Source organism: Tubulanus polymorphus, chromosome 8 (assembly GCF_964204645.1).
Source record: "Tubulanus polymorphus chromosome 8, tnTubPoly1.2, whole genome shotgun sequence".
NCBI lineage: Eukaryota > Metazoa > Nemertea > Palaeonemertea > Tubulaniformes > Tubulanidae > Tubulanus > Tubulanus polymorphus.
The window spans coordinates 14,298,432-14,368,461 of NC_134032.1; the positions used below are offsets into that span (position 1 = coordinate 14,298,432).

At 38.5% G+C, this 70,030-nt stretch overlaps 8 protein-coding genes across 8 annotated transcripts in view; 5 read left to right on the forward strand and 3 right to left on the reverse strand.

Moving 5' to 3' along the window:
• Nucleotides 1-9,331: 9,331 nt before the first annotated feature.
• LOC141909825 (ATP-dependent RNA helicase DDX54-like) lies at nt 9,332-19,182 on the reverse strand. The gene is made up of 19 exons (XM_074800466.1): nt 19,083-19,182; nt 18,624-18,831; nt 18,129-18,199; nt 17,854-18,042; nt 17,463-17,512; nt 17,333-17,374; nt 17,130-17,225; nt 16,702-16,885; nt 16,323-16,454; nt 15,647-15,857; nt 15,027-15,161; nt 14,806-14,897; nt 14,164-14,367; nt 13,527-13,742; nt 12,674-12,843; nt 11,903-12,007; nt 11,462-11,566; nt 10,584-10,741; nt 9,332-9,952 (listed from the first exon to the last, which is right to left on the reverse strand). Exons 2-19 carry the CDS (start codon nt 18,814-18,816, stop codon nt 9,789-9,791), a joined length of 2,517 nt encoding a protein of 838 aa, XP_074656567.1. The 5' UTR covers nt 18,817-18,831; nt 19,083-19,182; the 3' UTR covers nt 9,332-9,788.
• An 82-nt stretch (nt 19,183-19,264) lies between these two features.
• On the forward strand, nt 19,265-20,434 carry LOC141909498 (mRNA-capping enzyme-like). The gene is made up of 3 exons (XM_074799897.1): nt 19,265-19,361; nt 19,795-19,892; nt 20,264-20,434. Exons 2-3 carry the CDS (start codon nt 19,820-19,822, stop codon nt 20,410-20,412), a joined length of 222 nt encoding a protein of 73 aa, XP_074655998.1. The 5' UTR covers nt 19,265-19,361; nt 19,795-19,819; the 3' UTR covers nt 20,413-20,434.
• On the forward strand, nt 20,406-29,929 carry LOC141909495 (mRNA-capping enzyme-like). The gene is made up of 14 exons (XM_074799893.1): nt 20,406-20,503; nt 21,336-21,439; nt 21,550-21,638; nt 22,547-22,762; nt 23,152-23,255; nt 23,581-23,687; nt 23,886-23,987; nt 24,712-24,919; nt 25,511-25,675; nt 26,032-26,103; nt 26,516-26,616; nt 27,054-27,120; nt 27,226-27,355; nt 27,884-29,929. The coding sequence occupies exons 1-14, from the start codon at nt 20,474-20,476 to the stop codon at nt 28,048-28,050; spliced, it is 1,662 nt and encodes a 553-aa protein (XP_074655994.1). The 5' UTR covers nt 20,406-20,473; the 3' UTR covers nt 28,051-29,929.
• A 439-nt stretch (nt 29,930-30,368) lies between these two features.
• On the forward strand, nt 30,369-38,451 carry LOC141909496 (14-3-3 protein beta/alpha-1-like). Its single transcript, XM_074799894.1, has 6 exons — nt 30,369-30,449; nt 32,355-32,676; nt 34,988-35,135; nt 36,961-37,124; nt 37,603-37,698; nt 38,146-38,451. The coding sequence occupies exons 2-6, from the start codon at nt 32,371-32,373 to the stop codon at nt 38,200-38,202; spliced, it is 771 nt and encodes a 256-aa protein (XP_074655995.1). The 5' UTR covers nt 30,369-30,449; nt 32,355-32,370; the 3' UTR covers nt 38,203-38,451.
• Nucleotides 38,452-42,918: 4,467 nt separating this feature from the next.
• Nucleotides 42,919-50,217, forward strand: LOC141909683 (mRNA turnover protein 4 homolog). The gene is made up of 8 exons (XM_074800248.1): nt 42,919-43,000; nt 43,080-43,138; nt 45,941-46,044; nt 47,098-47,247; nt 47,717-47,868; nt 48,467-48,543; nt 49,047-49,170; nt 50,020-50,217. Exons 1-8 carry the CDS (start codon nt 42,973-42,975, stop codon nt 50,151-50,153), a joined length of 828 nt encoding a protein of 275 aa, XP_074656349.1. The 5' UTR covers nt 42,919-42,972; the 3' UTR covers nt 50,154-50,217.
• An 864-nt stretch (nt 50,218-51,081) lies between these two features.
• LOC141909985 (uncharacterized) lies at nt 51,082-53,757 on the reverse strand. Its single transcript, XM_074800673.1, has 3 exons — nt 53,463-53,757; nt 53,105-53,209; nt 51,082-52,638 (listed from the first exon to the last, which is right to left on the reverse strand). The coding sequence occupies exons 1-3, from the start codon at nt 53,707-53,709 to the stop codon at nt 51,431-51,433; spliced, it is 1,560 nt and encodes a 519-aa protein (XP_074656774.1). The 5' UTR covers nt 53,710-53,757; the 3' UTR covers nt 51,082-51,430.
• A 235-nt stretch (nt 53,758-53,992) lies between these two features.
• Nucleotides 53,993-60,132, forward strand: LOC141909986 (uncharacterized). The gene is made up of 5 exons (XM_074800674.1): nt 53,993-54,182; nt 54,829-54,891; nt 54,966-55,096; nt 55,607-55,677; nt 57,859-60,132. Exons 1-5 carry the CDS (start codon nt 54,075-54,077, stop codon nt 58,062-58,064), a joined length of 579 nt encoding a protein of 192 aa, XP_074656775.1. The 5' UTR covers nt 53,993-54,074; the 3' UTR covers nt 58,065-60,132.
• Nucleotides 60,133-64,117: 3,985 nt separating this feature from the next.
• LOC141909760 (U5 small nuclear ribonucleoprotein 40 kDa protein-like) overlaps nt 64,118-70,030 on the reverse strand; it is a 6,739-nt gene continuing 826 nt past the window's right edge. Inside the window, exons 2-9 of the mRNA XM_074800363.1 lie at nt 69,965-70,030; nt 68,739-68,832; nt 68,003-68,168; nt 66,946-67,068; nt 66,454-66,574; nt 66,270-66,352; nt 65,119-65,284; nt 64,118-64,339 (exon numbers count right to left, since the gene is read on the reverse strand). The exon at nt 69,965-70,030 is cut by the window's right edge and continues 64 nt beyond it. Coding sequence (XP_074656464.1) covers nt 64,287-64,339; nt 65,119-65,284; nt 66,270-66,352; nt 66,454-66,574; nt 66,946-67,068; nt 68,003-68,168; nt 68,739-68,832; nt 69,965-70,030 — 872 coding nt within the window. The 3' untranslated portion in view covers nt 64,118-64,286. The remainder of the gene's footprint in view (nt 64,340-65,118; nt 65,285-66,269; nt 66,353-66,453; nt 66,575-66,945; nt 67,069-68,002; nt 68,169-68,738; nt 68,833-69,964) is intronic.

The following is a 70,030-nucleotide window of genomic DNA, read 5'->3' on the forward strand; positions in this document are numbered from 1 at the left end:
ACCACGACAACCACCTACTACTAATTCTACTACTACTACCACTACTACCACTACTAAGAAAAGACGACCACGACCACCTACTTCAACTGCGACTAGTACTACTACAACTTCGACAACTAGATCAAATAATACAAGAAATAGAAAAAGAAGACTTGAAGATGAAGAAAGTGATGATGATGATTACGAAAACAATAATGCTGGTGGCTTCTATATTTAATATTTAGAAAATAATGATGCCTAATAATTTAATGTTAACTATTATTATTATTTAATATAAACTCGAGTTAACTATTTCTTAGAATCAATAATTTTCGATTTTCTTGATTTTTATAACATTATTGTTTTTACATTGCAGCAGCAGCAGCAGCAGCAGCAGCATCAGCGACAACAGTACGCGGCGATATACATTGATACCAACAAAACTATACAACTTAAACTTCAACTTAAACATCAAACGACTTCAACTTCTACCTCTCCTTTGACCATGTCTACGAAATCAGACATTTTTTGTGGGCTTTTGAAGTTGGTGCGCGCCGAGGTTCTTGCACTAGATCCGGCATCCCTCGGCGCGTTTTGTGATTTGAGTAAGTACAAACTCTACTTCATCGATCTCATTTAGTTCATCTTGATAAAATTTATAAACAGTTCATTTCTATAGCGGCCGGGTCTGTTATGGTGAAATTGATCACAATTTTAAAAAAAGTAATGTATAGGGTAGATAGGCGGCCGGCGGGGTCAACATTTAAGCTCAGCAGAGCGGAGAAACAAGGTATCAATTTTTTTTGGCCTTAAGTGCAGAAATTTATTCAATTATTTTGTAGAACACTTTTTGATTGCATACAGGGCCACAGTAAGAGGAAGAATTTGCATTTTATTTCCTCTGAACATGAGGCAAGCGTGTACATATATTTTCTTCTGAATTTTCTCAAAAATGAAGACAAAATTTTGACTGATTTGTGGATATTTTATTGTTTAAACTATTTACAGCATGAATTATAACAGAAAAATGACACAAATCATTACACTTCACTGAATCTAAAACCAGTAAAAGCATTTCACACAACACTGCCCGCTACTGCACCTTCAGAAACAACACTCACTACAAATAAAAAAACATTCATTTTGAAGAACAATATTTAACTATCAACACAAATGGCTGTAATTCATTATTCCCAATAGAATATTCATTAGGCGCGATCACACGACGAAATTTAGACCGGTCTAAATTTGGTCCGGTCCAATTTAGACCGGACCAAGCGTTCTAGAAGAGCGAACCAGGTCCGGACCAAATTTTGGACCGGTCTAAATACGCGTGTGTGGACAGAAACTGGTACCAGGTCCGGTCTAAATCGTAATTCTGAATCTCTGCGGTAGATGTCGCCACCTCTGCGGCAGAGTGTGAGTCCAGTTTATTAAGTTTTAAATGCTTTTATTACCGTTTACGTAATTATTTTTAAGTACTGTTTTTACTCCCTATTCAATGGAAACTTTTGGAGCGTAATTCGTATTTGTATATCGCGATCATCATCCGTTTTATTGCCGTGTTTTAAACCGTGTTTAAACGACACTTAGAGTTTCAGCATGATAATGTATAAACCTGACAAGAGGATCGAATTGGTCAAATGAAGAATGTCGTGCTCTACTTGGAATCTGAAAGCAAGACTTCATCCAGGCGTAATAAATCATTTAGCAGATGGCGACATCTTGTGGGCCCGGTGACAAGCGATTTTTTCACCGTGTGTCATAACGCCGTGTGAACGCTCACCAAAATTTGGTCCGGTCTAAATTTGGACAGGACCAGGTACGGACCCATTTAGACCGATCTAACTAGTTGTCGTGTAAACGCGGCTATTGTCAGCAATAGGCCTATCGGTACATCACATATTCATTACATAACTTACCTAGAATGTATAATTCATCTTACAACAGCCATTGATTTATTCAGAACAACAAAATTCCATGCACAACTGGTATTCATCACACGGTAGACTCTTCCTAAACCGCTATGCTTCCTTTTTATACCGAATTAGGCAGTTACCGGTTTGAAGAATTGCAAAAAAAAATCAATGGATGAAAAGAATTATTGAGCTTAACGACGGTCAAAATTATCAATTTCTTTGTATTTTATAACATCTGACCGTGTAGCGAATGGCCACAATTCCTTCTGTAATACACCAGACACAAGTCGTTCAATAGACTGGACATTTCACGTTTCTTTATCCCGCAACATTTTCCTGTTTCGGTTCACTTGTGATGCCCTTGCATAATGGAAACTAAGACCAGTTTAAGTTATAGTAATAGAACATAAGGCCTCAACCTCTAACACAGATAGAAGATTGATAAGTAAATGTATTCTATATTGTAAGTGAACAGCCATTACAGTTTACCTGTTTAGGCAGAGAATAAACGGAAATGAAGTGAACATTTACGGGATAAGGGAAGCGTTCTGAGAAACCAGGTCGTCGTGGATTCGAACCCCGTACATTACCGTGTCCCTAGCAAGACACTTATCCTCATTGCCTCTTTGCACCCAGGAATAAATAAATACCTGGCCTGACAGATGACTCCTGAGCGCCTAGCAGCTGCTCGGATGTTGCTTCTCCCAAGGAGACTATTAAATGGCTGGGGCAATAAAACCGAAAATGTAAAGCTCTCTGAGCAGCTGCTGGATTTAGCACTAGACGCATAATATTATAATTATCATTATCATCGAATAGAGCAATATACCAGAAAAGGCGAAATATATGTATTGAAAAACAACATTTCATCTTTATTTCATCGAATTGAACAGATTATACCAGATATAGACCGTCTACCAGTTTAAGTGGAGTCTACAGTATCATTAAGGGCAAAAAATCCAGTAAAATCCGAGACATTTGAATATATTTTTCTAAAATGAATTTTCACCGAATTTTACTCCAAAAATTGCGATATATCCTTCGAGTACTGCACATTTCCCTATAGTTTTTGCTAAGTCTAATTCATTTTCATTTCACGACAAACAGAAAGACAACACAAATAATTTCATTCAAGTTTCTTCTGTATTTTCATCATCAAACAAATACTTCAGCTTTTACTTTCAGAAACAACCACCAGGGGTAAGATCCATTTCACAGGACACTGTCCCCTGCTGTACCTTCAGAAATAACCAACAGGGGTAAAAACCATTTCACAAAACACTGCCCGCTGCTGCAACTTCATACATTTAAATCCATTCACTACAAATTATAATAAAACTTTTATTCATAAAAATTAAACATCAGCGAACAATAAACAATATTTAGAATTTAGGCTTATTTCACATGTGTTCATTAAGTATTTCGAATAAGTCACTACTTACCCCTCAAATAGAGAATTCTTCAGTGGAGTAATTCACTATAAATACAGCTGCAGCCGTTTACAGAAAAAACAATATGAAATGTCGCTGTCGAACTTGTAGGGTATAAAACGGGATAGACCTAGATAAATGTCAGGCCTTGATAACAGTAGAGGAAATACTTTTTATGGCCTCTAGAAAATAAGAGAATTCTGAAAATAAAACATTAAGTTAAAGGGTAGGCCTATCTGATGAACTGCTAGAGGAAATTTGATAAAATCTGGTCTCAGAACGAAATTCGGTTCCTGACTAAACTATCAACTAAACCGCAGTCCAGTTATTGACTGACTAAAATATGGACTAAACCGTAGTCCAGTTATTGACTAAAATATGGACTAAACCGCAGTCCAGTTATTGACTAAAATATGGACTAAACCGTAGTCCAGTTATTGACTAAAATATGGACTACACCGCAGTCCAGTTATTGACTAAAATATGGACTTAACCGTAGTCCAGTTATTGACTAAAATATGGACTAAACCGTAGTCCAGTTATTGACTAAAATATGGACTACACCGCAGTCCAGTTATTGACTAAAATATGGAATAAACCGTAGTCCAGTTATTGACTAAAATATGGACTTAACCGTAGTCCAGTTATTGACTAAAATATGAACTACACCGCAGTCCAGTTATTGACTAAAATATGGACTAAACCGTAGTCCAGTTATTGACTAAAATATGGACTTAACCGTAGTCCAGTTATTGATTAAACAAAGTGGCTACTCGTACGGACCCGTACGAATAATTCCGTAGGCTATTTGTACGCACCCGTCGGATAACTCTGGAATTATGTGTACGGGAAGGTATAGGGTTAGGGTAAGGTGAGGCTATATGTAGTTAAAACATTCAACCGACTGTCAGCGAGCTCGGTGGTCCAGTGGTACGATGCTGTGCTAGTAATTTACTGGCCCGGGTTCGAGTCTCGCTCTATCCGCTATTTTTCTCTAATTCTATTCTCCACACTTTCCTTGAATTTTCTAAGTCGTGCACCTCTGTACGCATGCGCGGCGTTAATCGGCCAATCAGCGACAGTGTGCAGATCCTAGTCCCGTACGAATAGTCTCCAGAGTAATCCGTACGGTCCGTACGAGTAGCCACAGCGTTGATTAAACTGCAGTCTGCTTCCTGACTAGTCAGTAACCTGTCTGTGGTTTAGTTTCACGATCGGATATTTTCACAAACCACAGCTCATCCGATTATAAAAAGCTTACCACCAACGATTTAGGGAACTAACTACTTCCTGACTAATGGACTGAACCGCACAGTCCAGTTACTTGATTTATTAAACATAAATCAGGATTTCGTATGAAATGCATTGGTCTGTAGGCCTACACAACTTAAATTATTTATGTTGTAACTTATCTCTATTGACTGGAATATGAATAACATGATGAATATTTCACAATTTCGACAATATTTGGAACCGAAACCAGGAAATGAAGTTACTTCCTCAAGTTATTTTTCATCCACCAGAGCCTCCACTCACTATTCAATTCAATTCAAACTTTATTCACCATAGATTCGTTAGCAAATTCAATTGAGTTTAAGAGTGGTGACAAAATTGCATCATATGTCAAAATGAAAAATTTATACTCGAACAATTGAGAAATTTGAAATAGAATAAGAGACTAGAAACATAAAAGGATATGTTCAAAATAAATTTCCTAATTTTATCAGTGTGACATAAATTGAGTTTTCCAAAATTAAAAAGAGAATTGAAAGAAATTGATATTAGATGATAATAGATTTTTTAATTAATGAAATTCGAAATAATTGAGATTTAGACAATTTGAGATTTAGGAAATCAAATAATGCATCAAATAATGTGAGATAAAATAATTGTGATTGTGAATTTGAGATCAAATAATTTCAGATGTTGGAAATCAAATAATTTGAGATGTTTGTCAAAAATGATCGAGAATTTGAGATACTCAAGATGAACTAAATGAGATTGATGAAGTAGAGTTTGTACTTACTCAAATCACAAAACGCGCCGAGGGATGCCGGATCTAGTGCAAGAACCTCGGCGCGCACCAACTTCAAAAGCCCACAAAAAATGTCTGATTTCGTAGACATGGTCAAAGGAGAGGTAGAAGTTGAAGTCGTTTGATGTTTAAGTTGAAGTTGAAGTTGTATAGTCTTGTTGGTATCAATGTATATCGCCGCGTACTGTTGTCGCTGATGCTGCTGCTGCTGCTGCTGCTGCAATGTCAAAACAATAATGTTATAAAAATCAAGAAAATCGAAAATTATTGATTCTAAGAAATAGTTAACTCGAGTTTATATTAAATAATAATAATAATTAACATTAAATTATTAGGCATCATTATTTTCTAAATATTAAATATAGAAGCCACCAGCATTAAGTTGAACGACGCTTCGAATGAAAGGTTTCTATGGATTCGAGTTACGGTTGAATAGACTGAGCTGTCTGTGTATTACACCTAGGCATGTCAACTAGCCGCTTTAGCGCGTCGATTTGAACACCAGAAAAACAGCTTCCGAAAATTTCATAAATAAATTTGATAAATTTCCATTTCCTCAATAAAATCACAATAACGTCTTCATTATTACGAGAGCGAAATTGAAAATCAAATGTTGTAATTTACTTCTAAATATTTAAAACACAATTTGGACAATTTTGAGCAAAATGAACGTCACAATGGAAATGTCATAATTTAAACACCTATATAATATAATCCGAACTTTCGGAACTTTGGAAATTGTCTCGTATGCGAAACCTAAGGTCTATGTATAAAATTTACAAGTAAGATAAATAGAATAAATAAATTTGATCGAAATAAATAAATAAAATGGATGACGTTTGCTTACCTGTAGAAATGGCCGAACTGGAATGAGGGATCAGCTGACCTGAGTTTTTATACTGACAGTGTGACGTCACTGAGACTGACCAATGAAAAGTACCAATATTACCGCCAAGTTTAAAAAATCATTTTCTGATGGGATTCGAACCTGATCAACGCCACAAAAAAATTCCATTTAGTTCGAATCCACGCAAATTCAATTAATATTCACACTGATGTTTCCTCAGTTTACCCTAGTTATCTGTTTAACTTAATCTGTTTGACAAACTGTTTAAGATGCATTCTGAAAATCGATTTTAAGCAAACTGAACACATACAAAATGACATACGAGACAAACTTACACACCCGAGTGGTTACCACAGATCTATGGTCTAGTGGTTAGAATTCCCGCCTGGTAAACAGGAGACCTTAGTTTCGAGTCCTGCCACCGCTAACTTTCGCTTTTGATAATTTGCCCCAAATCTGTTTCTTTTTTTAATATTTCAGATTGTGATGAGGGGTTGGCCTGCTCGGTGATATTGATTTGAAGATGAAATAATTTTAGTGGATCATGAATTTAGGAAAAAGATTACAGCACCACTGACCCATGTTTAAAACAAGACTTTTCGGCCATACGGAAATGTTACAGATGATGGATGTAATTTCAGAGGGTATAATTTGAAACGCCAATAACAGTAGCCCAAAATTGTGATCGGTAGTGTGAGTGAGTGAACCCTGTGATGGCTCTAACTCTTAATTACGAATCTATTCGATTGTTATTCAGTACATACAGTCGGTTTTTAACTGTAAGGTGCTGCCCCTAGGTGTATCATAGGCGGTAAATTTGTGAACTAACTGATAGTTCAATTTTCCTACTGCGGCGCGCGAGTAATAAGTTAGTTCATATATTCACCATCAACGATATGTATAGGGGCAGCAATTGACGCCCCAGTACATCCTCTATTCAGCATCAGGGCCATTCCAGAACCACTTTCAGTTATTATTGGGTTCGCACCCGGGAGACCCTTGTACATCCTCTATTTAGCACCAGGAACACTCAGGACAGTACCCTGCCGGGTTTAAACCCGGGATACACCCCTGTTCCGGCATCTCAAGACCACTCTGAATCAGCGTCAGGGGTTCACACCCGGGACACCCCTGTACATCCTCCATTCAGCATTAGGACCACTCTGAATAAGTGTCAGTAATTACTGGATTCGAACCCGGGACACCCCTGTACAGTCTAATTCAACATCAGGATCACTCTGGGATGCGGACTCTATTCAATCCGGTATCCGGACTCTATTCAATCCGAACTTGGTCAATTCCCTCTTCTTTTCATTTTTTAAGCCAATCTGTTAAGTACTGGCTACATATTTGTAAATTAGACCGTAACTCCATGGTCAAAAAAGCCTATCTGGATAACTTAAAACTAACTGACCAGGTAAACTCGTGGCCCAAGTCGATGAAAACTCTTTTGTATCATGTACATCTTGATCATTTATGGAAAATCAGGGCACTAAAACACCAGCTCGAGCTATTAGAATTCTCAATAGAACTCTCTGTAACTCTTACATGTGTGAATGGCTATCGAAGATTAATGATTCTGATGCAAACCCTGCACCTATAAATTATTCAAAACTCACTTTGGAGCTGAAAATTATTTACGCTGTTCAAACTCTGCCACCATAGGAACTTCTCAAAATTACGCATTAGTGCCCACTCGTTCCGTATTGAAACTGGCCGATATCAATATCCGAAACTACCCGCAGAAAAAAGGACATGTCAGATCTGCCAATCTGGCGAAGTAGAGTCGGAATTCCACTTCGTCATGGAATGTGCGGTTTACGGCGATCTACGTGCTAAAAGTTTGTCAAAATTATCAAAATTTACTGATTTCCTAGACCTTTCGGAAGATACTCAATTTCAATTCATTATGTCTTACGGTCGTGGTGACACAGAAATTTTTTCTATAATTAATAGATTTATAGATAATATCTTCATTAAACGCCGGGGAATCGCTCGAGTCAGTCATGAACCACGGTGTAAATGTTCCTTTTTTCATTACTTGTAAATCGTATTTTTGTTACATATGTTTTTGGTTTTTTTTTCTCTCTCTCTCTCTTTCTTCTCTTTTTCAACTTGTCTCTCTTGTTTGTAACTGTGTTTGTAATGTGTTCACTTTATTTTTGTGTATCTGATGTTGTAATGTTTCGACAATGATCAATAAAGTGTGAATTGAATTGAATTGAATACGGACGCGTACGGATGTCTCCAATTAATAATAATGTCACATTTATATAGCGCCTGTTTCACTAATAATAATGTTCACCAGCGCTTTGTATGGTAGTGGTGCTGAATTCACAGAGCATAGGCTTTGTAGAAAAGCAAATGTTTTACTCTCTGTTTGACTGGTTGCCGGTCTCTACAATCAGACCGATAACCAGTCTATCATCGTTGGGTGCCGGTCCTAGTGCGCACAATTCGATAGACTGATTGCCAATATCTTTTTCAAGATTTCAGTTTTGACGAGCCTTTCGACTTTTCATGAAACCCCACCTTCATATTACAACATTGCGTATCCCAAGCCAAGTACAAATTGTTGTAAAGTTTATTTCTGATGAAATAAATATAAGAATATATCAATCATGAGTGTTTCCCTTACAAACAAACCGCCCCACACCACAGCACAGGGGCTCGTATTTAAAGTTTGTTGGGGGGTGAACTGTAACTTAGATCATCCAGTATCCCTGGTACTATATATATAAAAAGAAGATAAGTTAACTCTAACTGACCACACCACGGAACGAGTTCCACACAGTGATTATTCAATGTGGCTGAAGAAGTGGGAAAAGTTTATAGCACAGGGACTTGTCACAATTGATAGTGAATGAATAAAACCAATATCAATGACCAGGTCCACTATCCCTGTATAATATAAAAATAATGTTATTTTATTATACAGTTGCAGGGATACTGGTACCCCCATCATTGGTCTCATCCATTATCAGTCGTGACAAGTCCCTGTGGTTTATAGTTCAATCAAAGAGATATCTTCGTTTTCATATGTTTCAGTTCTTCTTATTGAAAAACAAAATCATTATTATATCGATAACGATATACCTCAACATTTATTATAAATACAACTCAATACAGATTTCAATTTTTTTAGTTTTTACATGAAAATACTGCACATTTTATCTAGTAAAATAGAGGGAAACAAGATGAGGTTGCCCGCACACGAATGGGTCCATGTTCAACGCAGTTGCTTAGATCCGTGTTAGTTTGAGTCCAGAACTGTAGAACTGGGTCCAGAACTGTGAAACCGTGTCCAGAGTAGAATTCGGTCCAGTTCTGTGAAACTGAGTCCAGAACTGTGGGACTGGACCCTAAACCTGTGCAACTGGGTCCAGAACTGTGCAACTGAGTCCAGGTCTGTGGAACTTTGTCCACAACAGCTAGTCCTAAAGAGTCCTTTATAAGCAGCACTTCATGAGTCCAATGTTTATATAGAACCGAGTTTAGTATCGTCAACTTAAGAAGAACCAACATTCATGTTTATAGAACAGAGTTTAATATCGCTGAGTTTGAAAAAACCAGTTCAACTATGATTTTCCGGTTTTCATTTGTTTTTGAATTTGTCGTTTTTTCTGAAAACTTTTCATCTTCTGCGTTTTCCGTCTGCTCTTCAAAATCTGTTCGGAACGTTTCAATTCGGAGCGAACTTTCCTGTTGTCCGTCGTCGTAGCAACCTTCTTGTTGTGGAAACCTGAAGTTTGGCAGAATGGAGAATAAGGGTATAATTTCAATCAGTAAACCCATATCGTTACTGAAGTTGTATCAGAGAAAAAACTCTTTTAAAAACAAATCAAATCTAACAATATGTCTCCATGCCTACGAACTGATATCATTTTCAAATCATCAAAACTAGGGTTTGTAGCAGGGGCAAAATTAGGGGGCCGTCTAGAGCTTTTTATCAAGACAAAGATCGTTAAAACCTACAAATTTGACACTCATTCTTTTGGAAATTTCATATTTTTTGATGTATTTGCTTAAGGAATATCTTACACCGGGGGGGCGGAACCATGCAAAGGCTAAACAAAAATGATACACCTTATTTCTCCGCAGCGGCCAGGTTATTTTTGTGAAATATGATAAAATTTATAAACAGTTCATTTCTATAGCGGCCGGGTCTGTTATGGTAAAATTGATCACGATTTAACAAAAAGTAATGTATAGGGTAGATAGGCGGCCGGCCGGGTCAACTTAAAAGCCACTAGAGCGGAGAAACCAGGTATCAAATTTTTTTAGCCTAATCGGTGGACAACAATCAACCGAGATTGAGTTCTTCCAAAAAACTTGATATGGACGTCGGATATATTCACACCCGTAACACTCACCTCTATTACGAGTTCCAAACACTTGCATTCTGTTCCGGCCTCCGTCGCTTTTCGAGGACTGTGAATTATTTCTATCCTTCTCCTCATTGCTATCATCATTATCATCATCAGCTTCCTCGCGAGACGTGATCTTCGTTTTTGCCACCCATTGTTTGTATCTAACGCGACGCAGAGTTAAGGATTTTACCGAGAAAGTTTTCCAGCTCCCCTCAACCGAAGTGAATCGCAGACTTTACAAAACAATCACTTCCAATTCATCCAATGAGGAATAATTCATCTATTTCATGAATCTTAATCTAGAATCAAAACCACATCTGAATCAATTTAGAATCCACAAGTTGGTCCAACTCTGGATCAAGTTCCACAGTTCTTGCCTCAAATTTGACTCAAAGGTTTAAACATCGGCAAACGAACCGATGGAAAAGAACCAATTGCAACTTAAAAAGTCAATGTGATAACTGTGGGTATGGGATCCAACTGTGTATACAGTTCTCTGTTTAGGCCTTAGTTTGGCTTTGACTCTAGCTTTACACCGCTTGGATCTTGGTTTCCCGAGACTAACCCTTATTGGATTATTCATTAACTCACGACCTCATGAGGTGTTGCTAACACACAGTAAGCGGCCAGCAGGACTCGAACCAACTTGTCACTCAGCACTGATAGTGGATGCAACAGCATACACCTTATCGCACTAAGCTACTGAGGCCGCCTAGTTAAATTATCGAAACATTTAGTAAAGATTCTGAAGAATCATAAAGGATTTCGATATCTGGGGAAATATCGATATAATGGGGTGGTGAATGGTAGAAGTTATCGAACTGATAAAACTGGCGTGACTTAGTCATAATTTACGTATTCTAAAATTACGATAAGGATACGAATTTGATTTATAAGAAGCTGGAATCCAAGCTCCACTTTCGGTCTTGATCTTTTTCTTATTGCCCTGATTTTCGACTCCAACAAACTTTTTTTTCTTACGATCCCTGGAAAGTAAATACAAACGCAAATATAATCAATATCAGCCCCCAAAAACCGAGCAAATCGAACACAGAATAAGGCTGCTTGCAGATCAGTCATTCCAGGATAAAAGAAGTTTTCAAGGAGTTTTAAAGAGAATTTTTATATTTCAAGGAAGCCAGAAATATTCAAATTTCAAGGAAGCATCTCTTTCAAAAGCATTTTCCGTTTAAAGGAGTTCTTAGGGAATCGAAGAGTTGTAGGGCCCTGTCTTTTATTTTTTGATTTGAAAATCCACAGTAACCTCGAGACGGAATTAGAGACGGACCCCTGACTCCTTCCGGCTGAGATTTCATACATACCATCTAACTGCACTGTTCATTGTTTTCATCTCTCGAGCATCGTCTCCCGTTAAATCCAAGGTGGCACTAGCAGCCTGCTGGTCAAAACTCGAGCCCAAACTCAAACTAGAAATACACAAAAAATACAAATTACAATTTCTGGGGCTGATCATGCACCTTCAGTTGCTCAAAAGTTAAGAGTTAAGTTCACTTCTTCTTCTTCTTCCGATATCTGTCAACATCAACTGGTTGATGAAACACAGTGTATAGGTGTGCGCAAATAAATATATACAGACATTACTAATAAATTTAGTATTAATAATAATAATAATAATAATAATAATAATAATAATAATAAGAGTTTTTAAGCTAAGCGGTGTGGGAGAGAAGAGTCTAAAAGGATGTGTGCTTCGTTACAATCGAAACTGCATTGGTTACTATGGTATTTATCCGCCAGTTATCTTTAATCGACTAAACCCAAGGACCCAGTTCCACATTTCTGTGTTAAGATTTTACTCAGAGTTAACTCATTGAAAATGAAATAAACTCTAACTTACAACTGTGGAACTGGATCCCGAGTTCAGAGTTACCTCTAACTCACAACGTGGAACTGGATTTCGAGTTCAGAGTTAACTCTAACTCACAACGTGGAACTGGATTTCAAGTTCAGAGTTAACTCTTAAACTCACAACTGTGGAACTGGGTCCTGGTGGTCTTTTCAAATTAACTCAGAAAAACAATCTTGTAATTCACCAAAATTTCGAGGACGCTTATTTTCAAATTCTTTCTTACCCTTTCTCAGAAGCGAAATCTTTCGGTTTATAAGGAATGTAAAATTCCTCGTCTCTCACTCCGCCTGCTGTCGTCCCGTCTGCCAAACGTTTTCGTTTCTTCTGTTTTTTCTCCTTGAATATTTTATCCGGATGCGATCGTTTCGGGGCGACCACTTGTTTGAAGGTATTCTTAAAATAAAAGATATGTATGTAAAACAACTTAATCCGGGGCCAGTTTACAAAAGAGAAGAGGGCCAAATTGAATTCAAGGATCAAGAATCTTTAAATCTCAGAACTCCCTAATAATTACTCAATCTCTGTAGCCTATTTAGACGAATGTTATGATTGTTTGGTAATTCCAGGTCGTCCTCTGTATTTGAGAGTTTGAATAGAAAAGATCAATCTCAGAATTCCCTGATAATTTCCCAATCTCCATGATTAAATCCCTGGTTCCCTGATTTTCCTGCAGGGAATGCGATATCTTCAATTTCCTGATAATTCTCTGATTTCCATTAGAAAATATCTGATTTCCTGATTTCTGTGCAGGGAATTTAAAATCCTACATAAATTCCCTGCACAGAATATGAAAATCTAAATTCCCGATAATTCCCAAATTTCCATAAGAAAATACCTAGGCTAGGTTTCATAGATGTGGATGAAAAAATAGTCCCTAGGAACATTTTGAAATTTGTCAGTTATATCCATGGTTTCTCATTGTTACTACCATAGTATGGTGGTTGTTACCCAGATTAACCCAAAATCATAAACTCCCCAATTTCCCTGATTTACAGATACCCTGAAATTCCATGATTTTCTGATTGCTTTTAAGGTCAGCAGCCACAATGACAGTTGAACCAGGGTTTTCTAAATACCTGTAACGCATCTTCCGAAACTTCCATCTCCGCATTATTCGAATTTTCTACCTCCGCCATTCGTTCGTCTTCCTCCAGCGTTTTCTCGAGAAATCGATCCGTTTTCTCGCGTTGTTTTATCTGCGTCGAGATGATCGCGTTGCCGTGGAAATTACGCTTGTTTTTCATCACTTCGAATCCGCGATTTTTTGCGTGCGAGTTGATCTCGAAAATCGTCTGCAAGAAAAGCAGCGAGCAGACGACAATTTAAAATGAAACTAAAATTCTCCTGATTTATCAATTCAGGGTCCTGAGGCTGGTCGCATAGTCATGGATTAGACTTAAGACCAGTCTAAGACCAACTTAGTTCTATAGCCAATCTACAACTTGAGACCAGTCGACCACTTTTGGACTTAAGTCACGACTGTGCAACTGGCCCCTGCTGCGGGGCTAATTGCACTGACATGGCTTAGATTTAAGACCAGCCCAAGACCAACTTAGTCCTATAGCATATTAAGACTGAATTTTAAAAGGGTCAGTAATTTGATGAATATTCAATTGTTTTGTTTTTCTTTTTTCTATTAGCAGATGAGTAAATTTGAGTTGAATTTCTTGTTTGTATGAAACTAGATCCATTAGAATACCGGTACAAACTTACGGTTTGCGGACGATAATTTCTCATTTTTTCGATCAATTGCAATCTTTCGGTCTCGTCGTTTTCGCCACTTTCACCGAACAGGGGATGAAACGTCAACGGCACGGCGGACATTTCCTTCATACGTTTAATAGACTCACTCGCCGGAGCCGGTCTTGATCGGATATAGTTTTTAAATGCGTTCGTGCAAACTTTCACTTGTCCTTCCTTCAAATACAAATAACACATATTAGACTGTGTGCAGTAAAACGTATCTATAACATCATCAAATTGTGTAGAGACCCATCTTGAAAAGATGGCAGCCTCCATTAATCCCTATGACATCATTGATTGATTGATATCTTATTTACATAGAACATATACAATAATACAGAGACAAGAATTATTAATTATTAATTATTAATTATCACCAACTGTTGTAGAGAACTGACCGACATGTATATAGACCCTTTCAGAAAACATGGGTGCCTCTATAATAATCCCCCTTATGACATCATCAAATTGTGTAGACCCTTCCTCCATAAACATGTTATGATATCATCTTTGTAGAGAAATGATCAATGAAATAGACCTGCCCAAAATAGATGGCCAGCCCTAATAATCCTCTCATGCATCAAACAGTCTAGTTATCATATGAATACGAACCAGCTCAGAATTGTGATAATGCCATTGTCTGATATTGATCTCCTCGTCATCAGCAATCCACTGCGGTACCCGACCATAAACACCATCAACATCTGCAAAATAAATCGCTACATTTACATAACACATTTTATTCGAGTTTTGATGGAAATTTCGTTGCAAATTGCGGAACCAGATCTCTCTGATCTACCAATATTTTGAGCGTTAGAAACAGTTATTTTTACCTGGTGTATTCTTATCTTTAAGAGCGTATTTCATCGGTCGTCCGAGAAACAGATGTAAATCCAACACGTAGGGAATTTCGTCGTGAGCTACGAGCGAATACGCCGTTCCCGAACGTCCAGCGCGGGCCACACGACCTTGAAAAACAACAGACGACACACATTCAATACGATAAAAATTTCATGAAGCATTTCTATATTCGGATAAGCACAGTGAATTGAGCAGCTGGAGTAAAATTTACGAGAAAAGGGATTCTTCGTTCAGTAAATGCGCATAAAATTTGAATTTTTTGACCTAACGCCCCATCATCCCTCTTGTATGCAAAATCGGCCATTTTTTCCTATACTTTAAGTATCAAATTATGCTACTGCACTAACCCCCCCCCCCCACCCTTAAAATTTTCTAGAAAAGGGATTCTTCATTCAGTACATGCGCATAAAATTTGAATCTTTGACCGAACGCCCCATCATCCCCCTTGTATGCAAAATCGGCCACTTTTCCTATACTTTAAGTATCAAATTATGCTACTGCACTAACCCCCCCACCCTTATTTGTATATAACAGATGAATACCCTCGAAGATATCTGCTTTCAATATCAATTTCGATATCTCATCAACTTACCGACGCGATGGACGAAAAGTTTTGGTTTCGCCGGAAAATGATAATTAATCACGTTATCCAACATCGGAATATCGATACCTCGCGCGGCGAGATCCGTCACGACCATTACCATCGATTTCTTCTTTTGGAATTTAGCGATGTTTATCTTACGAGCCGTCTGATCCAGGGAACTGTATATATACGTGTTACTGATACCGGCGACATCTAGCAGCTGAAATATACAACGATCAATATATCTGATTCGGGTTTTCATATACAGTGGACCTCCGATATACGCCACTCCCGCCTACCGCCAGGTTTGCTCAATGTACATCTCTAAACAAATACATAATAAAACATCCCCGATATACCACCCTCCCATTTACCACCACCCTCGCTTACCGCCAGGTTTTCTCAATGTACATCTCTTTATAAATACATAGTAAAACACCCCCAATATACCACCCTCCAATATACCGCCACCCCCGCCTACTGCCAGGTTTTCTCAATGTACATCTCTATACAAATACATAGTAAAACACCCCTGATATACCGCCATACTCTCTATACAGCCAGTTGTTCTGTACCGAGATGTGGGCGGTATATCCGGGGTTGACTGTAACTTGCAGAATAATTTACACACTAAGTTTAGAAAATAATTTCTCAAATCCAAGAATTTCAAAAACGAAATACGTACCATTCGGATGTATTCGACGTGATGTTTCGTAGCGACGAATAAAACCGTCTGCTCCGTCGGTTTAATCACCTGCTTCAACAGATGGATCAATAACGCTGTTTTATCAACCGCGCGACATTGGAAAAATGAGAGCTGCGAAAAAAAAACCGATCACAATTACATCAAACGACATCAAAGAATCAATGTTTTACAAGTACATTAAAAACTCCAAATTTCCAATAATCATCTCAATAGGAGGAAGCTAAGCCTATATTCCTGTACACAATCAGTAACACTGTCAATCAAACTTCTGCCATTGAGATGAGCTCATTTTAACAGAAAATGCGTGAAAACTTCATCAAAAGACGACATCGCAGAATCAATGAATTTTAAGAATTACCTTAAGATTTTCGCTCAGTTTTGTATCCACATCTAAACGTATCAAGGTCGGATCGTGGAGACCGGCTTTCGCGAATTCGACGAGTAATTTTGGCAGCGTCGCCGAGAACAACAGCGTCTGCCTCGTCTCCGGCAGTCGGTTGATTATTTCTTGCAGTTGTTCCTGGAAACCCATTTCAAACAATCTGAAAAATAAAAGTAAACACATCCAGAGACCTCTTTGGACAGAAGTGTCGAGTTTTTCCTGATTTTTTCCTAGATTTTTCTGATTCGCCGAGTTTATTTTTGATGAGTTTAGGCAATTTTTTGCAAACTTCAATACAATTCAAACGTTATCAGGAAAATTCTTTCAACAAGGTCCAATTTCAAGGCATAAAATGAAATGACCAATCAAAGTAAATTTTGTTAATAAGCAGATGTTATACTGACCTATCGGCTTCATCAAAAACAACATATTCAACCGCGTTCATTTTTAAATCCATTTCCATAACAACGTGCAGGAATCGACCCGGTGTCGCTATAATTCTGAAAACAAAATACCGATGTCTTCTTAGATCTAATTGGTCGATTGGTCTAAGAAGCTTGAATATTGACCAATCGTAATTCATTTTACATTCAGTGATGATGCTTACATGTCTGGATTTTCGTGAAGAGCCGCAAATTGATCTTCCATACTGAAAATAACAATGAAAAACATCAAAGTCAATCTTTCGAAAAAGTCTTGAAAAAAAGTCAAAAGCACAAAAACGAATGAATTCCTACCTATCTCCACCGAGCACGACAGCTGACTTCAAACCTGTGTATTTTCCAATCTGAAAATAATACCGAAAAATTTTTTTTCACTTTTTTTCAAAGTCTGCTCTATATTCATTGATTTTAGCTGAATATTTCTCCTAGTTTGTATCACATCATGTACCTTAAAGTCTCTTTGTTCATATATCTCATGATTTTGTTACAACATTAGAATGTATATATTGTCGAAATATTGGAAAAATATTAAGTCAAGGAAACATTTAAGAATCAATGGTTCATTCTAATAATTGTGAGATTTTAAATTAATACTGTCACAATAGTCGCTCAGTTTTATCAGTGGGAATTTTTCGAAGTCATTAAAAAAACCTGACATTTTAAGCAGTCATTAAGGGATGCAAACCTCCTTGGTAAATTTAAGAGTTTGAAGAGCTAATTCTCGAGTTGGTGACATGATCAATGCGCGCGCTCCAGACTTCGCCGAGTGCAATTTCAATTTCTCGAACATCGGCAACAAAAACGCCGCCGTTTTCCCGCTACCCGTCCTCGCCATGGCAACCACATCTTTACCTTCCAGTATGATAGGAATCGTCTATAAAGCGAAAAATAACATGATTTTCTAAAAGTTTCCAGAATTTGTTTCTCGTTTGAAATGTATCAAGGAGCGATAATGCAAACCTTTCTTTGAATCGGGGTCGGAATTTTGTAACCTTTGCGAATGATACCATTGTAAACACTACGAGAAAATCCTGAAAAAAAAAAAATAAAATATTTTAATTTGAAAATACAGAGCCCAGTCTCACTTGCCAGAGTTACCTCTCAGGTGATGCTGCTGCATCTTAAAGTGTAGTTTGGAACCCAAAATCTTAGGGAAAGAATTTTGTATGTTGAACTTTTTAATTTTGAATAGAATTATGCTGCACTAATTTGAATATTTTTGGAGGAAATTGACTAAGAAAATCTATTAAAAATTCAATTAATTACTAAGTTTCCAATGTTTTTCCCTTAAACTTTTCAGTGCTGACTAATTAATACCCTAAAGTGCTGGAGATGATTTGAACATTTTCAGCTCTCAATGTGTTATGTATCTACCTATACACCGCACTGCAGTAGCCTCGCTGAAAGGGTTTAAGGGAGAGAACTGTGGACCTCAGTTCTTATTTACAAACTTACCCATCGATTGGAAGCCTCCGGATTTTTTATGTTTACGATTTTGTTTAGCGACTAATCTTCTAGTTTCATTCGCCAGATCATCTTCACTATCGATTTCCTCCTCATCAGCACCACCCTCACGTCCGGCCGTTTCACTATTCTTTTCATTGTCATCATCATGAAATTCTTCGTCATCGATCAGACTCAGGTCCATTTTTATCAACAAACCCTTGAAATTCGGAAAACAGACTAATTTATTGCCCTAGACGCTATTTATTGGCCCTGTAACGTACGTAGCTAACTTGAAGATTGATGATCGTACTGTAGAGTGATGGCCTTTTCTTGACTTGAACTTATGAAGAATCTTGTTTGATTTGTATTGAATTTATGAAATAAACGTCTAAAATCGACCGTTTTGTTTAAAATAAGATTTACAAGTATATATTTTCGAAACGAAGGTCCCGTTCTCTATTCAATTACCAAATTTGGAGCGATTCTGATCAGAATTGAGTCTTTAACGGGCTGAAATTCAACGTCGCTTCAGTATTTCACTTCAAAAACAACGTGGTAGACCACCATGACAGTTATGCTAAAAACGCGGACCAGGATTTCCCATCCTCGGTTAAAAAGCCCACAGGTCGGGATTTAGGGAATACTGTCATGGCGGCCAAAGTGAAACTGATGCTTGAAATGGGAACATTGTGAACATATTCTGGCTCCTGGCGCGTTTAGATTTGGGCTTAAATCGATATTTTTCTGGTGAGTTCTAAGATTTAATTGAGATGATTCGAAAGATGTTAAAATCTATCGGGTTTTCCCCGTTAGTTCGTTGTAATTAACGTTTGAACGAGGAAAATACGCAGCACAGCCTCACTTGCCAGAGTTACCTCTCAGGCGATGCTGCTGCATCTTAGTCTAAGTCGTAGTTTGGAACCAAAAACATTAGGGAAACGATTTCGTATGTTGAACTTTTTGTGTTTGACTAAATTTATGCTGCACTAACTGCACTGTATTTTGAAACCCAAAGATAAGAAAGATTGTCCAAATATCAAAATGATGCTAAATTTCTTAAAAGTTTTAATTTTTTGACCCCTTTGTCAAAGGAATGAATGTTTGAAATATCAAAAAGTGAAAAAAGGGATTTTCAAGTTAGCAGATTCAGATGATTTTAATATACTTTTTTCTTCTGTAGAATTACTGGATGCTAATAAACAAACATGGCCGGGAAACAGTTTAATAAAATCCCACCCCGATGGTTGAACTGCCCTCGTAAAGGATCCATTATAAACAGTAAGTTTAAGTGTCACCAAATTAATTTCCCTTTGATCGATAACCATTGATGAAATGCTTTGAGTCTGTTTTGTGTAGTCCAGTACCTAGCCGTTGTTCCAGGGAACCGTAACAACGACTGGTATTCAGACTATGTTTGGTATTGTTAATAAATCTCACTAGAAAAATATAGAAAAATAAAGCCTGAAATTATGTTTTTTTGTTAATGTCAATGTTTTGACTCTATCCTAATAGTCATCTTTCAGATTGCCGTAAAAGTAATGTAATTCATTTCAACTTTTCATCATAGTCATAATAGTCATCTCTATAAACTACTTGTAGGAAACTATTTTCGAGGCTAATTTATATTTTGTGCGCGATGAATTTTTTAGATAAATTTCTACCGTTTAAAACTTTGCTGGATGGGCGATATGACGGTGAAGTGCCCGAATCAAATCGTTGGAATCTCGAAATGTTGATGTTATCCAGCAAAATGTACAAGGTAAGGAAGGGCAAACATTGTTACCGTTCTACCGTTTAAAACTTTGCTGGATGGGCGATATGACGGTGAAGTGCCCGAATCAAATCGTTGGAATCTCGAAATGTTGATGTTATCCAGCAAAATGTACAAGGTAAGGAAGGGCAAACATTGTTTTTCAGAAGCCGGTTCCATAGTCATGGCTAAGACTTAACCCTTTCAGTGCGTCTACACCGCAGTGCGGTGTTTAAATCATTGATGGATTTTGCTAGTACACCGCACTGCGGTGTATTGATGTAATTAGTAATTAGTAATTATCTCTATTGAAAAATGGCAGAAAGTGTCAAACATAGTGAAATACTAGTAACTAACGATACACCGCACTGCGGTGTAGACGCACTATAGTGGTATTCCCATTGTTCAACACACTAGGGTGGAATTTTTTAGAATTTTCAAATTTTCTCCAGCACTATAGGGTATTAATTAGTCAGCACTGAAAGGGTTAAGACCAGTCTTAAACTATCTTAGTTCTATAGCCAATCTAACAATTTAAGACCAGTCTTAAGATTTAAGACCACTTTCGGGCTTAAGTCTCGACTATGGAACTGGCCTCTGGGCATGCAGCACGTTTGTCTAAGTCTGAAAAGTGCTTATTTTTGAACACATTTAGGACAGTGAAATCCTGAAAGTGCTGAAAACCGGGTCCCTACAACTCCTTGCTACCTTCAAAAACTTCTAAACAGAAAATGCTTTTAAAGTTGCTTAAAACATTTAATTTTGGCAAAATGCCCAATTCTTTTGGTAAAATGCAGCCGTTTTCTATCTCTGAGTTAAGATTTTACCCTGGGTTAAAACATTGAAAATGAACTTACTTTAACTCAGAGTTAACTCTAACTCATGACTGTGGAACTGGGTCCGGGTCGACGATTAACTCAATGTTTTGGGAAAAAAAGAGGACGAAAGTTTTTCATCCATTTTTTTTTCAGGTGAACCTCGGATTAGTGATCGATTTAACGAATACGACTCGTTTCTACGATAAATCAACCCTCGAGGCGTACGACTGTAAATACCTGAAATTACAATGTCGCGGGTGAGTCGCCATTTTATTTACTCGTTTTTTTTTTTTCATCGCGGAGAAATCCTCAAAATCGGTCAATTTTATCGTCGAAATTCTACTTCGAAATGATTATGATATTTCAGACATGGTGAAACCCCCTCGCAGGATCAGACAAACACTTTTATAAGCATCTGCGATCATTTCATTCGTCAAAAACCTCTCCACGTCATCGGTGAGTTATTGATGGTTACCCCAGTTTCGTTTAAGTTTCTAATCAAGAATCCACTGAAAAAATATCCCCAAAAAAGATCTAGTTGTCCTGCCTAATACCAAATTGGACTGCCAAAATCTGTCCCAGCTGAATGTTGTCGGCAAAAAGGAATAATTTTTATGTATCATAAACCACCACTAAGGCTAAACAAAAATGATACCTTGTTTCTCCGCAGCGGCCGGCTAATTTTTGTAAAATATGATAAAATTTATAAACAGTTCATTTCTATAGCGGCCGGGTCTGTTATGGTAAAATTGATCACGATTTAAAAAAAAAGTAATGTATAGGGTAGATAGGCGGCCGGCCGGGTCAACAGTTAAGCTCAGCAGAGCGGAGAAACAAGGTATCAATTTTTTTTATCCTAATAGAATAGTGAGATCAGAAATTTATTGTTTCTTGTCGGGACAAACAAGAATCTATTGAGCTCTGTACCGTACAGAGTCTTAGTACCATAATTATAAGTACATCTCTAGGCTTGCACTGTGTCCCTCACCTTTTTTATGTAAAAACTATGTGAACTCCTATATTTTTCAATAATCTTGGATGATGAAAATCAATTACATTACATTACATAAAACCATGGACAAAATGAAACGAACAACCCACTACCAACTCCGCTCCAGGTCAATATGTAAGAAAATAGTATCTGCCGCACTTTTCTCCCTAACTTCAAACAGGGACAACTTCAGTTCACTTCAAACAGGAGGGGGGCCCTCCTGTTTGAAATGAACTAAACTGAATCCATTTCTTTCCCGGTTGGAAAATCTATTTTTGTAAAAAGAAAATCTAATAAATATAAACAGGCTGAATTCATCAAATTTATCGTACGTTATTTCATCATCACGGACTGGTTCCCGCTTTCGTTTCAGGAGTACACTGTACGCACGGATTTAATCGGACTGGTTTCCTGATCGTTGCGTATCTCGTGGAGAAACAGAACTGGAGCGTTGACGCGGCCGTTGATATGTATCGTAAAGCTCGTCCACCTGGCATTTATAAACAGGACTATTTAGAGGAGTTATACCGTCGTTATGGCGACCCCGAGGAAACTCCGTCTGCTCCACCTTTACCAGATTGGTGTCTCGGTATGTTTTGAGTGAAATTAATATTCATATTATAAGTACATAGTTCCACAGTTCTGAAGCCAGTTCCACAGTTCTGAGCCCTGTTCCACAGTTCTGGATCAAGTTGCACAGTTCTGCACCCAGTTCTAGAGTTTTGAACCCAGTTCCACAGTTTGGAACCAAGTTGCACACTTATATAGAGCTGATTTCATAGTTGCTTTTTAGTTTGACTCTCTGTTTAGTTAGAATTCAGTTCATTTCAAATTGAAGTAACTTCAATGAACTGTAGAAAAGAGTCCAGTTCTACAAGTTATGATTATTTTCAGCTGTTTTTATTCAGTATTTGCTGAAATTTCAAGTTAGTAGAAGTTTCTAGAATCTCATCTGTTGTCTTCCCCATAACTTTGTAGAAAGTGAAGATGGTTTGGACGACGATGGCAACTCCCTTAACGATACAAACGACCTCGGAGACGGCCCCCCGAACAAACGACGAAGACAAGAAATCGTAAAAAAGGTATATTGTATTTGTAAAAAAAAAGTCAACGGTACATAATTACCCCGGAACGAAAATAGAGGTCATCGGCCATCAGATATGGCCACCAGGGCAGCCATCTTGAATTTCTTGTTTGGCGCGATACAGCCTTGAGTATGATGGATATCAATGAAACTTGATGTGAGATTTAAGACAGGTTTATATGTGTTCGACTTCAATTCTTACAAAGTTGGGGAGAGTGTGTTGCAGGGGGTATTTAAGGCCGCAAGGCGTCATTCTAGTTTATCTTCAGTAGTGGTCGGAATTTTTCGAGTGAGAAACTGTATTCTTCTTATTTACTCCACAGGATGCGTTATTTATGGACGGGGAAGTGGAGGGAGTAGAAACCGTAACCAAACAGCCCCTACTCGGCGATATACAAAAGAAATGTCAGAAATTATGCAGCTGGAAAAGGTTTAACACTTTTTATTAGCTCAAAAAATTTGATACATAAATTTCTGCAATCATTTGTAGATACCTGCTGAAAATACCAATTTTTTAGTACACGTTTTTTGTGCGTAACTAAAATAACTTAGGAATTTCCAAAATTCAAACAAATACCTGTTTTACTTGGAATTTGTGTCATTGGAAAAATTCTTGTTTTAAAAACAGCAATGGATTTCCCGGATCTCAGCCCGTCTCTATGGATCTCAGTAATATCGAATTCCTCAAACAGAAAGCGTACAAAGTCAGTTGGAAAGCAGACGGAGTCAGGTTAGACGTTTAACCTTCACCTTGTATAGACCGTATCTAGTTAGTTACCTAATCGTTGGTGTTAAGCTTTTTATAATCGGATGAGCTTATGCCAACTTAAATACTTTTGGTTTGTGAAAATATCCGATCGTGAAACTAAACCACAGTCAGGTTACTGACTAGACCGTATCAATCGTGGAATCACTGCTGCAATGTGAATTTTTGAAAGTGAGCTGATAAAATATCCGATGTCTGATGCAAAAATCGATCGAAAAATCACGTTTGTGAAATTGATCGCAAAACTTCGTAAAAATGCCTTAAATGATTTGAGGGGTCCCTACAACAAGTGACAATTATTGTCACTATGGAACAGCTGAGGGTGTATGGTTTGATGAGCAAAATTAGCGCTTGTAAAAATGCCTTAAATGATTTAAGGGTTCTACAAGTGACAATAATTGAGGGTATGGCCTGAGTGAGTTAGTATTGCCTTTTGGGACATCAAAATGCTCTTTTGGGAAGTGAAACAAGTTCTTCAAAATTAGCTCTGGATCCCTACACCCTTCAGCCTGTGATGCAGGCTGAAGGGTGTATGAAGGGTCCAGGCAGCAGATTAGTTTCAGCATGCACTAAAATTCAAATGCATCAATCATATTCCATATAAACTACCCAAATTTCGGTTATCCCGATGTCACATGACCGTGATGAAAAAAATGTTTCAATTTTTTTTCTGCATTCGTTGTCGTAGATACATGATGTTGATAGATGGAGCTCGTAATAATTACATGATCGACCGAGACAACGCCGTTTTCCACGTGCCGAATTTAACGTTTCCACGACGGAAAGATCTTCATAAACATCTACAAAACACGCTCATAGATGGCGAGATGATCATCGACAACGACAACGGGAAAAAAGTGCCGCGATTTTTAATCTACGACATCGTCACGTTTGAGGTAAGATCATCAAGATTAGTCTAGTACATTGTGCCATTGTTCCCCAGTTGTAGGGAACCCGTAACAACGACTGGTATTCAGACTACATCGAAATGTGTTACGTTGCAGGTTTTATCCACTTAATCAAACTGTGGGTTCAGTTTCACAAAAATGTTTGCGAATACTAAATAGAAGGTTAAATTTGAATTGTTGTCCTCAGAAACCACATAGAAATTAAATGAACTTCAGCTTTTTGCGAAACTTCATCCTGGAGCTGGTTTTATAGATCAGTTTTGATTGTGAAGTCAGGTTTTATAGATCAGTTTTGATTGTGAAGTCAGGTTTTATAGATCAGTTTTGATTGTGAAGCCAGGTTTTATAGATCAGTTTTGATTGTGAAGCCAGGTTTTATAGATCAGTTTTGATTGTGAAGCCAGGTTTTATAGATCAGTTTTGATTGTGAAGTCAGGTTTTATAGATCAGTTTCGATTGTGAAGTCAGGTTTTATAGATCAGCTTTGATTGTGAAGCCAGGTTTTTTAGATCAGTTTTGATGTTTAGCTTAGAATGACCCCTAACATGATGCCATGAGTTTCATTCTTTTTTTCGTCAGGGTATCAACGTCGGTGGAACAGACTTTGATCGTCGTCTGCTGTGCATAACTAAAGAGATCATATCAACTCGTCACATGGCGATCGAACAAGGGAAATTAGACAAATATTCAGAAACATTCAGCATCAGAGCAAAACCGTTCTTCGATGTTACGCAATCAAAAGCAGTAAGCATGAATATTTAGTTACGATCAGGGTGGTCACTGATCTAAAAAGAGAGGCGCAGTGGCCGAGTGGTTTAAGCCACCGGTCATTGGTCTCGTCAATCCAGGGTTTATGGGTTGAAACCCTGGTGGCGACAGAGTTTCTTGGTCGAAGGTTCTTCTCTGGTCTCTCCTCCATTGAAAAAAAGAAACGTCAAACCCACTTATTATGCCCTGCGTGGCGCTTAGCGGGTTGAGGGTGTTAAAAAAAAATATTAATCTGAAAAATCATTGAATCAGAAAAAGTTTGATGATATCAGAAAAAACCTAAAAACCCGCTATGAATAAATTGAAGATGAACATTTTTTTCCAATTTTCAGTTATTGGAAGGAAATTTTTCTAAACAAGTCAGTCATGAAGTGGATGGATTAATATTCCAACCAGTTCCTGATGTAAGTATAAACCTGCCAGTCCTAAACTTATGCATTGGTTATATAAGTTTTTGGCACAAACATTAGAGCCACGCATGCCGCATAAGATTAACGAAGCTACAAATTCGGAATGATGAACAGACCCGTCAAGGCCCCAAACATCTAAAACTTCAAGTTCAAGTTCAAGTTTAAATTCAGATTTGAACGGTTTAGGAATATCACGATTCGCGGATTGTATAATCTCTACTGGCGGCCGCTTCAATCAGGTTTACAGAATTCCCGAATAGGTACAGTCGCCCCAGAAGAGAATTCCACCATCGGTAGAGATCAATCGAAACCTGTCTTATCTTTGAGCTGAAAGAGGGACTCTAAATCTCTACAATGTACGTGTATAACAAAGAAAGATAGATGTTCAGTTTTGATTTTTTTGTAGGCGTATAAATGTGGTCGGTGTTCAGCTGTATTAAAATGGAAACCGCCAGGATTAAATTCAGTCGATTTTAAACTTCAAATACGCCGTGAAACTCACCCGGGGTAAGTGAGGAAATATTCATGTATTTTCATTAAAAATCTTGATCTGGTTTTCACAGTTATGAGTTTTGACTCTTCGGTTACAAAAACATTTTTAAATGTACGACTTTGACACTAACTACAGTAATACAAAAATACATAAAGAGATCTCTTTATGTGTCTATTCAATGATGTCATAGGGGGATTTTTGGAGGCTGCCATCTTTTCTGAAAGAGCTTGAAATCAAATTATGAACAGATGATTTGATGATGTCATAGGGGGATTTATTTCTCGACTTTGACTCTAACTACAGTAATACCTATAGAACTGGGTCCAAGCAAATCAATGATTTCATAGGCGGATTTATGGAGGCTGCCACCTTTTATGGAAGGTTCAACAGATCTGTCATTTCATTCGGGAACTTTGATGTCATAAGCCGGATATAATTTGTTTATTTACAGTATGTTACCCGAGACTAAGGGTTATTTAATGGTTGGAAGTTTGGATCGACCATTTTCGCAAATAAAGGTATGTTGCCTCTAGATAAGAAATCTTAGAAATATAAAGATCCAGTTCCACTGAGTTAAAGTGAACTCTGATTTAGTTAAGTCTGAGTACAATTTTAACTTTCAGGTGACGAAAGAACTTCGCGAATTCGACAACAAAATCATCGAATGTTACTGGGACGCCAGTAGCAATCAATGGAAATTCATGAGACAAAGGACGGATAAATCATTCCCAAATGGATACAATACCGCCATGGGTCAGTGTGTCATACCTGCTCTCTCTCTTTAACTACTCTCCCTCTCATTGTCACCTACAATACCGCTATGGGTCGAGTGTATTTCACAGAAATCATTTACTGCGTACAGTCAGAGCCCCTTTTTATGCGATCATCAGGACCAAAAAAATATGGCATCATAACGTATTTGGCATTCGAATGAAGACTATTCTAAGACCAAGTTAGTTCGATGGCCAATCTGACATACTTACATTCTTGTCTCGAACCTTTTTAACCCTTTCAGTGCTGACTAATTGATACCTTATAGTGCTGGAGATAATTTGAATATTTTGAGAAATTCCACCCTAGTGTGTTGAATAACGGGAATAGCACTATAGTGTGTCTACACCGCAGCGCAGTGTATTGTTAGTTAGTCGCAGTGCGGTGTACTAGCAAAATCCATCACCGATTCATACACTGCACTGCGGTGTAGACACACTGAAAGAGTTAAGAATTTTACCGGAAACTCGCATGAACAGGAAAATTTTAGCGTTTTGCTTGTTGTTTCAGGTGTGTGTCAAAGTATTAAGAATCCCGTTACGAAAGACATTTTGTTCACGCTGATTTCGAATGAACGTTGGATGCCGGCGACGACGAACTCCAGTCACGGAGCCGGGCCAAGTCATACTCGATCGGATCGTGAATTAATGCCGCCACCGCCGCCCGGGCATCACTAAACCACGTACTTTCTTAAAACGCGGACTAGTCAAGCCGTTTTACAAAAACTGGATTAATTCGAAACCCGAATAGTGGAATTATTCGATAGCAAACAATAAAATTGCACTAAACATCATCTGGATTTAAGGATTTATGAAACAGCAAAGACTGATTGTTGGATTTACTTAGGATAAATGCATTTTATTCAGGGGGATATCAAGCTTTACGCCGAACCATTTTAAGTTCTACTAAGAAATACCCGAAGGACACTTTATGTAAAACAAAGGTGCACTTTTGTCAAAATATTCCGCAAAAGAAGACTATTTTCTTATAAAAAAAGTATGACTATCAAAAATGTTTTTTTTTTTGGGAAAAATTCTTGAAAGGACACTATCTTAAAAAACGAAGTCCCAATTTTGCTAAAGTTTCTCAAAAAACTCTTTGAAAGGGGACTTTTTTCTTCTTAGAAGGGTGCCTGCTGTTAGAATGCTCTTTTCTTAGTTATTTGCCCTAAAAGACTTGTTTTATTACCCCTGTTGTGTACTACATAGTGGTATTATGTTTATAGTGTTAAATGTATAACTGTATTATTGTGACTATATGGAGGAGGTCGGGCGGCCGGGGCGTGCTGGGGTCGAGTAGGTACTAACCAACTGAAAGAGAATCATTCACATTCATAGAATTAGATCACCCATTTTTGTGAAGTGATCGTTGAATCAAAGCCTGCTAAACATTTTAAACCATTCAAACCGTTTTTATCGCAATCTTTTTTTGCGTGGGACGTATGTGAAAATACTTCAGGCCATGTATATTTTTATCAGAGGTCGAAATTAAGAGTTGATCATGTTTTCTCGTAGTACAGTAAAAACATGCTTAATTCAGATCCGTGTTAAACGCAAGTTTGGAGTCAACAATCAGAATAAGTCGAGGGTAAAATCTTCGAAGCAGGGTACGGGTGCGATTTAAGCGCTGGCCCGAGGGTATAAATTTCTGGTCGGGCCAGTAGATTCTTTATTTCTAGAAGTCCCTCGGACCAGTGGCTATTTAAGTACTATACTATGAAAGTTATTCGATCTATGCGCAACCATCGGTTTGTTTAGGTCTCGATCCATATTTTACATTGTGTTGGCCGCATTTCTTGGAATTGCGTGTGGAATAACGCACACCATTAAAGACAATGGAACTGGAACTAGTTTTCAGATTTTCAGAGGCTTACTCAGTGCTTGCTTGTGCATCGAATCTGAATTATCGCTGTGAATTCCTGGTTGTCATCAAATATTTTTGAATATTTTTTATACTTTCATCAGGAGACTAAAGATATTAAAGGTGATCGGTTCTGTGGTAAGCTTGATCCGGGCACGCGATAATTAGATGCAATTGACGCTGTGGCAAGTGAGCAGTCTACTGTGGGATCATTCATACGCACAATATTTTTCAACCCTCCTCCCCTACGAAATACGCTGACCCCCTCCCCCAATGCTCAATGGCAATGCAAACCTGATAAATGAATGACCCCTGTATCAAAATCTAGATGAATTTTTCATTTAAAAAAGTTAGTTTTAATTAGACTTTTGATTTCTGGTGAACTGAAGAAATTCATCGGTGCCTGATAATCCGGACTAAGCCTGTTTTTACTGTATCTGAAATATTTGTGTGCCATTAACGATTTATGAATAACCATTACTACATTTTGTGTAAAAATTCCTGTCAGTGCTGTCGCCATTTGTGGAATAATGGTTATTTCGCTGAGTATTGATTATTTACCAGGAAGTTTCAGTTGTTTTTTGCGGCAGCGATTTTATTTATTTGTTGCGGAATCATGTCAATATCGTAGTAGAAAAAAATAGATTTCGAAATGAAACCAATTTTTTGTATAAAAGATATTTTGTAAATAAATGAATGATGAAAATAAAATGATATAAATTATTATAATGATGAAATTTTGAGCTACCTTTGTTAATTTGAGGAAGAATTTGCATTTGCAACAATACCAATTTTAGTATGGGGAAAAAAATTTCTTTTCAAAATTTCAAAAAAAAAATTTGGAAATGCCAGCCTTGTGAGCTACATAAGATTTTACAAAAAAATTTCTAAGTTTATTTCATTGCGGATCTAGGACCATTTCCAGAAAAATAAATTCTGTGCGCCCATCTCTGTTCTCACAAACGCCCATGACGCTTGTATCAAAAACATTCGGCTTTGGCCGGGCTAACCCGGCGCTCCGCACGACGGAGCTATCCTTTCGACCCGCCTGCACTGTAGAGTAGGTGAGGCCCTGGCAGGCGAGGATGTGAATCTGATTCGCGCGATTAAGCGGATGTTGAATTGTGGTAGTTAATTACGTCATCGTTGATCGAACACTTACACGGAATCTGCGGCTTAATCCCCGTCAATTCGGTCGCGTATTTCTCGTCATACTGTGAGTATTTCCAATTCGTTTTTCCTACCGATATTTCTAACGGGTCAGTCTAGAGGGTGCGGGGTCGATTAGTCGCTTGAATCGGATTTAAAACTCGTTTTAAACCGGGTTTGAATCGATCTCTATCGCGGACGTAATCGATTTTTCCCCGCCCATGAATCGCCGGCGCTATTTTATACGAGCCCGGCTGAAATAGTCACCCCGTTTTCACACAGATTTTGAAGCCTAACCATCTTCTAAACGTTTGAAATCGCATCTCAATCGTCAGTTGATAATTTAGAACTGATGTACTACTGTTTAATTTGACAAATTAGCTCAGATAGATCGAGTTCAGGTGGTAGTGCCAGTGGCAAGTGAGTAATTCAGCCATTAATATTATACATACATACACGCATCACGCACAGCACTGCAGCAGCAGCAGTACTGATGATGATGATGATGATGCTGCAGCAGGAGATGATGCTGCTGTAGCCACTGCAAACCAATGATGTTTGTTGTGTATTTTTCACGCATTACTCATTAATGAAATAAATAAGGAGGAATTTTTTTGCTCGTTGTTGGTCGGAGATTAACTCCTGATGATCACTCTCTCATCAGTCAGCGCAACAAGATGAAATTATAATTACTGATAAAACAATAATTACTGATCAGTTAATTATCTTTCTCTAGCCTCGAGTGGATTTGAGGGCGAAAGATCACGTGATCTTTTTGCTTTTATTGGAGGTACGAGTACTGGAGTAGCGACTTCAAACAAGAAGAAAATTGCCTCATCCATAAAAAAATTTTAATCAAAAAAATTTTTTTGTGATAGTCTTCATTCCATTGAGGAGTATTAGGGGAGGGGCAAAGTGATTTTGATGTCTGTCTATAGTAATTTCACATAGGTGTAAGTTCCATGAATTGACCATTTCACCTTGCTGGTGTTTACCGGTGCAGGTTGTGGTTTGCTGATTAGTCATACGTACTGTAAAAGTCTGATGCCATCATCATCCATCCCTCTTTGGGACGTTTTACTGTGTATAATCTGACTCAGTGCTGTTGCTGCTGCTGCTGCTGTTAGACCATCCCAGTTGATGGTGATAATTAGAATTCTATTGATACCTGCTCTGTCACTCTCAGGATTTTTACGTGTCTTGGTTGGCATTATTTGAAAATAAAAATGGTTTGACCGTGAGTCCAGGGGCCAGTTTGCAAAGTTAAGACCAACTTATTTCTATAGCCATCTAACAACTTAAGACCAGTCTTAAGATTTAAAACCACTTTTGGACTTAAGTCATGACTGTGCAATTAGCCCCAGGGCCCAGTTAAAATTTTTGGTGTAATTGCTATGGTAACTTCATATTTCCAATGAGGACAACAATTCAAATTTAACCGTTTTAGGCTTAAACAATTTCGTGAAACTGGGCCCTGGTAAATCCAAAATTTTTTTAGTTAATGATTGTAAATAATTTAAATCGGTTCTTAATTTGGTTCTATAGCCAATCTAACAATTCAAGACCAGTCTAAGCTCATTTTGGTTCTATAACCAATCTAACAACTTAAGACCAGTCTAAGCTCATTTTAGTTCTAAACCAATCTAACAACATAAGACCAGTCTAAGCTCATTTTAGTTCTCTAACCAATCTAACAACTTAAGACCAGTCTAAACTCAATAGCTTCTTCAATAACCAATCTAGAAAACTCGAGACCAGTCTAAACTCATTTTGTCTTAGACTGGTCATTATTTCTAGAGGAGTCAGTCTAACAGTAAGACCAGGCCTCAGATTTAAGACCACTTTCGACTGTTAGTCCTTGTTGCGCAGCTTGGTGCTGCACGACAGCTTACAGACAAAATTTACTAATATATTTATCAACCTGAAACAAATATGAATTCTCTCTTTAATCATTGAATTGAATTTTTTACAGATAAAAACGTGGGATTATGTCGTCCACGCAGGAAATCGACGATTTGGTGCAAAAGGCGAAATTCGCCGAACAAGCCGAACGCTATGACGACATGGCAGCGGCGATGAAATCAGTGACGGAAAAAAACAAAGATCTGTCGAACGAAGAACGTAACTTGTTATCGGTGGCTTATAAGAACGTAGTCGGCGCGCGGCGGTCGTCGTGGAGAGTTATATCCAGTATCGAACAGAAGACCGAAAGCACCGATAAACGACAGGCGATGGCGAAAGCTTACCGACAAAAAATCGAAGTCGAATTACGACAGATTTGCAACACGGTTCTCGTAAGTTTTTGATTTAGTTCACCAGGGGGCGTTGATAGCGAACTAGTGATTGAAAACATTTGATTCATCGCTTAAGTATATATCCTAGGACAAGTACCCCGTTCCCCAGGATTCAGGTCCACAGTTTGCTTCGAAGTACTGCAGTTCTGGGGCCGGTTGCATTGTCATGGCTTAAGACTTAAGACCATTCTAAGACCGATTCAGTTCTATAGCCAATCTAACCACTTACGGACCAGTCTTCAGATTTAAGACCACTTTTAGCCTTAATTCACGACTGTAGACGCCCCTGGACCTAATTACATGGTATTTCACAGTTCCAGACTTAAGTTCCACAATTCTAGAACCAGTTCACTGTTATTGATTCAGAACTGGTTCAGGATTGAGTAGGACTTAAGACCATTTCTTAATACATGTCAGGAAATTCACTGTGATTGGAAATCCTATGACAAGGTGATAGTCAGTTAGTTACCAAACCCATATAAACCTTTAGAGTATTGAGTATTGAACTAAGCAGCACTTACAATACTCTTGAGCGCCCACTTATATCACTTTCGAAATATTCTATGTTTTGAAACCTGTCATATGTTGTATATAAAGTATCGTTATAAGAATTAACAGACAAGTCGCCCTAACCCGGACTATGACCTCGTTGGTTATCAGTTGAAGGGATGACCTGAATTTTTAACAGTGTCAAAACCCCGATAAAATCCTCCTTGACTATCGCAAGAGAGATAACACACATGTTCCAGTGACTCACAATGATTTTCCTGGAAAATCAATTTATGTTTGATTATTAAATGTCATCATTATCTTTGAATAAAAATGATAAAAACCTGTATCTGGGTTTTAATATTAGAATGGGTTAATGACCTTACTGTCTGTCACACCTGCTCTCTGGTTCGTAATTTCGTTAATTAACAGTTTATCTACCTTTATTACGCATCTATTTGTTCAGTGAGGAATTCGCATTCAGAAATGAACAACAATTTTCACTAAAGTTGTTTTTGCTTTCATTTATGAGCGTTTACTCAGCATACGCTCGCGTAATGCTGAAAAATCCGCCCCCTGAAATCGTTACAGTGACGTCATCACCTGCTCATTAGCATATCAAAATACAGTAGGTGACAGACAGTAAATCATTTGCTATCTTGAAATAATTTGAGAAATTATTGGTTCTCGGGCTTCCTAAAACAGGACTGTTATATCTTTGTATTGCCTGTTTGTGCGTCGATCTTTCAGCTACTTAGCTTCATTAATAGTGAGTCGAGTTAGCACAGAGTCTAGTTGTGTAGTGCAAAGAATGCGCCCAGTGCGCCGCCTAGCGGCAAATCTAGCTGCTAGAAACTCGTCTTCAGATAGATCTTATTGATCTTGAGAGTCACTGAAAATTGATTAATTTATGAGAAAACTTCATTCAAACTAAATCGATAAGTAGCGGCGCGATAACCATATACGACATCTGGTGGCTCTTTAGATAATCTTGGCCCCGCACACGAGCCAAATAATGAGGACGCAAAGTTCGCAGTGCAGTTTCGGCTTTTTGGGGTGATTTTTTCGAGCACATTTTGTCATTCGTCAAATATCTTGTTTGGTTATTTTTCGACGCAGTGGAGTGCGGGAAGTTGGCGAACACTGTGCTGCATTCAAAAACTGCAATGATAGCGGCTAGCGTATCAATCAGAGAATAGAAAATTGTCGATTTATTACATGACGATCCTCAATTTCCGTATGATATGGGATTATGTGAATAACTTACTTAATCCTCTTCATCCCCTCTGGGACATAAAGCCATGAAGAACTTCTTTCAATTGGACTGGTCGTTAGCTGTGTGTTGAGCCTGGTCCCAGATAAGACCAGCTGAAGACTGCTCAGCGGTGATGGTGCGTCTCCGTGTGGTTTTGGGGCAGCCATGCCTACATCTATCAGAATTCATTGTCATAGATGTAATAGGGATAGAAAATTTTTAGGATATTCAAAATTTGACACAATGACAAAAAGTCTCTTGTTAATAGTGCAGATATGTAATAAAGGTGAAGACACTTTCTACAGCTTCCTTCCCTGAGCGTATTTTTTGGTTCATGTGCCGGGGGGGGGGGGCTATATACAAACGGAGCTCAGCGCAAAATGCTCTCATGTGCTGGTGCCTTAATCCTCACTTGCCACACTAGTAGAGTTGCCATTATCCTAATGTAAAACAATGGTGACAATGAGGCGAATTTTTTTCCAGGTTTATTAAATTCCCATTCACTGTATTTCATGTTTTTTTGCTTCAATTGACTAAAACTGCGAATACGCGATGATATTTTTTCAGGACCTGTTAAGCCAGTATTTAATCCCGAAAGTCGTGTCCAGATCCGACGCCACTGAACAAGAGAAAGAAAGTCGAGTATTTTACTTGAAGATGAAGGGAGATTATTACAGATATTTGGCCGAAGTTGCCGGAAACGAACAGAAACAAGGTAACTCCATCAGTCCCGGGGCAGGGTGATTTTATTAGGGCACAGGGTACATCCATAGAGGGGGTTAGTACATTCTAAGGTTAAATCATATTATATTTGTGGCATGTGGCCAAAATAAGTTATAATAAGATAAATGTTACTGAGTAAATACCATGGTACCAGTTACTGAAAGACTAGGTTTTAATACTACGATAAAGGTGTCACTTACTGAAAGTCTAAAATTTGAACACCACGTTATAGGGGGCCAATTATTGAAAGACTAATGTTTGAATACCACAGTATAGAAACAGATTATTGAAAGACTAATGTTTGAATACCACAGTATAGAAACAGATTATTGAAAGACTAATGTTTGAATACCACAGTATAGAAACAGATTATTGAAAGACTTATGTTTGAATACCACGGTATAGAAACAGATTATTGAAAGACTAATGTTTGAATACCACGGTATAGAAATAGATTAGTGAAAGACTAATGTTTGAATACCACGGTATAGAAACAGATTATTGAAAGACTAATGTTTGAATACCACAGTATAGAAACAGATTATTGAAAGACTAATGTTTGAATACCACAATATAGAAACAGATTATTGAAAGACTAATGTTTGAATACCACGGTATAGAAACAGATTATTGAAAGACTAATGTTTGAATACCACGGTATAGAAACAGATTATTGAAAGACTAATGTTTGAATACCACAGTATAGAAACAGATTATTGAAAGACTAATGTTTGAATACCACAGTATAGAAACAGATTATTGAACGACTAATGTTTGAATACCACAATATAGAAACAGATTATTGAACGACTAATGTTTGAATACCACGGTATAGAAACAGATTATTGAAAGACTAATGTTTGAATACCACGGTATAGAAACAGATTATTGAAAGATTAATGTTTGAATACCACGGTATAGAAACAGATTATTGAAAGTCTAATGTTTGAATATACCATGGTATAGAAACCATTTACCGAAAGACTAATGTTTGAATTCCACGGTATAGAAACAGATTATTGAAAGACTAATGTTTGAATACCACGGTACAGAAACAGATTACTGAAAGACTAATGTTTGAATACCACGGTATAGAAACAGATTACTGAAAGACTAATGTTTGAATACCACGGTATAGAAACAGATTATTGAAAGACTAATGTTTGAATACCACAATATAGAAACAGATTAGTGAAAGACTAATGTTTGAATACCACGGTATAGAAACAGATTATTGAAAGACTAATGTTTGAATACCACAATATAGAAACAGATTATTGAAAGACTAATGTTTGAATATACCATGGTATAGAAACCATTTACCGAAAGACTAATGTTTGAATTCCACGGTATAGAAACAGATTATTGAAAGACTAATGTTTAAATACCACGGTACAGAAACAGATTACTGAAAGACTAATGTTTGAATACCACGGTATAGAAACAGATTACTGAAAGACTAATGTTTGAATACCACGGTATAGAAACAGATTATTGAAAGACTAATGTTTGAATACCACGGTATAGAAACAGATTATTGAAAGACTAATGTTTGAATACCACGGTATAGAAACAGATTATTGAAAGACTAATGTTTGAATACCACAGTATAGAAACAGATTATTGAAAGACTAATGTTTGAATACCACAGTATAGAAACAGATTATTGAAAGACTAATGTTTGAATACCACAGTATAGAAACAGATTATTGAAAGACTAATGTTTGAATACCACGGTATTGAAACCAATTACTGAAATGTCATATGATATAAACCGCGGTTGAATTTCAAGCGAATGTTTTGATTATTTCTTGTAGCGGTCGTCAAAGATTCATTGGAAGCGTACAAAGAGGCGTTCGATATGGCTAAAGCTGATATGACACCGACGCATCCAATACGACTAGGTCTGGCTTTAAACTTTTCTGTGTTCCACTACGAGATTGAAGGCAGTCCAGAAAGCGCATGCCAACTCGCTAAACAGGTTCGATTCACACTTAAGAGGGATTTATTTCGTCGATATCGTATGATTCATATGCGGGGTGGCGCCACTGACCCCAGGAAATTAGAAGAATCTAGTTGAAAAGATCAGGGAATTTGAAAAAAAAATTTCAAAACATGGGGAATTTGGATGATGCTATTGAATATGTGTTTCTTTATCAATACGTGATTCAATGGTAAATGAATGAATTTTAACTTTAACCTAGAAATTTCTCTGATTCATTCACGGAATTTTGTGTTTTAACACGAAAAAATCAGGGAAAACTCTGGGAATTTGTAAAAGAGTCGAAAGTGGTCACTCAGATATGCGATGTAGACACATTGAAAGGGTTAATATGATAACCAGGGAGCCTTGACAATTCAGATTTTCTGATTGTAGAGTCATGTTGAACCCTTTCCAAACCAGCCTGGTGTCCCTGGACCCTTCTTCTAGTTTACTAATTATATTTCTTTATTTCTAGGCATTTGATGAAGCTATCGCAGAGTTAGATACCCTTAATGATGATTCATATAAGGATAGTACATTGATAATGCAGTTACTTAGAGATAATTTGACCGTAAGTATTGATCCGACGACAACTTTTCATTTACAGCAACCGTAGTGATTTTAGACGGTATTTTGACCAATATGGCCACCATGGAAGTCAACTTGACTGAAATTCAGGGAATTTGAGTTTTTTAGTATCACGTTGTTCTTGTTGGTAAAGGAGTACCACCAGGAACTCTTGATAAGAAACAGCTCCCACTGAGGATATCTTATAATTTGAATTTTTGGTGTCTTGTTGTTTTTGCTGGTGACGAGTAACACCAGGAACCTCTTGATAAGAAACAGACCTCACTGACGATATCTTATGAATTATTCAAGAGATAATTGATCAGGTCTGGGAAATATCAGGGAATTTTAGATTCACCCATCTTGTAAGATCCCTGTTTAAATTCTAAATTGACTATTCATAAAGTTTTCTGCGATTAATATCGTTTGGTGTTTGTCTGTCTGTTTACAGTTGTGGACATCTGACACTGCAGCGGACGCAGAGGATGAAAACCAAGGAGATAATTAACATAATCGTCGCTTAGATACGGTGCAGCTCAACCTTCTCATCAACTACAAACAACAATGCTTTCATTTATATTCACATAACCCTGGCAACGCAACACACTGCCTCCCGCCGACTCCGTGACGCCGTCGACGGCAACCAACAATAACTACTACAACCCTCGAGAGTAGTCATAGCGACCGTTTCCAGGGTGATGCGATCGACAAAAGGCTTCTCAGTTTTTTACCGATAGCTACGTATATAGAATGATATCAATCAATTATATATATATATACATATATATATATATATATATATATATATATATATATATATATATATATATATATATATAAATATAATGAATGTATATGTTAATATATGCCCATGTACTATCATAATTGATTAGTATTATGATATTACTTATAATTATTATGATGTGAGACTTGATTAAGTCATGTTTAGTCTCTCCCTCTCTCTTCTCTCTCTCTATATTCTTTTGTATGTGTTATATATGTGTGTGTGAAGTAGAAGGTATCACTTTCTTCATCTTTGATCCGATGATAGTGTTAGAAACTAATTTTAAAATATGTTCAACTCGGCGTTGTTTTAGGCGGGGATAATTTTGTTGCGTTATCGGCATCTAGGAAACGAATTTGTAGTCAAATCACGCGACAAAGTTCTTTACGGTTTTGGATATTTCAGAGTTTGGTCGGTATTTTCTAATTTCCGTAAATTTGTCTAAATCGCAACGGTATAAAAATTTTGTGGGTTTTTGCCGCGGAAAAAGTTGATAACTCCCTCTCAGTTTTATTATCGTTTACTGATTGTAAAGCTTGTCTCGGTACTAACTTGGCAACGTTGATTTTTTGCCTAGATTTCGTTGTATCCCTTCGGAAATATTCGTGTGCGGTTTTATTTTAAAGAATCGCCGTAGCAATAGAGAAAATATTATATCACGATAATATGAAAAGAGCACGAGCTTCATTGTAAATTCATTTTATTGCGGTTCGCATTTTGAAAAAAGTCCGTTTCCGATTTTCTTAATAATGTTGCAGGGAATCAATTTTAAAAAAAGCAATGTCAATTCCCGTGTAGTTAGAAAATCGTCAAAGTTCTGACGAAAGTGGTTTTTTCTTTCTTTCTGTTGAAAATCTGAAATTTGCTTTCATCGTTGTTTTGGGGCGAGAATTAACCCCTTCATACTCGCTACAAAAATGTCTCGTAATTTGTTTCACAGTAGTTGATTATCTGTGTCATATATATATGGATATATAGTATGAAGCATGTTTAGATTAACCCCTTCGCCTATTCTGCCTAGTAATAGTACATCTGCCCTACCCCTAATAGTTTCTCCGAATCGTTGATAAGATCTAGCACCCGTCGCTTGCTTGTTGCATCGCCCAGGGGCCAGTCGCCCAAAAGTTGGTAAGAGTTAACCAGTGGATAGTTGACGTAGTGACAATTTCAAGTTCATTTTTACTATGGTATCCATCCGCCGGTTATTTTTAACCAAACTTCGAGCAACTGGGCCAAGAAGTTCATTATCGCGAATTATCGTAAAAACCGTAGTCGTCGTAGAATTAGATACAAATTAGATAATAACTTAATATCTGAAAGATGGCCGCCATAATAATAGGCGCCATCTAGTGTTGTATTTTGAAGCCAGGTCGTCTCATCATCCATACATCATTTCATCTTGAAAATAAATATGAATATATATATAAATATATATATTATAATATGTGATATATATATTTATTATTATTATTGATGATAATATTCATTGTTGATTTTCGATTGTTTCGTCGATGTCGTTTGATCGCGTGGAAAACCCACGCGAGATTTCGATTCGCGAAACGATATCGAAATATCGTCGCCATTTAAAAAAACATCGTCATCGTCATCTCATTACGTCAGCTGCATCATCCTCATTATCATCATCATATTATTATTATCATTGTTATTATTATAATAATTATTATCATTGCTGGAATTTGTTTTTAGATGTTATTCACCTCATCAAACGAGCACACGTGTTAATTAACTAATTAATTAACCAATTGCTAATTATAATTAGAAATATGAGTATTTTGATCATAGTGTGTCCCACCCGCTCGCCCCGCGCTGCCTTCATCCCTCACCCCATACAAAGCTTAAATCGCTCGCTCATTCTCAGTGTCTAAATTTTTTTTTCGAAAATTATCTCTTGTGACTTTCGTGTTGAAATTAGAATTTTGGCCGCGCCCGTCGCAAGTCGTCCTACCCCGAGAGGGGCGCGCTCAGAGAATTCGAAGAAAAAAAAACGGGAAAACTCTTTCAGTTAATTGACGTCGGTGCCGTCTGGCGTGCCTCGGCCTAGCATCAAATCTCGCATTATTTCACTCACACAATGTTAGCAGTTCGAAAATGGTCGTCAGTGTCGATGTTAGTTGCCACGGTGACTCGCATTATTCGACAGTTCTCGAAAAATCGGCGGGCAATTTCTCGAATAGTCGTTAGGTCGGATTTTTGTTCGAAGCAAAAACGTACGGATGAAATTATCAATTGTCGTCATAGCAACCGTTGTAAGAGTTATATCTAGTTTGAAAAAAAAGTTGTCTCATAGTAGTTCGCTCGTCAGCCACCAGGTGGTGTCTCGGTTCGGTTAGATATTTGTGCGATAAATCTAAAAAGATGATAATAATTTGTGCACTTTGTGTTTTAATCATTGGTCGGCGCTTTAAACCAAAATAAGCGAAAAATAGACAAACATCGGTCGTTCAAGGGGGAGCTTGTGGCTCCCTCTGTCATCATATCGTGAGCTGTACGTTAATCTTTAAAAAATGTTTCTTTTTCGAAAAGTCATCTGGTTGTTCAACGATCGATATATTAAGTGTCTCGATAGTTTTCGAAGAATTAAGAAATGTTTGAAGTCGATGATGGTTCATTTCAAGGTCTAATAATTTGGTAACCATTTTCATCGATATACATGTCATTTTACGCCCTCCGTTTAGAGAGACTCTGATGTTATAATCGCGTCGTATCTCGTTCGGCTTCTTATTTTTTCGGGTGATCTGAAAAAAGAAATATGAATTCTAAGATCGAAATTTATATTCCCTTGAACTCTAAACGAGCGTCATATTCTAAACTCATCAAAATTCGATGTTACGATTTTGTCCCATACGGGCGGAAATATTTTCGGTAATTGATGCTTCTCTACGATTGTTAAATGTTTACAATTATTAGTGAAAGGTTCATCAGTTTTGGAAATCGAGGTTGAAGAATTTTTTTAGGAAGGATTTTTGATCGCGAAAATATTGTGTTTTTTTTTTTGGGATTGTTATTTATGGTTTGAAAAATGAATAAAAAGATTCGACATCAAGACAGAGGTCTGACCACCGACTGCAATGTTTACCATTTAGCCACCGCAGTAACAGTAATCGGTCGCGTACCGGTATTATCATAAATATCTCCGATAAAAAAAAAACGAAACAAAAAAAATTGATTTCTTTTCGTGCATGTTTTTATTTTATAAATCGCCATGTCACAAAAATTTAAGAAAGATTATTAAAAGCTGACATTGTGTTAAAACGTAAAAAAAGATGTTTTATTTTTTTTTGTGTCTGTTGGTAGTATTTTCGAGGATGAGAAGATAAGTCATTCGATCCACTCCCTCGAAGAATAACCCGTAAGATCATCATCCGGTTTTCAGACTGAAGGTGTCTAGAGCCATATTGTCCCTGCTGTGGGTTAACCCATAAGATCACAGGATTTCGGACTAAAGTATCTATACTATTCCACCGTTCCTGGTGGTAAGATCACCAAGTTTTCAGACTGAAGAAGATATTATCATATTGTCCCTGCTGTGGGTTACCCATGGCATAAGACAGAGGATTTCGGACTAAAGTATCTATACTGTTCCACCGTTCCTGGTGGTAAGATCACCAAGTTTTCAGACTGAAGAAGATATTATCATATTGTCCCTGCTGTGGGTTACCCATGGCATAAGACAGAGGATTTCGGACTGCAGTATCTATAGCCACTGTTCCCGGTGGTAAGATCACCAAGTTTTCAGACTGAAGAAGATATTATCATATTGTCCCTGTTGTGGGTTACCCATGGCATAAGACAGAGGATTTCGGACTGAAGTATCTATATTGTTCCACCGTTCCTGGTGGTAAGATCACCAAGTTTTCAGACTGAAGAAGATATTATCATATTGTCCCTGCTGTGGGTTACCCATGGCATAAGACAGAGGATTTCGGACTGAAGTATCTATATTGTTCCACCGTTCCTGGTGGTAAGATCACCAAGTTTTCAGACTGAAGAAGATATTATGATATTGTCCCTGCTGTGGGTTACCCATGGCATAAGACAGAGGATTTCGGACTACGGTATCTGTAGCCACTGTTCCCGGTGGTAAGATCATTCAGTTCACAAACTAGAGTATTTTGAGCTGTAGCTTATAAATAAGATCCTCTGGATTAGTGACGTATGGATCACAACAGGAACAGCGGCCTTGTAATGAATACAACCAGTATCAATGACCAATATTATAAAATAAAAACCTTTTTTTGTTATACAGGGATACTGGAGTCGGTCACTAATACTGGTTTTATTGATTCACTATCAATTGTGACAAGTCCCTATGGTATGGATTCGAACCTGGGGCACCCGATTGGATTAGATGAATTGAACTTCCGGCTGGTGCTGCCACCTATGCACGTTTCGATTTACAACCGTCTTAGGAAACTCGGTGACGACAAAACTCACTATTCTGCGCGCTCCGCGATTCAGAGCTCCACAACAACCATGCCTAAGTCGAAACGTGACAAGAAAAGTGAGTTTAAAGTTGATTTTCTCGATTAAAAGCGCCCGATCGAACGGTTTAATAAGACGATTGTATTGTATTTTTATAGTCTCTCTCACTGAAACCTCGAAGAAAGGTTTAGAATTAAAGAACAAACTCGTACAAGACGTGAGTAACTTTCAATTCAATCAAATATTTTATTGACAAGTTTGTTTTTATGGGATTCATGAAGAAAGCGGTTATTTTAGTTAAGCGATATGATTTTGTATTTTGTCGACATCTGTCGATAGTAAGATATACTATATGATCTACAAGAAAATTAGGACCGACTACACTTTGACACAGAACAGACCCACTACTTACTAGCTCTATGACTATATGGTTATGTACACCATGGCACAAGCGCCACGCAGAAAAGTAACCTAAACTGCAGTTAGACCATATTCTCATATACTTCTATTTTCTTGCTGAAAATATATAGATTTCAGGGTTTATTGTCAGGTAGGGTGGAATTATAGGAATCCGCAAAATAGTCAAAAACACGCAGTCATTACAACAAACTAACAAATTCTTTTTACAACGTTGGGAGATAAGGATTTTAATAAGATTTTAGGATAAAAGAGTAGAGTTAAGGATAAGGGTGGGTTAATGATATAAGGGAATGATATGTAGGCGCTTTGTAGAGCTGCCTTCCTCTATGGTTTCACCGTAATTCTATATCTTGTTAATTCACACACGTGGGGCGTTTCTGGCCAGTAAGAAGTTTTCCAGTGTCATAGGCAACATCGGGAATCCGTAACTGTAGACGACGTATTTACGGATGATATCCTGAACTTGTGCGCGCGACGTTTCCAGTAAGGTATCGATATCTCGACCTGTCATAAACGCTGGTATCGCGTCGCCCATTTTACGAATCGCTGCGTCCTGTTCGCTGATGCATGATTGGGCCGGTTTCAGAGCTAGATGCATCAGAAGTGCGCCCTCATCGACTGTGTGTGAAACCACCGTTATCTTATCAGCTTTCAAGCGTAGCAGTTCATCTATGTCGATTAGGACGCATGGAATGAATGGACTGTCATCAGTGAGCAAGGTTTGGATTTCATGTCGTATGCTGAAATACTCTTTATCCGTAATTGAAGTCAGGAACACTCGTCCCCGCGCGTTAGCCAACTTAAAGAGCGATATTTCCAAACATTCCGCCGGTTCGTCCAGGTAAAAGAGAACGTGTAAAAAAATGATCAAATCGTAGAAGTCGTTCGGTAAGAAAGAAGGCGCCTCCTCGCTAGTGAATTTACGTTTATAGATCACGAACTGGAAGTCGTACTTACTGGCGAGTGTATTCATTCGAGTCTTCAGCTCCAGCGACATGACTTCGTTCGGTTCAACGCAGTCCACGCATTCGAAACTCACTTCATCGCCGAGTTCAGTCAACGCGTCTTCTAACAAATATCCGTGGGCTGGACCGACTGACAGTACCCTCAATCCTCTCCGCCTGTCGTCTGCTGCCCTCAGTTCGCCGTTAACAGTCTGGCAGACGGCGCGAACAGCTTCGCACAATCTTTTTGGTCCGAAATTATTTTCGCTGTGATTGAGACGAAATGTCCGGAAAGCATCGCTGTATGTTAGATCGTTCATCTTCGCGCCCCGAGTGTCGTCTGCCAATGAGAAAAACTGTTATATATATACCAGTATTATAAACTTTGTTCTCAGTGCCTCATCGATTATGCAATCAAAGTACTTATTCATCGACGTATTTTAAGATAAATTTTTTTGAAATTTTTTTTGTCTGTGTCTGTGAAAAAGTAATTGCAATGTGCGTGATTTTTTTTTTACATGACCCGAATCAGGCACCATAGTTTAAGATAAATTTTTATTTGTCTGTGTCTGTAAAAAAGTAATTGCAATGTGCGTGATTTTTTTTCTACATGACCCGAATCAGCCACCATAGGATTCCTCTATTTCCACTGCACACTGGTCGATCCTCACTTGCCACAAGTAGAATCCTCGTATTGCACAGTAATTAATATCCTACTGCACACCAGCGACACCTGGTGGATCCTCACTTGCCACAATTAGAATCCTTGTATTGCACAGTTAGTTAATATCCTACTGCATGCCAGCGACACCTGGTGGATCCTCATTTGCCACAAGTAGAATCCTCGCATTGCACAGTAATCAATATCCTACTGCACACCAGCGACACCTGGTGGATCCTAACTTGCCTCAAGTAGAATCCTCGCATTACACAGTAATTAATATCCTACTACACACCAGCGACACCTGGTGGATCCTAACTTGCCTCAAGTAGAATCCTCGCATTACACAGTAATCAATATCCTACTGCACACCAGCGACACCTGGTGGATCCTAACTTGCCTCAAGTAGAATCCTCGCATTACACAGTAATCAATATCCTACTGCACACCAGCGACACCTGGTGGATCCTCATTTGCCACAAGTAGAATCTTCGCATTGCACAGTAATCAATATCCTACTGCACAATAGCGACACCTGGTGGATCCTAACTTGCCTCAAGTAGAATCCTCGCATTACACATTAATTCATATCCTACTGCACACCAGCGACACCTGGTGGATCCTAACTTGCCTCAAGTAGAATCCTCGCATTACACAGTAATTAATATCCTACTGCACACCAGCGACACCTGGTGGATCCTAACTTGCCTCAAGTAGAATCCTCGCATTACACAGTAATTAATATCCTACTGCACACCAGCGACACCTGGTGGATCCTAACTTGCCTCAAGCAGAATCCTCGCATTACACAGTAATTAATATCCTACTGCACACCAGCGACACCTGGTGGATCCTAACTTGCCTCAAGTAGAATCCTCGCATTGCACAGTAATTAATATCATACTGAACACCAGGGACACCTGGTGGATCCTCTATTGCCACATGTGGAATTCTCCATTGCTGTACTATACTCGGCTTGTTTTTCGATTTTCAGATCAGAAATGCAGTCGACAATTACCCGAGAATCTTTGTATTCTCGGTCCACAATATGAGAAATGATAAACTGAAAATAGTTCGTACGGAATGGAAACATAGCAGGTTAGATATTCATAACCCTGAAATAATTAAATCGTTCAGTTTATCTTAGAATGTTTAACTTGGGACCCAGTTTCACAGTTGTGAGTTAGAATTAACTCTGAACTCAGGATCCAGTTTCACAGTTGTGAGTTAGAATTAACTCTGAACTCAGGACCCAGTTTCACAGTTGTGAGTTAGAATTAACTTTGAACTCATGACCCAGTTTCACAGTTGCGAGTTAGAATTAACTCTAAACTCAGGACCCAGTTTCACAGTTGTGAGTTAGAATTAACTCTGAACTCAGGACCCAGTTTCACAGTTGTGGGTTAGAATTAATTCTGAACCCAGGATCCAGTTCTATAGTTGTGAGTTAGAGTTAACTCTGAACTCAGGACCCAGTTTCACAGTTGTGAGTTAGAATTAACTCTGAACTCAGGACCCAGTTTCACAGTTGTGAGTTAGAATTAATTCAGGACTCAGTTTCACAGTTGTGAGTTAGAATTAACTTTGAACTCATGACCCAGTTTCACAGTTGCGAGTTAGAATTAACTCTAAACTCAGGACCCAGTTTCACAGTTGTGAGTTAGAATTAATTCAGGACTCTGTTTCACAGTTGTGAGTTAGAATTAACTTTGAACTCATGACCCAGTTTCACAGTTGCGAGTTAGAATTAACTCTAAACTCAGGACCCAGTTTCACAGTTGTGAGTTAGAATTAACTCTGAACTCAGGACCCAGTTTCACAGTTGTGAGTTAGAATTAACTCTGAACTCAGGATCCAGTTTCACAGTTGTGAGTTAGAATTAACTCTGAACTCAGGACCCAGTTTCACAGTTGTGAGTTAGAATTAATTCTGAACTCAGGACCCAGTTTCACAGTTGTGAGTTAGAATTAACTCTGAACTCAGGACCCAGTTTCACAGTTGTGGGTTAGAATTAACTTTGAACTCAGGACCCAGTTTCACAGTTGTGAGTTAGAATTAACTCTGAACTCAGGATCCAGTTCCGCAATTACAGAAAATTTTGCTTGTATACTATTTGAAGATAATTTCATATGGTTTTTATTTCATTTTTAGATTTTTTTTCGGTAAGAATAAAGTAATGGCGGTCGCATTGGGGCGCGGTAAAGAGGATGAATACAGAGACAACTTACACAATCTCAGTAAAGTCCTACGCGGCGAAAAAGGTCTCCTTTTCACAAACGAAACAAAAGAAAAGGTTTTAAAGTGAGTTTTCTAAATCTCGTTAAAAAACTTGTTTGGATGAACCGGAACCGAATTTCCAATTATGTACTTCGATTTAAAAATATTCTGTTAACTCGACCGCCGATCACACAACTATATCTGTACTTCGATTTCCGATTTCAAAATCAAACCCCCTGTTTCGCTCCCGGCAGGTGTGGTGGGTCTGTAAGGGACACTCAATCAGAAAATCAAACAAAATTTACCAACCAAATTAATAGATAACGGGGACAATCCCTATTTTAAGATCAAAAAAGAAAAAAACTTGTGTTCAAAAGTATAGTAAATCTTTAAACATTTTTACGAATGGAAGAATAGATTTAGACAGGGGCAATATCTGAGGGTCTTAGTCGTAAATATTTTTAGTAAAATTGTAAAAAAAAAAATGGCGGTTCTTTGACTGTAGTAAAAAGTTTCAATGAGATTTCATAATGATTTTTATGCGTTTATGTAGGTATTTCGACGACTATAGGGTATCGGACTACGCCCGCGGAGGTATGGAGGCAACGCAGACCATTATCATAGAGGCCGGCCCGTTAAACCAGTTCTCACATTCGATGGAAATCCAATTACGACAATTAGGCTTACCGACGTGTTTAAAAAGAGGTTCGTTGTTTGTTTTTTTTCTTAGGTGCCGGTTTTAAACGTTTCGAATTAAAAAAGAGAAACAAAAGTCCGTAAAGTTTCCATTCAGCTATGAATTTATTTGTGCGACGTTTTGACTAGCACAGTTCTATGATGTAATACCGCTGGTTTGCTTCAACTCAATTTACTTAAATTGTCTCTTTGTTCTTGATTGCTTGTTGTATATATACCCCGTATTTTGTTTCATTCAGTATTCCTGAAGATGACTTTAAGAATATAGTCAAAACGTCGCATGAATAAATTCATAGCTGAAAGGAAACTTTTCGAAGTTTATCTTTCAATTCATTAGTGTGGGATTCTCTATATATCGTCACAACACGGACAAAGGGATCATTCATTTATTACGTACGCATAAAATTAGAATTTGCCAACTCCCCCTCTGTACGCAAAATCGGCCATTTTTTCCTATACATTAAGTATTACAGTACGCAATTGCACTGACCCCTCCCTCTCCCCTTCCCCTAATGCGTACGTAATAAATGAATGACCCCAAAGTGTTTCATCAATTGGTTATAATGAGATTTAAATTTTCAACAATTTTTGTGTCGCTCATTTTCAGGTGTGATCACGTTATCAACGGAATACACAGTTTGCACGAGGGGTCAGACATTAACCCCTGAACAAGCTCGAATACTAGTAAGTAGTAACTAGTAACATCCTCGTTCACTTTGTGTTTCTAACTCACATCAGATATCACATCAGGGGCCAGTTGCTCAAAAGTTTGTTAAAGATAACCAGTGGATAGATACCATAGTAACAATGAACTTTTGATTGTCACTATGTCAACTATCCACTGGTTAACTCTAACCAACCTTTGAGCAACTGGCCCCAGATTGTTAAGTCCAATTTTTGAGGAGCCGTGTGGACGAGTGCTTAGAGCGTTTGACTCAGGGAAACCAGGTCGTGCTTTCGAACCCCGTACATTACCGTAGTGTCCTCGGGCGAGACACTTATCCTCATCGTCTCTCTCCACCCAGGAGTAAATGCATACCTGGCCTGATAGATGACTCCTGAGCGCTTGTTAGCCACACGGTGTTAATCTATTAAAACTGAACCCAGTAAAGATACCCAACCTAGTCAACATTTTGCCAATGATTCGCAGACATATTGATGCAGATATTTTTTTCGTGAATTTTCAGAAATTATTCGGTTACGAGATGGCCACGTTTCAGATTCACATCGAAGGTGTCTGGGACGATTCGGAATACAAGAAATTTGACGACCGACCAGAGTCTTACGTGCCGACAAAAATACTATTTAAACGTAAGTAACAGTTAAATTGAGCGAGTAACCGCTATTATGGTGTTACATTGGTTGACGTTTCACATTCGTCATCACGATATGAGATAATTTTATTCCTTCAAATTTGGCAATGCCCTGCACCTCCTCAATCTAGGTCCTCTTGAGACGTATTTGATCGTGTGTTTAGACATTTTATATTAATGATACTACTGACACCAGATATTAAGCATTTTATCTGCGTATTTTTAAAATCTGATCGTCCACACATTTGTTTTGATAATAAAATTCCAACCCACTACATGTATATACAAATTTAAGATAAGCAACAAAATTAATTTATTCCCCTCTACCCCGTCCTCTCTCTCCCAGCCTCACTCTCCCTCTCACCCTCATTCTCCCTCTCACACTCTCCCTCTCACACTCCATCTCACCCTCACTCTCTCTCACCCTCACACTCCATCTCACCCTCACTCTCTCTCACCCTCCCTCCCTCTCACCCTCACACACCATCTCACCCTCACTCTCCCTCTCATACTCCATCTCACCCTCACTCTCCCTCTCACACTCCATCTCACCCTCACACTCCATCTCACTCTCCCTCTCACACTCACTCTCCCTCTCACACTCCATCCACCCTCACTCTCTCTCTCATACTCCATCTCACACTCACTCTCCCTCTCACACTCACTCTCCCTCTCACTCCATCTCACCCTTACACTCCATCTCACCCTCACTCTCTCTGTCCCCGTCTCTGTCCCTATCCCTGTCACTGTCCCTCTCCAGTCCTCTCCCTCCCCCTATTTCTCTCCTCCCCCTCCCTCTCTCAAGTGGAAAGTTCAATTGAATTTGAAATGAATTTTTGTTTTTTAGCGAATAAAGAGAACACAGCAGACGGACCGATTGTAGAGGCTGTCGACGACGATAATGAAAATACGGATGAAAGAAAAAAGATGGATACAGGTGGTGGTGAAGATGAAAGCAGTGAAGATGATGACAGCACTTAGCATTTACTGTAAAGGATGAAAGTAGATCAATTAAATGTAAAGCTTTCATCACATAAACACAAAATTGTTTGGAATTTGTCGAATTGGAAAATTTTTGTCTGGCTAGGTTTGAGGATAGCTTCTCAGGCACCGTGGAGGCAATGCCCCCCCATTAGAACACACTTCAGATTTGACTGTAGGAGAGAGATAGCCTCTAGTCAATGATGACATGGTCGAAAAAGCACCAAGGTGAAAGGTAATACTGTGGAACCTTGTAATTACAAACTCGGATACAAAGATTCATCGGATATAACAAATATACAATTTCATCCTGAGTAACACAATTCGATTAATTTCATGCTAGATAAAACGAATTATCAGTTTCTGGTCCCGTGAAGTTTGCTGTAACGAGGTTTCACTGTGTTTTCTTCCGCGATAGGCATTCCTGGTGAGAATGTAGGATGACGGATCCCATTGTTTGGATCCCCTATCAGAGAAGGGCAGACGTGTTTAAAGAGGACATCGACATGGTTTGTAGGATTAGTAACGTTAAGCACTTTCGAGTGGTTTTGACATAGACATTTTTAGTTTTTTCAATATTATGGAAACTAATGTTCATACATTCATAAACGTGTTTTTTTAATCAGATGTATTTGCCTTTATCCATTGCTTCCTCAACGGATTTCTTCCCAAGATTCTGATAAAATGGCCTGTCCTTGATGTAGACTTCAGGTGCTCATTTTTATGGGACTGTTTGAGTTTGATATATGAATCTTTACGTGAACAAATCAGTCTACGTGATATCCACGTTTATCATAACTAATACGTCATTAATTGAAGATTAAAATTCGAATTTTATATGAAATAATTTATTAAAGTGAAACCACAACGTTTCGGCTGTTGACTAACAGCCATCATCAGGTGGAATGACCAGACAAAAGTAACGTAGCATATAAACTTACAGCCGTGTGTCGGAATAAATATAAACAGAACAAGTGACAGATGAAAACAACCAGGGGCCAGTTGCTCAAAAGATATCCGGTCGTTAAAAACCATAGTACCAATGAAATTTCAATTGTAACCATATCAACTATCCACTGGTTAACTCTAAACAAATTTTGAGTAACCAGCCCCAGGGGTACCGTAGAAACGACAGAATTCTATGAATAGTTCAGAATGAATACATATTATGTAACTTAGTGGAGTATGATCTATAAGAAGTTATGTACAGGGTAGATAGGCAGCCGGTCGACTTTTAACCACAGCAGACGGTATCAGTTGTTTTTGTGCCTAAATCTCTAATTAGATAACTGATCAGTGACTTGTTTAACACGATCGGCTAAAAACGTCAACGCTCTTAAATCTTCGGCCGTCGCTGAATTCGAATTCGCGAAGAATTTCACGAGCGTCATCACCGCGTTGTCGGCTTCTTGAGACGCGACGCGATCAGTCGATACGGCAACTACAGGACGTTCCGTAGCGGTCGCAAGTTGACGGTCGACGCAGGATGTTCGTAATCCGTCGGTACCCGGCGTGTTTCTAAGCGCGCTAGAAACTCGCTCTTCATTTTGGTTTCGTAACAAACTTTCATCGGATAAAGTCAGATTCTTCACGGGTTTCAAGTTTTTGCGGCCATTTCGTGAGACAAAGTCGCCCTCTTTATTTCGTCCTTCTAACAAACATTTCTCGGCTGAAGTTTGATTTTTCAGTGCGAGGGTGTCGGTATTCAATGCAGCAGAATGTCGTTGTCCACTTTGCGTTTCTAACAAATTCCCATCAGATAAAGTCAGATTGTTAACTAAATTCAAACCATTAGCTTGATATTGGGGTCTACGCGATGCAACCTCTTTATTTTGTTTTTCTAACAAACTTTTGTCGTGTCGTAAAGTCAGATTTTTTGCACGTTTCACATTTCGTAGCTCACACAACCCGGAGACTTCCACACCTCCCCCGTGAGTTTGCCTATCCGCGGAGCTCCCCTCGTTTAAATTCGGCGTACTTTTCTTCGTAAGTTTCAGATTTTTCAGCCCGTATCGCGACCGAAATCGAAAATACCAACCGTTCGAATACGTGAAATCTTTTGAAACGGACATCGATTCGCCGACCTCGCGAGCTTTCTGACGCACCATAGCCGGCGTCAGGGGCACGTTCTTCGACTTCATCGTACAGCACCACTTAAAAACAGCCTTCTCCATGTCTTCGTGTTTCGGACGACGAAGTTTCTTCAAATCGGGATTCACCGAACTGATTTTCAGCCATTTATTCGGCGGTGAAGCCAGCACGTCACCGACAATCCTCTCCTTCAATTCGAAGCCCCATTTTTTGCCGAAGATCTCACGTATTTTACGCACGTTCAGTTGCGGATTTTTCGCCTTGAATTCGTAGATTTCGTATTTCTGTTGCGCCGATAACGACGTTCGTTTTCGCTTCGTAGGTGGCGCTTCGGTCGCTGAGGAGAGTCCCATCGTCGACGACAACATGAACAACTTTCGTCGTTCTCGGGAATCTGAAAAATAGAAAATTAAAAAAAATTAATTCTAGCGATCTTGTTAGAATGGTAGAATTGGAATAAAATGTGTCCATGTATCCAAAATTCCTGAGTTTTAAAACTGAGTATTTCGTGGGTACTTTATCATTTTTTTTCAAATGGAAATGAACAGATATCATCATACTATTTTAGCGGTTGAAAAAAGTGATTTAGACCTACAAGAAATATTTCTGAAGAAGTTGCCATTTGACAGACAACAGAAATTCGAGAACAAGGCTACATGAAGTATGAAATCAATTTCCCAAATATTTCCAAACTGGGAAATATTATTTCAAAATTGTTACGTTGAGAACCGGCATGTTTCTCTCTAGGAGTAGTTAGTTTCCTAATCCTTGGTGGTAAGCTTTTTATAATCGGATGAGCTGTGGTTTGTGAAAATATCCGATCGTGAAACTAAACCACAGACAGGAGGAGATCAAAATACCTTGAATTTCAGAATGATCCGTAGTCGTATCCATGCTATTCATTAATTCATATTCTTCATCACGCATTCCGTCATTTTCCTCTTCGTGTAAATTATCACCTGATCCTAAAAATGGAAAATACATTGTGAAAAACCTTGCCCCAGTAGCTTAATTTCGACCATAAGTTCCCTTCCTTCATCCGATTAAAGATTCTTGAAACTGTGCGACTTTTGTGTTGTGAGATCTACGAGTTGTAGAGCACTCCACTGATTGATGGACGTATGTCTTTGAGACGTTTATGTCTTTGTTTCTTTGCGTTTTGATTAACTTAATCTAGATCTTCTTTTTATAATTAAATATTAGTTAGAAAATCAATACCTTCTTCTGTGTCATGCGTAAGGGGGTCGTGAAACGGGTAGTAACCTTCGTCATGACCCTCCCCCTCCTCAGTAGTATGCTCAACAGCAGGCTCCGGATCTGCGGGTTCAACTTTAACCGTAATATTATCACAATTCTCGTCACTGTTTGGTTCCTGTTTAACGAGCAACGAAAGCGGATCGTCTTTCATATGCTGTAAACCTCTCGCATCGATGAAATGCCCTCCAGCCGCATCGATATCGCCCATTTTAGCCAAATTTGGGCCAAATTTTTTCCGATTGTCAAAAACGGTCGACGACCTTGAACTGAGCGGAACCGGGTGCGGGCAAATGAAAAATAATGTCGATGTTACCTACTAGTAGTAGCTAATTGATTAATTTCTGTAAACGAATCAAAAGTTTCATTTCATCAAAAACAGGGAAAACTTGCATTAAGGTAACAAATTTAAGTAGATTTGGGCAAAAAGAAAGACAATTTAATTTAAACTAGTTCACAGCTTCAATACCAGGTGGCAGCACCAGACGGTGTATTATTGATGATGTGTTAGCTTTTCACTCGCTGTTCACTTTTTCTCAGTTACTTTTCTACCGGCAGCAGAAAAATCATTCGAAAATGACGAATACGTGCGTGAATCTAGTTTTATACTCAGTTTTGGCAGTGATTCTAATCAGCTCCGTCAATGGCAAGAAGAAACAAGCTGAACTGCAGTCTATAGTCGAGGTGGGTCACTCATCTAGGACTACTGCAGTATTCGAACCCAGGCAGCATATTGCTAATGTCTATTTCAACCTGACTTGAGAGCATTCCTGGTAGCCTAGCTCAGTCAGTTTTGGTAGTACATACCTGATAAAGGTCTTAGTAGGACCAGAAAGGACTGGCAGTCGATCTAAATCATCATTTTTTAATCCATTTGAAACTGTATTGAAGGATATCAAAAAAGTCTTTATTGAAAGGGGTTAATGAGAGAAAATAGACTCCATGATTTGAAAGTTTAACAATATGTTTCCATGCCTACCAACTGAAGTTTGGTATGTAGGCATGGAAACATATTGTTAAACTTTCAGATCATGGAGTCACTTCTCTTCATTTAACCCCTTTCAGTCAAGTCTTTTTGGATATCCTTCAATACAGTTTCTATTGGATTAAAAAATGATGATTTAGGTCGACTGCCAGTCCTGTCTGGTCCTACAAAGACCTTTATCAGGTATGTACTACCAAAAATGAGCGAGCTAGGTCACCCGGAATGCTCTCAAGTCCGGTTGAAATAGACATTAGGTTATCTCTCCCAAAAAATTGATTTTAAAAAGAAAGATGATGTGGATGATTTTCTACGACGCTGTCACTTTGATCTTTTATTCTATTTCAGTTTATGCCTGAAAAATGCTCTGAAAAGGCTGCGTCTGGGGACACGGTGGCTGTCCACTATACCGTAAGTTGCTGCATTGGTAAAGCAACAAGTCGTTTTGTCGGACTCTTATAGTTTTATGTGTTTTATTTCCGCAGGGAACGTTAGAAGCAACAGGAGCTACGTTTGATTCATCTCGTCAGCCCGGACGAGAACCGATTAAATTCACGCTCGGCAAGCAGATGGTGATTAAAGGATGGGAACTCGGAATCATGGGAATGTGTGTCGGGTACGTGAAATAGGGAAACCTTACATTACACGATAATCCAGAAAGTTTCCACTAAAAACCAATCGGCTTAGTGGAAACTTTCTGTTGTTTCAATCTGGGTTTTTACAGATTAGAGGAAATCAAGGAATTTCAAATTTATTATTTGCCTGCACAGAATAGCAGGGAATCGGGCTCTCCTTGAAAATCAGGGAAACATATTATAAGTGTTTGAATTTTTGGTGTCTTGTTGTTTTTGCTGGTGACGAGTGTCACAAGGAACCTCTTGATAAAGAAACAGCCCTCACTGAGGATATCTTATAATTTAATCAGGGAATTTGAATTTTTGGTGTCTTGTTCTTGCTTGTGACGAGTGACACAAGGAACCTTTTTATAAGAAAGAGCGTTCACTGAGGATATCTTATAATTTAATCGGGGAATTTTTGGTCAAGGTTTAGTCAAGTCGGGGAAATATCATGCAGTTTGTTTGGTAAATTTTGTAAAAAAGCATTTTTCCCCTTTCATTTTTTCCAGTGAGAAAAGAAAACTGATAATTCCACATCATTTAGCATATGGTGTTGAAGGTCGCCCGCCAGTTATACCGGGTAAGGGTAGAAAGTGAAAAACAATTTACTTAATTTGCATTTTCTTGGCTTCGGTGTCAGTTTCACAGTTCCGCGTCGTTTGAGGCAAAAAATGTTAAGTCAATCTTTTAACTAAAAAGGAAAAAAAATGTGTCCGAAAATTTTCCTGGAGTTTTTATAGGCCTAATGTTGACTTCTTGAGAGCTATCGTCAGTATTCCTACATAGCCTATGATTTATGGCTAAGGCTAAAAAAGATGATACGTTGTTTCTCCTAATCGGCCAGGTCACTTTTGTAAATTATGAAATTTGTAATCAGTTCACTTTTATAGCTGCTGGGTCTGTTATTGTTAGCCTGATCAGGATTTTGCAAAACTTATCTACTGGGTAGATAGGCGGCCAGGTTAACCTTAAAGCTCAGCAGACTTTGGACTCCATTTTGCTTTCGTGCTATTTCATCCTTGGTTTAAACTACTCAAAACTGCGTCAGCTGTGTAACTAACCGGGGATATTTTAGAATCGCTTGTGTTGTGTCTGCTTAAACAATCCCTGAATGGTTCAGTGGAACTTTTATGCTTTTTCGATTTCAATTTAAGCCGAAGCCACCCTTATATTTGAAACTGAACTAATGTCCATCAAACGTGGATCGAAAAACTCCGAACTTTAGATGGACTCAAATTTGAAATAAATATTTCGATTCTAGAATCAGGTGTTTTATTTTATTTGTTGCCTGGGTGACGGTATTTTATTTGCTTTTGTTGACATAGCAGTTTGTTCCCCTTCACCAAATTTCGTGTAATGAACTCGATTTAGAACTGTGGAACTGGATACAGAACTTGGGAACCGTTCAATAACTGTGGAACTGGCTCCAGTAACTGTGGGACTGAATCCTTAACTGTGGAACTGGATTCAGTAACTACTGGGTAACGAACCAGATCCCAAACTGCAGAACTGGGTCCTCGGAACTGTGGAACTGGGTTCACAGTTCTGTGGAACTGGTTCCAGTAACTATGGAAATGGGTCCAGTAACTATGGAAATGGGTCCAGTAACTATGGAAATGGGTCCAGTAACTGTCGAACTGGGTTCACATTTCTGTGAAACTGGTTCCAGTAACTGTCGAACTGGGTTCACATTTCTGTGGAACTGGTTCCAGTAACTATGGAAATGGGTCCAATAACTGTCGAACTGGGTTCACAGAACTGTGGAACTGGGTTCACAGTTCTGTGGAACTGGTTCCAGTCACTATGGAACTGGGTCCAGTAACTGTATCTGGGTTCAGTAACTATGGAACTGGGTCCAGTAACTGTATCTGGGTTCAGTAACTATGGAACTGGGTCCAGTAACTGTATCTGGGTTCAGTAACTGTGGAACTGGGTTCACAGTTCTGTGGAACTGGTTCCAGTCACTATGGAACTGGGTCCAGTAACTGTATCTGGGTTCAGTTACTATGGAACTGGGTCCAGTAACTGTATTTGGGTTCAGTAACTATGGAACTGGTCCAGTAACTGTATCTGGGTTCAGTAACTGTGGAACTGGTCCAGTAACTATATCTGGGTTCAGTAACTGTGGAACTGGGTCCAGTAACTGTATCTGGGTTGAGTAACTATGGAACTGGGTCCAGTAACTGTATCTGGGTTCAGTAACTGTGGAACTGGGTTCACAGTTCTGTGGAACTGGTTCCAGTCACTATGGAACTGGGTCCAGTAACTGTATCTGGGTTCAGTAACTGTGGAACTGGGTTCACAGTTCTGTGGAACTGGTTCCAGTCACTATGGAACTGGGTCCAGTAACTGTATCTGGGTTCAGTTACTATGGAACTGGGTCCAGTAACTGTATTTGGGTTCAGTAACTATGGAACTGGTCCAGTAACTGTATCTGGGTTCAGTAACTGTGGAACTGGTCCAGTAACTATATCTGGGTTCAGTAACTGTGGAACTGGGTCCAGTAACTGTATCTGGGTTCAGTCACTATGGAACTGGGTCCAGTAACTGTATCTGGGTTCAGTAACTGTGGAACTGGGTCCAGTAACTGTATCTGGGTTCAGTAACTGTGGAACTGGTCCAGTAACTGTATCTGGGTTCAGTAACTATGGAACTGGTCCAGTAACTGTATCTGGGTTCAGTAACTGTGGAACTGGGTTCAGTAATGATTAACTTTTCATTGATTAGTTTTCAATTTGTATTTAATCTCTGTCTCTCGTAGGTGAAGCGACGTTAGTTTTCGATACCGAGTTGATATCGATAGCTCGTGAGCCGGCGTTAACGACCGATAGTCTCGGTCGGGTCGCCGGGTTTATCTTCGTGCCGATGATCGTCGGCGTCGTGCTCTATCATCTCTACCGTAAAATCACCAATTCACCGTCGAAAAAAGATCTGAAAGAAGAACGACGAAAAAAGAAGAGGAAATAAAGAGACGTTCGCGGAACGTGACGGAACGGAGGGAGAACTAGTCATTTTATAAAAAATCGGGGGTAAATCCAGGGTGGTTTATAACTAATTATCGTTACTTATATGTCATTATGCTCGATAGGTGCTGCCATCTTCAAATAGTGATAAAAACTAATTACTAATAGCATTGATACACAGCGATGCGGCGTACTAGCGAATTTCATCACTGATTTAAACACTGCATTGCGGTGTAGATGAAGAAAGGGTTGATGAGACTTGTAAAACCCTTTACAATTTTAAGTCCCCAATTTATATTTGAAGGCATTAGTTAATCAAAAATGACCTAAATCATGTTTAGTTGTCGAAATTTCTTTTGGTGTTTTTGACATAAAGGGACTTTAAATAGGCTCTCTATAACTTGAGTTTGTTTTAGGCAACATTTGTCAAAAATTGTGGATTTCTTTTCCTGTCAAAAGGTCGTTACTAACAGAATGCCCTTCATTATGTTATGTTTGCTTTGAAAAACCCTCTGATCATGCCCCTTGTATCTACCCTTGATAACAGAAGATTTTATTATTTTTTGGATAGAATCAGGGAGTTTATTATCATTACTCAGAACCATGCTTTATTCAAGATTTAAAAACTCGTTACGACTGGTAGGATGGGCTGGAAATGATACAACACAGTGGAACCTATCGGTTATAACAAACCTAGAATTTTGTTTTCTGAGGTTGCTTGTGACAAGAAGGTTTCACTTTTAAATTCGCACAATTTCTAAAATGGGAATTATTCGTAGATGGATTAACTTGTTTATATCCGAATCATAGATAACTTCGGTAATTTGAAGAATCCTGCTGCTGATACTTTTTATCTCATCCTAGAGGTCCCAGTTCCACAATTTCAGAGTCAAATTTCAAGCCGAGAAAAAATGATTCAAAAACCGTACTTTATTTATTCTGTCTCTCTTAAAATCGATTTAATGCTAAACAAAAATGATACCTTGTTTCTCCGCAGCGGCCGGGTCATTTTTGTAAAATATGATAAATTTTGTAAACAGTTCATTTCTATAGCGGCCGGGTCTGTTATGGTGAAATTGATCACGATTTAAAAAAAAGTAATGTATAGGGTAGATAGGCAGCCGGCCGGGTCAACATTTAAGCTCAGCAGAGCGCAGAAACAAGGTATCAATTTTTTTTAGCCTAAAGAGTTAACGCTATTTGAGGTTAAATTTCATCCAAAGTTGACGCTGATGTCGGTAATAATTCACCGAATGACGTTTGTTTTTCTTCCTTTTCTTTGTTTTTGACGAAATTGAAGTAACGCTGCAACGTATTAGAACCTAATTAGATCCATTTAAAACTTTGATACTCTGGGGTCGGTTTTACAGACTGGTATTACCTTAAACCCGGGGGCTAACTTAGTTCATTATTAAATGAGTTAGCCCACAGGTTAAAGGTCGTAATACCACTCTATAAAACCGGGCCCTGGATGATATTCGAGCAATTACTTGTTGTACGCGAAAGCTTACAAGTAAGTGCTTGAATTTAAATCCGGGATAGATGAATCTATATCAATCAAAAATTGTTTCCAACACGTCTGAGAAGTTATTCATTTCGTCTCATGGTTTACCACTACTAGTAGTGAAAGATTAACCCTGAACTGTGGAACTGGCTCCATCATCATCATCATCATCATTATCATAGTTGCCATCATCATCTGTAAGAAATGTTATGCAAAAATTATTTTGGGTGTTTGTGTGAGTTTGTAAATAAGATATCAAATGTCTCAATATTGAAAGTCGATTGAGTCGATCAATTAACTTGTTAATTAAGCGGTTAACCCGTTAATTAAGTAATTAACTAGTGTATTAAGAAATTTATCATGAATTTGATTGACAGTAGTAATCAGTAAGATGGATGATTTTCGCGAAGTGAAACAATTTTAAAGATTTAAATATAGGATGGGTGATTTGTTTGTAGAAAGTGGTGTTTTTGAAACGTGTTTGTTATATATAACCATTGATTAATTATGATATTGTGCAATTATCAACATCAATTGTTTTTCATATTTGATGAATTTTGATGATAAACATTCCAGAAAAAAAAACATGTTTTTATCAAATAATGGAAATGAATTTGTTTCAAATGTTTCTCGTCTCCGGAACTGGGCGTCTATGATGTACCAGTACTAAATCTCTAGAAAACAGGGGGTTTTGGTCCACTGATTGAAGGAACTAGGCCTCCATTCTCTACAAGGGCTTCATATCCGGAACTAGGTCAGAGTTAGATAGAGGGTGTCCCGGGTTCGAATCCAGTAATTACTGACACTGATTCAGAGTTGTCGATGCCGAATAGAGGATGTGCAGGGGTGTCGCGGGTTCGAACCCAGTTATTACTGACACTGATTCAGAGTGGTCCTGATGCTATATAGAGGATGTGCAGGATTTAGAGTGGTCCTGATGCTGAATAGAGGATGTACATTGGTGTCCCGGGTACGAATTCAGAGTCTGAATTGACAATGAACAAGGGGGTGTCCCGGGTTCGAACAATTACTGGTCCCTAGTAAACGATGTACAGTGGTGTCCCAGGTTCGAACCTAGTAATTACTGATATTGATTCAGAGTGTGGGTCCTGATGCTGAATAGATGATGTACTGCAGTCCCGACCGTATGGTGCTGTCGCTATGCTCATCGTTAGCGGGATTTTCACACACTAATGCAAGTCAACTCTGGCAAGCTAGGGTTAATGGCAGCAACTCGATTGCCAGAGTTAACTTGCGTTAGTGTATGAAAATCCCGCTAACGATGTGCATAGCAGCAGCACCGTACGGTAAAATGTTGATATCTTAACAAAAGTGATTACTGGTTACTAGGATTCAGAGTGATCCTGATGCTGAATAGGCATAGTACAGGGGTGTCCCGGGTTTGAACCTAGTAATTACTGACACTGATTCAGAGTGCGGGCCCTGATGCTGAATAGACGATGTACTGCAGTCCCGTCTGTACGGTGCTGCCGCTATGCTCATCGTTAGCGAGATTTTCATACACTAACGCAAGTCAACTCTGGCAAGCTAGGGTTAATGGCAGAAACTCGATTGCCAGAGTAAACTTGCGTTAGTGTATGAAAATCCCGCTAACGATGAGCATAGCGGCAGCACCGTACGGTAAAATGTTGATATCTTAACAAAAGTTATTACTGGTTACTAAGATTCAGAGTTATCATGATGCTGAATAGACATTGTACAGAGGGGGTCCCGGGTTCGAACCCTTAATTACTGAGGCTGGTCCTGATGCTGAATAAAGGATGTAAAGGGGTGTCCCGGGTTCGAACCCATTAATTACTGACACTGAGAGTGGTCCTGATGCTGAATAAAAGATGTACAGGGGTGTCCCGGGTTCGAACCCATTAATTACTGACGCTGATTCAGAGTGGTCCTGATTCTGAATAGACGAGAACTTTGAACCTAGGGGTCCATTGTCTGCAATTTTGTCCTGTCTCTAGAACTAGGGGGTCATTCATTGTCTACAAGAAAATTCTGTATGTATAAAACTTTACTTACGAATATTTACAATTGTGAAGGAAATTTCATCATTACATGGAATCCTGGAGCGAATTTCAGACATAATTCATTCAAACTCCTCATAGATTTATGTAAATGCGATGATTAATTTAAGCCGTCTGTCGTCATCTAGAAACAGCAGACGCTTTATTCACGTTCCGATTTCTCCGAAATATATCTTCTTATCACTTGATACTGATGCGACTGAAAATATTAGTAAGCATGAATGAATTTAGGATTGTTTGTGGATCCAGTCTCACGGTTCTCTGTCTGATGTGATCGAGTTTGCTTTAATTGCAACTATTTCCGTGTCTAAACTGCTATATACTCAAAACCGAGGAACTGTGTCCTGGAACTGTGTTGATGACATTTTACCTGGACTCGGTTCCTTACAGTTCTAGGTTAGATTTTGATTTCGAGCAAGGTGATCTCAGATATTCTAATGCTTATGATCGTCACAGGGTCCGATCTACGGAATGAGAGGCACTTGCCGGGGGGCAAGCATATCTGAAATTTTGCTTGCCCCCCTCCAAAAGCCACTTGCCCTACACAGGCAGTCCGATTGGTAGCACTATGATTCCTTTTCTGAAAAATCTTCCATTTTATCGCGAAAATAAAATGCGTTAAGAAATCTGTTGTATCAAATGGGAAAAAAGCTTTGTGACATAAAATTGCACTAGCCCGGTGATAATGACACTAGATGTCACTAGACAGTTGCCCTGATGAGAATATACTTATCCCGGGCATTCGGACAAGTGCTTAGATCGGACCCTGTCGTCAAATTTTGATCCACAACAGAATTGGATCCAGAATTTTGAAAAACCAACAAGACTTATTCATAAATATTCAAATGAGCCAACTTGAAGACTTGTAGTGAAGACTACTAGTAGTGAATGATTAACCCTGAACTGGCTCCATCATCATCATCATCATCATCATCATCATCATCATCATTATCATCGTCGCCATCATCATCTGTAAGAAATGTTATGCAAAAAATATTTTGGGTGTTTGTGTGAGTTTGTAAATAAGATTTCAAATGTCTCAATATTGAAAGTCGATTGAGTCGATCAATTAACTTGTTAATTAAGCGGTTAACCCGTTAATTAAGTAAATAACTAGTTAATTAAGAAATTTATCATGAATTTGATTGACAGTGGTAATCAGTAAGATGGGTGATTTTCGCGAAGTGAAACAATTTTAAAGATTTAAATATAGGATGGGTGATTTGTTTGTAGAAAGTGGTGTTTTTGAAACGTGTTTGTTATATATAACCATTGATTAATTATGATATTGTGCAATTATCAACATCAATAGTTTTTCATATTTGATGAATTTTGATGATAAACATTCCAGAAAAATAAAACATGTTTTTATCAAATAATGGAACTGAATTTGTTTCAAATGTTTCTCGTCTCCGGAACTGGGCGTCTATGATGTACCAGTACCAAGTCTCTAGAAAACAGGGGGTTTTTGGTCCACTGATTGAAGGAACTAGGGTTCCATTGTCTACAAGGGCTTCATCTCCGGAACTAGGTCAGAGTTAGATAGAGGGTGTCCCGGGTTCGAACCCAGTAATTACTGATACTGATTCAGAGTGGTCGATGCCGAATAGAGGATGTGCAGGGGTGTCGCGGGTTCGAACCCAGTTATTACTGACACTGATTCAGAGTGGTCCTGATGCTGATAGATGATGTACTGTAGACCAGACCGTATGGTGCTGCCGCTATGCTCATCGTTAGCGGGATTTTCACACACTAATGCAAGTCAACTCTGGCAACCTAGGGTTAATGGCAGAAACTCGATTGCCAGAGTTAACTTGCGTTAGTGTATGAAAATCCCGCTAACGATGAGCATAGCGGCAGCACTGTACGGTAAAATGTTGATATCTTAAACAAAAGTGATTACTGGTTACTAGGATTCAGAGTGATCCTGATGCTGAATAGGCATAGTACAGGGGTGTCTCGGGTTCGAACCTAGTAATTACTGACACTGATTCAGAGTGCGGGCCCTGATGCTGAATAGATGATGTACTGCAGTCCCGACTGTACGGTGCTGCCGCTATGCTCATCGTTAGCGAGATTTTCATACACTAACGCAAGTCAACTCTGGCAAGCTAGGGTTAAATGGCAGAAACTCGATTGCCAGAGTTAACTTGCGTTAGTGTATGAAAATCCCGCTAACGATGAGCATAGCGACAGCACCGTACGGTAAAATGTTGATATCTTAACAAAAGTTATTACTGGTTACCAAGATTCAGAGTTATCCTGATGCTGAATAGACATTGTACAGAGGGGGTCCCGGGTTCGAACCCTTAATTACTGAGGCTGGTCCTGATGCTGAATAAAGGATGTACAGGGGTGTCCCGGGTTCGAACCCAATAATTACTGACGCTGATTCAGAGTGGTCCTGATGCTGAATAGACGAGAACTTTGAACCTAGGGGTCCATTGTCTGCAACTTTGTCCTGTCTCTAGAACTAGGGGGTCATTCATTGTCTACAAGAAAATTTTGTATGTATAAAACTTTATTTACGAATATTTACAATTGTGAAGGAAATTTTATCATTACATGGAATCCTGGAGCGAATTTCAGACATAATTTATTCAAACTCCTCATAGATTTACGTAAATGCGATGATTAATTTAAGCCGTCTGTCGTCATCTAGAAACAGCAGACGCTTTATTCACGTTCCGATTTCTCCGAAATATATCTTCTTATCACTTGATACTGATGCGACTGAAAATATAAGTAAATATGAATGAATTTAGGATTGTTTGTGGATCCAGTTTCACAGTTCTCTGTCTGATGTGATCGAGTTTGCTTTAATTGCAACTATTTCCGTGTCTAAACTGCTATATACTCAAAACCGAGGAACTGTGTCCTGGAACAATGTTGATGACATTTTATCTGGACTCGATTCCTTACAGTTCTAGGTTAGATTTTGATTTCGAGCAAGGTGATATCAGATATTCTAATGCTTATGATCATCACAGGGTCCGATCTACGGAATGAGAGGCACTTGCCGGGGGGCAAGCATATCTGAAATTTTGCTTGCCCCCCTCCAAAAGCTACTTGCCCTACACAGGCAGTCCGATTGGTAGCACTATGATTCCTTTTCTGAAAAATCTTCCATTTTATCGCGAAAAGGAAATGCGTTAAGAAATCTGTTGTATGGAACGGGAAAAAAGCTTTGTGACATAAAATTACACTAGCCCTGGGGACAAGTGATAATGATAACCTACTTGCCCTGATGAGAATATACTTATCGCGGGCAATTGGACTTAGTGCTTAGATCGGACCCTGTCGTCAAATTTTAATCCACAACAGAATTGGATCCGGAATTTTGAAGAACCAACATAACTAATTCATAAATATTCAAATGAACCAACTTGAAGACTTACTGCAGATAGATTGAAAAAATATCAATATATGAATATTTAAATGAACATTCGAACTTACTGATTGGTTCAAAAAAACATAATAATATGAATATTCAAATGAGGAGACGGACTTACTGATTGGTTCAAACGGATGGAAATCAGTTTCGTTGACGGAGCCAGCATGTCCGGGTAGTTTGTACAGAATTCTACGTGACGTCGTGTCCCAGATATAAACAAACCGATCTCCTGAACCGGCGGTCACCTGACTTCCGTCTGCCGACCACGATACGCGTAATAAATTCTACAATACAAAAATTAGAAAGAAATTCTTTAAAAAATGTTGTTTACGATTTTCTTTTTCATAGCAAAACATCTGGACCAAAGATCTTGATTTAAATTTGCAGACCAGATTTTTTCTTGAATAGAAAATAAATTGCCACTCAATTCTATGAGCCTTTTTCAAACATGATTAACAAACTAAACAGGCTGGCCACTTTGTGCCATTTTCATAAATCCCCTTATCCATTTTCATAAATCCCTGATGATTCTATTGGGTCACACAAAATTCCCCGAGAAAATCAGAAAAATTTCTAAGTTTGAAATGTTCTGATTCATTCATTTTTTATTGAATCAAGTAGACCTACTGATAAACGTGTGGTCAATAACATTTCCGGTAAAATTTGTCAAATTCTTTTGCAAAATTTTCCCTGAGTTTTCCAGTAAATGGCCACTCTGTTATAAACTCATAGAATTCAATTGAAACATCATTTTATTAGTTTTGCTGAAATTTAAACCGTAAATTTAAACAGTGAAACCGTGCGGGTTGCAGCAGTGAAACCGTACGGGTTGCAACAGTGAAACCGTGCGGGTTGCAACAGTGAAACCGTACGGGTTGCAGCAGCGAAACCGTACGGGTTGCAACAGCGAAACCGTACGGGTTACAACAGCGAAACCGTACGGGTTACAACAGCGAGACCGTGCGGGTTGCAACAGTGAAACCGTGCGGGTTGCAACAGTGAAACCGTGCGGGTTGCAACAGTGAAACCGTACGGGTTGCAACAGCGAAACCGTGCGGGTTGCAACAGCGAAACCGTACGGGTTGCAACAGTGAAACCGTGCGGGTTGCAACAGCGAAACCGTACGGGTTGCAACAGTGAAACCGTGCGGGTTGCAACAGTGAAACCGTACGGGTTGCAGCAGTGAAACCGTACGGGTTGCAACAGTGAAACCGTACGGGTTGCAGCAGTGAAACCGTGAAGAGTCTGGTCAGTAACTTGTCTGTTTACCTTTTCGAATGTATGTTGATTTCCTTGGAAAATTTTTACGCATCGTTCCTGAGGCGCAAACGGACGAACATCCCAAATACGCACTGAAAAATTTATCAGAAAATCTTGTCAACTCTTTCTATGGAACATCATTTTAGAAGTTTTTGAGGAGTCGTAGGGACCCTGAGAGGGTTCTTCTACTAACCTGTATTATCCATAGCAGTTGTGAGTAAATAGGAACCGTCCGGACTCAAACGCATTCCAGTTACAGTATCAGAGTGACCCCTCATTCTGTATAATAGCGAGTTCTTCCTTAAATCCCAAATCTGAAAAAAAACAAACAACTTAATATTCTGTTGAGGGACTCGTGAAAACCGCCTCATTTTGATTGCGATCATATTCATTCCGACATTCATCTAATTGGGACGGTATTTTTGGTCCATCAGCACAAAACTCTGCTAAGGGATCATTCATTTATTACGTACGCATAAAATTTGAATTTTTCGACCCCCCCCTCCTCCCCCTGTACGCAAAATCGGCCATTTTTTCGTATACATTAAGTATTACAGTACACTATTCCACTGACCCCTCCCCCTCCCCTAATGCGTACGTAATAAATAAATGACCCCTATCAATTTATCCATGTATGAATGTAAATTCAATGTTAAATAAATAATCATTATTACAATATATTTACCTTGATGTCATTATCGATGCCGCCCGACATGATCTGTTCAGCTGTATCACTGAACGTCACAGACGTCACCTGATACGTGTTTTGAAACGTCCAAATTTCACCTTTCTTTCGAGAATCCCATAACTGTCAAAAGAGAAACAGTAATTCAGCGACTTACTTACTAAAAACCAGTTTGATTCTGGTAACCACTAATTTTGGTGTTGTAACCAATCTAACAACTTAAGACCAGTCTAAGCTCATTTTAGTTCTATAACCAATCTAACAACATAAGACCAGTCTAAGCTCATTTTGGTTCTATAACCAATCTAACAACTTAAGACCAGTCTAAGCTCATTTTAGTTCTATAACCAATCTAACAACTTAAGACCAGTCTAAGCTCATTTTGGTTCTATAACCAATCTAACAACTTAAGACCAGTCTAAGCTCATTTTAGTTCTATAACCAATCTAACAACTTAAGACCAGTCTAAGCTCATTTTGGTTCTATAACCAATCTAACAACTTAAGACCAGTCTAAACTCATTTTGGTTCTACAACCAATCTAACAACTTAAGACCAGTCTAAACTCATTTTGGTTCTACAACCAATCTAACAATTTAAGACCAGTCTAAACTCATTTTTGTTCTATAACCAATCTAACAACTTAAGATCAGTCGAAGCTCATATTAGTTCTATAACCAATCTAACAACTTAAGACCAGTCTAAGCTCATATTAGTTCTACAACCAATCAAACAACTTAAGACCAGTCTAAACTCATTTTGGTTCTACAACCAATCTAACAACTTAAGACCAGTCTAAGCTCATTTTGGTTCTACAACCAATCTAACAACTTAAGACCAATGAAGGCTAATTTTCATTTTAGAAATAATCTAATATCTTAAGACCAGTCTAAGCTCATTACAGTTCTATAACCTATATCTAGATCATAAGGCTGGTCTGAATCATTCAAGTTTGAATCCCACTCAAGTTTGAACTACAGCCTAGTTTAGAACCTCATCGGAATAAGACGCAGAATAGGTTAAATTAGTGTTATGATGAATGAGGATGATAAACATACCTTGACAGTTCCATCATCACTACCGCTGCAGATCAGCTGAGGACCTCGACGAGCGAGATTCACTGTGTTTACAAACGTCTGGTGACCTTTCAATCGTTTAATTCTCTGTCCGGTCATTACGTCCCACAATGCCACAGTTTTATCGGACGATGCTGTGCACAGCGTACTATCAGCAACGGAAAAAAAATTCAAAATATTGCACTGAATTCATCAAAACAGTTAGGTCTATAAAATTCTGAAGATAAACGTATTTTAAAAACGAACACAGGGATCTTACAGATCGGGGAATCCAAAATGCCCTGATATAATTCCCGGATTGAATTATGATATCCTCAGTGGAGGCAGTTTCTTATCAAGATGTTCCTTGTGCCACTCGTCACCAGCAAGAACAACAAGACACCAAAAATTCAAATTCCCTGATTAAATTATAAGATATCCTCAGTTGGAACTGTTTCTTATCAAGAGGTTCCTTGTGTCAATGGACACCAACAAGAACAGCAGGACACCAAAAATTCAAATTCCCTGATTGAATTATAAGATATCCTCGGTGAGGGCTGTTTCTTATCGAGACGTTCCTTCACCAGCAAGAACAAGAAACCAAAAATTCAAACTTCTTGATTTTCACGAAAAGAGTCGGAATTCCCTGAATCTCTGTAGGTAATAATAAATGACTCCAAAATCCCCTAACCCGTAGAAACCCTATGAACATCATACTATGTCATGTATGGTTACTTACTTGATGTCCGTGGACCATTGGAGTTCCATCACAGCTCCAGAATGACCTTTCAGGATTCCCAGATTCTGACATTCCCCGTACACTGTCCACAAATCTACAAAACAATCATTAACAATTCCTCATATAATCTCGGGGTCTTAAGTTGTCTGTACCTTAAGCCGGGCGTAGGTCGGCCTTGCGACGCCATCGTCGCGTCACGAGTGGGGGCGTAAGTCGGTTGCGACGCGATTGTCAGCGACTGTGTGCGACTAGTTGCTCCCAGTTGCAAGAGCGTGCAGGTCGGTTGCGACGGTCGCGTCGCGTCGCAGAAAGTAGAACATGTGCGACTCATTGCGACTGGCAGTCGCAACCCGTCACTGGCAGTCGCAAGGTAGCGTAGGTCGGTGAGTCGTTGCGACGCTATCGTCGCTGGCGGTCGCAGTGAGTTACAAGCCGTCGCAAGGCCGACCTACGCCCGCCTTTAGTACCGTACTAAAATGGTCTTAGATTCAGTCTAGATTTAAGCCATGACTAGTATAAAACTGGCAGCAGGGGTTTAGAATTTAAACGACATTTGAACCTGCGTCGAGAAGAAAACACAATATCCGTGTATGATGAATAAATGCGAGAAATCCCACAATAAATACTGTCAAAACGAGAAACAGAATAGCAGGCGTACTGATCAGGAGCCATCATCAGGAGTACGCCTGATATATATACTCTTCTATTCAAGTTTCTCATTTTGGCTGAATTCACTGTGGGATTTCTCGTGTTTTAACATTTGAACCTGTCGGTCATCCTTATTACCGAGATGACGTATTTTACCGAGATGAACCGAGATGAAATGAAATATAGCATATTTATTTATTCCTTATCGATTTTAACACTTGAAATCATGTTATATCAGTAATAAATACCTTCTAGAGTCATTTTTTACATATTTTTTTTATTAAAAAAAATTTTGACTTCAAATACGTAAACTCGGTTAGCAATAAAATTTCATTGAATTTGATTGATCGACGATCTCATCTCGGTAAAGTTAAGTTATTTTTCTACAAAAATATCCGACAAAATATGTAAAATATGACTCCAGCAGGTATTTATTACTGACATGATATGATTTCAATTGTTAAAATCGATAAGGAATAAATAAATATGTTATATTTCATTTCATCTCGGTTGATCTCGGTAAAATACGTCATCTCGGTAATAAGGATGACCGGAACCTGTTTCGTGATAATACTTACAGATAAGACGATCGAATCCTGCTGAGGCGAAGTACTGTCCGTCAGGTGAGAATTTACCGCAGAATA

Coding starts and splice junctions, on each gene's coding strand:
- LOC141909496 (XM_074799894.1), top strand. CDS start 32,371: ATGTCGTCCACGCAGGAAATCGACGATTTGGTGCAAAAGGCGAAATTC. Junction 32,677..34,987: donor AGATTTGCAACACGGTTCTC/GTAAGTTTTTGA, acceptor ATATTTTTTCAG/GACCTGTTAAGCCAGTATTT. Junction 35,136..36,960: donor CGGAAACGAACAGAAACAAG/GTAACTCCATCA, acceptor TATTTCTTGTAG/CGGTCGTCAAAGATTCATTG.
- LOC141909498 (XM_074799897.1), top strand. CDS start 19,820: ATGGCCGGGAAACAGTTTAATAAAATCCCACCCCGATGGTTGAACTGC. Junction 19,893..20,263: donor TAAAGGATCCATTATAAACA/GTAAGTTTAAGT, acceptor TGAATTTTTTAG/ATAAATTTCTACCGTTTAAA.
- LOC141909683 (XM_074800248.1), top strand. CDS start 42,973: ATGCCTAAGTCGAAACGTGACAAGAAAA. Junction 46,045..47,097: donor ACGGAATGGAAACATAGCAG/GTTAGATATTCA, acceptor TTTCATTTTTAG/ATTTTTTTTCGGTAAGAATA. Junction 49,171..50,019: donor GACAAAAATACTATTTAAAC/GTAAGTAACAGT, acceptor TTTGTTTTTTAG/CGAATAAAGAGAACACAGCA.
- LOC141909986 (XM_074800674.1), top strand. CDS start 54,075: ATGACGAATACGTGCGTGAATCTAGTTTTATACTCAGTTTTGGCAGTG. Junction 54,892..54,965: donor CGGTGGCTGTCCACTATACC/GTAAGTTGCTGC, acceptor TTATTTCCGCAG/GGAACGTTAGAAGCAACAGG. Junction 55,097..55,606: donor ATCATGGGAATGTGTGTCGG/GTACGTGAAATA, acceptor CATTTTTTCCAG/TGAGAAAAGAAAACTGATAA.
- LOC141909825 (XM_074800466.1), bottom strand. CDS start 18,816: ATGGACCTGAGTCTGATCGATGACGAAGAATTTCATGATGATGACAAT. Junction 17,375..17,462: donor GTCGTGCTCGGTGGAGATAG/GTAGGAATTCAT, acceptor TGTTATTTTCAG/TATGGAAGATCAATTTGCGG. Junction 15,162..15,646: donor ACTTTTCGTCCATCGCGTCG/GTAAGTTGATGA, acceptor TTGTTTTTCAAG/GTCGTGTGGCCCGCGCTGGA.
- LOC141909985 (XM_074800673.1), bottom strand. CDS start 53,709: ATGGGCGATATCGATGCGGCTGGAGGGCATTTCATCGATGCGAGAGGT. Junction 53,210..53,462: donor TACGCATGACACAGAAGAAG/GTATTGATTTTC, acceptor TTCCATTTTTAG/GATCAGGTGATAATTTACAC. Junction 52,639..53,104: donor GGATCATTCTGAAATTCAAG/GTATTTTGATCT, acceptor TCTATTTTTCAG/ATTCCCGAGAACGACGAAAG.
- LOC141909495 (XM_074799893.1), top strand. CDS start 20,474: ATGTTGATGTTATCCAGCAAAATGTACAAG. Junction 20,504..21,335: donor TATCCAGCAAAATGTACAAG/GTAAGGAAGGGC, acceptor TTTTTTTTTCAG/GTGAACCTCGGATTAGTGAT. Junction 27,356..27,883: donor TGGATACAATACCGCCATGG/GTCAGTGTGTCA, acceptor TTGTTGTTTCAG/GTGTGTGTCAAAGTATTAAG.